The sequence below is a fragment of the Lolium perenne genome, chromosome 5, assembly GCF_019359855.2.
Source record: "Lolium perenne isolate Kyuss_39 chromosome 5, Kyuss_2.0, whole genome shotgun sequence".
NCBI lineage: Eukaryota > Viridiplantae > Streptophyta > Magnoliopsida > Poales > Poaceae > Lolium > Lolium perenne.
In genome coordinates this window covers 238436630-238494321 of record NC_067248.2, presented here as the reverse complement: position 1 = coordinate 238494321, position 57692 = coordinate 238436630, and the positions used below count along the sequence as shown (strand labels likewise).

Below are 57692 nucleotides of genomic sequence, written 5' to 3'. Positions count from 1 at the left end.
TCAACTTTACTTTTTAACTTTATACTTTCATTTTATTTGTTTCATTTTGGATCAGTACATAGGGCATGTTTCATCGTCACAGCTCTATTATCGATAGAATCAGACAACCACAATGCACTTCTCTGTTTTGAAACAAATTCTTTTACTTTTGGGCCTCTTATGATCCAGGATAGGTAAGACTTTCCCTTAAACCCATGCCGGCTACGTGCTCCTTGAACACGCTGGGTGGTAAGCCTTTCGTTAGCGGATCCGCAAGCATATCTTTTGTCCTTATATGCTCGAGACTTATAGTTTGATCTGGACCTTGTGTTTCACAACATAATACTTAACCTCAATTGGTTTCGTAGCTGTACTCGACTTGTTGTTGTGATCATAAAATACTGCGGGCTCATTGTCGCGGTACATCTTTAGTGGTTTGTCAATACAATCTACCACTTTCAAGTCGGGTATGAATTTCTTTAACCATAATGCCTGCCCCGTGGCTTCATAACATGCTATAAATTATGCATACATCGTGGATGATGCAACTATCGTATGTTTGGAGCTTCTCCATGAAATAGCTCCCCGTGCAAGGGTGAATACATATCCAGATGTGGATTTTCTATCATCTTTATCCCCCGCAAAATCTGCATCTGAATACCCTCTTATCTCTAGGGAATCAGATCTTCTGTATGTTAGCATGTAGTTCTTTGTGCCTTTCACATAACGCAATGCCTTCTTTACCATTTTCCAGTGTTCAAAACCTGGATTTTCTTGTTATCTACCGAGTACTCCGGTGATAAATGCTAAGTCGGGGCGAGTGCACACTTGTGCATACTGTAGGCTTCCAATAGCCGAAGCATATGGAACCGCTTTCATTTGATCGAGCTCGTATTGATTTTGGGGACTTTGATGTTTTTCAAAACTGTCGCCCTTGACTATAGGGGCAGGTGTGGCACTGCACTTATGCATATTATACTTACTTAGAATCTTTTCTAGATAAGCCTTTTGTGATAGTCCTAATACTCCATTGTTCCTATCTCGGTGAATTTCTGTTATCACCAGAATTTGACCGAGTCAGAGGTGGGCCGCGATCAAGATGGACTTGAAGAATATATATAGAAGAAATACGTGAATCGGCCTGTTACGCAAAGTTTGGGCTAGTTTGCCCGTGTATCTGTAATATATTAGGATACGTGTCGGTTAGTTAGAGTTTGTCTCGTGCACGGTTGGGATTATTCCCACGTTAGAAAGTCTACGGACTATAAATATGTATCTAGGGTTTATGAAATAAACAACAATCACGTTCACCACAAACCAATCTAGGCGCATCGCCAACTCCCTTGTCTCGAGGGTTTCTTCTGGGTAAGCATCATGCTGCCTAGATCGCATCTTGCGATCTAGGCAGTACAAGTTTATTCGCTGTTCATGCGTTGCTCGTACTGAAGCCTTTTTGATGGCGAGCAACGTAGTTATCTTAGATGTGTTAGGGTTAGCATTGTTCTTCGTATCATATGCTATCGTAGTGCAACCCTTAGACATCTAGCCGCCCTTACACCTATCTTAGGTGTAGGGGCGGCACCCTGCTTGATCATTATTTAGTAGATCCGATCTGTTATGGTTGCTCCTTGTTCTTCAAGGATTAGTTTAATATCTGCATAGTTAGGCCTTACAAAGGGTTGGAGGATCCAGCGGCGCGTAGGGTGTAGTTTGCTATCCCTAGACAGGATGTTCCGAGGATCAACCTCGTGTTGGTTTTTAGGCCCTGTCTAGGATCGGCTTACGATCACCGTGCGCGGCCGCGAGGCCCAATCGTGAGTAGGACGTTCTGATTATGCGGTGAAAACCCTAAATCATCGTAGATCGCTTTAGCTTTATCTTGATCAAGCAGGACCACCATATATTCGTACACCTCGTGCGAATCATGGGTGGATCGGCTCTTTGAGCCGATTCACAGGATAACCTGAGAGCCGATCGAGGCTCGTATTTAATGTTTACGTGTATGCCATGCAGGAAACTAAGCGAGGCATCTTCATCACCTTCCTGACCAGGTATAGGTCAGGTGGCACGCCCTTGCACCAGCATCGGACGTGCGTGCCGGAGTCTTTGCGGGCCGTCGCTCGGAGGGACCAGGGCCAGCCGCAGCCCTAAGTTGCTCCCGGCTCTCCTGTGTTGCCCATCGTTGCTCGCCGGTGGGTTTCTGACCGCAACACATTCTGGCACGCCCGGTGGGACAATCTTCGACATCAACCACATCGCCATCTACATCTGAGATGGCGGACGGCACTCCAGTCACGTACGAGGATCTGACCAAGGAGCTTAAGAAGAAGTATGACGAGGTCAAAGCGATCCTCGAAGCCGACCTCATCGGCTCTTTTCACAGAACCCGCTCACATGGCGTCAGGTGGAAAGGGTTCTCACCTGAAGGCGCACTCGATGGAGTGGACCTGTCCGCCCCGTCAGAAGAACGCACCAGGTCCCTACGTCAGGAGATTAGCTACATGGTGGCTCACTCGCTGCACCGCCATTCTGAGAGCCTGGTGAACACTTTGGAGCGTGTCGCTTTTCGGATGATCCAGGAAATCATGAGGCATCAGTGCTCTCCGTCAGGACCAGCTCTCGGGACCTACCAAGGAGAGATGCCGCTCCAATCCCGTCCACCGTCGCCATTCGCGTTGACAACACCGGAAGTGCCGAATTCGCCGGCATACGCCGTCGACATGGTGGAGTGCACATACCCCGGGAGGTACCAGCCAAGATTCTCGTTCAACATCAACATGGTAGGACTTGGGCGCCACCCTGGTAAGGACGGAGACGAGAGCAGCTGCTCTCATAGCGAGGACAAGGAGGGAGCCGTTCCACGCGATCGGTCCCGACACTTCCAGAAAATCCTGGTTACGATCAAGAGGAAGGCCGATTCCAGCAATCAGCCCGTACTATCCGTGCCACACGATCTCCCTGCGTTTGGTGTCGACCTCACAGGTGACGGGAAGTTAGGGTATGGGTTTACATCGGCTGATGAGCTAGAGGAAGTCGACATCAGTCCTGGGGATAAGCCGCGACCAACTTTTATCAGCAGGAAGTTAGATCCACAGCTCAGGGGTCAGATGATAGCTCTGTTGAAAGAATACCCAGATTGCTTTGCATGGGATTACACAGAGATGCCTGGGTTAGACAGGAGCATCATTGAACATCGGCTCCCCCTTAAGAAAGGATTTCGGCCATTCCAACAACGAGCACGTCAGATGAGGGCCGAAATTCTGGAAGAAGTCAAGAAAGAGATCGAGAAGATGTTGGCCGCCGGGTTCATCAGGCCATGCAGGTATGCTGAGTGGATCTCCAGTATCGTCCCTGTAGAGAAGAAGGACGGCCGATGGCGGGTGGCCATCGATTTCCGAGATCTCAACAGAGCCACTCCAAAAGATGAATATCCGATGCCTGTGGCAGAAACATTGATCAATTCAGCTGCTGGCCACAAGGTATTGAGCTTCATGGATGGCAACGCCGGCTATAACCAAATCTTCATGGCTCCAGAAGACATACACAAGACCGCATTCAGAGTACCAGGGGCAGTAGGCTTGTTTGAATATGTAGTCATGATTTTGGGTTGAAGAATGCTGGTGCAACGTACCAACGAGCTATGAATTATATATTTCACGATTTGATCGGCAAGTTGGTGGAAATCTACATCGACGACGTGGTAGTCAAATCTGTCTCCATGGAGGGACACTTGGATGATTTACGGCGCGTCCTAGACCGAACTCGGAAGTTCGGACTGAGAATGAATCCGAAGAAGTGTGCTTTTGGTGTGACGGCTGGTCAGTTCCTAGGTTTTCTGGTTCATGAACGGGGAATTGAGATCGGCCTGAAAAGTCAAGAGGCGGTGCGTACCATGCAGCCGCCCACCATGAAGAAGGAACTCCAACGTCTCATCGGCAAGATCAATTTTGTCCGACGATTCATCTCTAATCTGTCAGGACGAATCGAGCCGTTCATGGCACTGGTGAAAACTAAATCTGACGACGAGTTTCATCAGGGGCGAGAACAGCGAGCGTTTGATGAGATTAAGCGGTATCTGACGACGCCGCCTGTGCTAGTTCCGCCCCAACAAGACAGGCCGTTCTACATCTACTTGTCAGTAGCTGACACGTCCATCGCTTCGGTGGTAGTGCAACTTTACGAGGGTGTTGAAAAGGTCGTTTTCTACCTCAGCAGAAGGATGTTGGACGCGGAGACAAGGAATCCTGAGGTCAAGAAGCTTTGCCTCTGCCTGTTCTTCACCTGCACCAAGCTTCATCACATCCTTTTGACGGCAGAGATCATCGTCATATGCAAGTCAGACGTTGTCAAGCACATGCTGTCGGCCCCTGTTTTGAAAGGCCGACTTGGTAAGTGGATGTTTGCATTGTCAGAGTTCGATCTTCGGTATCAGCCTGCGAAAGCAGTCAAGGGGCAAGCGTTGGCCGATCTCATAGCTGAACGGATCAGTACCAATATAGCAGCACTGTCTATACGTGCATGGGCTATGTTCTTCGATGGATCGGCTTGCGACGATGGTTGTGGCATCGGCATTCTGCTCGTGTCGCCTCGGGGGGCAGCATACTCCTTTTCAATCAGATTATCTACCCCTTGCACCAACAATGTCGCGGAATATGAGGCGGTGCGTAATGGAATGGAGTTGTTACTGGAAGCCGGCGTAAGCGATAGAGCTTTTTGGAGACTCCAAGTTGGTGATTAACCAGCTCACGGATGAATATAAGTGCGAGAGTGAATCGCTTTTCCCATATTGGATGGAATGCCGTGAGTTGATGACACATTTTCGGTACATCAACTTTAATTGGGTCCCAAGATCCCAAAACACCGAGGCCAACAATCTCACACAAATGGCGTCAGGCTATATAGACATACCTGACGGGGCAGAGGTTCAGGTGCAGTTCCTGGAACAGGATGATTGGAGAGCCGAAATCTTCAATTACTTAAAAGATTCGGCTCGGGGGGCACCTAAACGGATAAGATACAAAGCCATGAAGTATGTCCTCATAGGAGACGACATGTTCTACAGGACGTTGGAAGGGTTACTACTCAAGTGCCTGGGACCAACTGAGTCTAATCGGCTCTTACATGAAGTGCATGAAGGCGCCTGTGGAACTCATCAGTCGGCTCATAAGATGAAGTGGCTAATTAGGCGATCAGGGTTTTATTGGCCCACCATGCTTGAAGATTGCTTCAAGTACTACAAGGGGTGCCAAGCATGCCAGATGTTCGGAAAGATTCAGATGGTACCCGCATCGGCAACGAACCCTATCATCAAGCCTTGGCCGTTTTGAGGGTGTGGCATGGATATGATCGGCAAAATCCATCCGGCGTCGAGTAAAAAACATGAATGGATTTTGGTTATCACAGATTACTTCACCAAGTGGGTGGAGGCCGTCCCTATGAAGAAGGTGAAATCAGAAGATGTGATCAAGTTTGTGAAAGAACACGTCATTCATAGGTTCGGGATTCCCCAAACTATCACGACCGATGGAGGTTCGGTCTTTATTTCTAAAGAATTCAGAAAGTTCTGCGATGACATGGGGATTAAGCTGATCCGATCATCTCCATACTATGCTCAAGCCAATGGGCAAGCTGAAGCGTCCAATCAGAGCTTGATCAAGCTGATCAAGAGGAAAATTGACGAGAACCCTAGGGATTGGCATGAAAAGTTATCAGAAGCTTTGTGGGCCTACCGCATGTCGTGCCATGGAGCTATAAAAACTTCGCCGTACCAGCTCGTCTATGGACAGGAGGTTGTATTACCTTGGGAAATTACGGCTGGATCAAGACGCGTCACGTTTCAGAATGATCTAACAGCTGAAGAATATGCAGCTTTGATGAGTGACACTATTGAGGACGCAACAGAATTTAGGCTTTGGTCGTTGGAGAAGATTAGGGAGAACAAAGCCAGGGTAGCTCGTGCCTACAATAAGAAGGTTAGACCAAAGGAGTTTCAAGTTGGTGATCTAGTATGGGAAGCTGTGTTGCCGTTAGGAACTAGGGATAAGGCATATGGCAAATGGTCTCCTAATTGGCACGGTCCGTACAAGGTCGTCCAGGCCTTGAAGGGTAATGCATACATGCTGGAACAGTTAGACGGCGTTAAGTTCCCAGTAGCCGTCAATGGTCAACACCTCAAGAAGTATTTCCCAAGCATGTGGGATGATGGGCAGTAAGGTATGGAGGCCGATTTAAAATCGGCCAGTAAAAAAAAATCAAATCACAGCCGATGCGCAGACATCGACTTGAGAAAACATACGGAGACAACAGTATGCGAGTACAGCCGATGCACGGGCATCGACTTCAGAATAATAAAGCCGATACATTGCTATCGACTCTAGAGGAATAAGCTCAAATTAGCAGGTTAACGGAATCGGTTCAGACCAGAAATCATGATATTTGGGAGGAATCTCCTAGTGGGTTGCTGAGGAGTTCAATCTGATGGTTTGGACGTGAGTTAGATCTGTTGGACCGCGTGATTAGGCAACGGCTTGGCCTCAAATCGCGTTTATAATGCGAGCCGATGCCCTGCTATCGGCTCTCTATACGGCGACTTCGTTCGACGATCGGCAAAGTTGACAAGCAAGCGAAATTAATTGAGGAATATTTTCTTCATTAATAGAGGGATCTCTTACAAAGAAAGAGCCGATTGCTCAGAGAAGAAAAGGACAAAAGCCGGCTACTACTACTAGTCCCTAATCTAAGGGCCGTTGCTGCCCTCGTCGTCGCTGCCGCCGGCGCAGCTGCTGATAGGCTCCTCATCGGAACTCCCACAGCCTTCTACGGGAGCCTCATCTTCCTCATCGTCGTCATCGCTGTCGTCCTCCCACCAGGTGCGGAGGCGCTTCGCTGGTGGGTAACCTTCGAGGGAGTCATCGTCGTCCTCCTCCGCCTCTTCCTCGGAGGAGGTGAAATCGTCCCAGGAGAAGCGGTCGTCCTCGCTCTCCGCCTCCTCTTCCCCTTCGACGAGGAATTGAAGGTCGCCCTCTCCGTCGGTCAAGGATTTGTCATCCTCGGACCAGACGGAGGAATCGTGTTCCTCCTTGTCCCACGTCGTTGGGGCGAGAATGTCGTGCGCCGCCAACGAGCCCCACTCCGACGTCGGCTCGCGAGATGAGGAAGAGTCGGAGAAGACCGACGAGGCGGAGGAGGAAGAAGAAGAAGACATGGCTACGGGAGATTGGGGGTTTTTTGTGTGCCGATGGCCAGAACAGAGCAAAGGGATGAAGTGGCAAACTGCTCAGAGCGGTTAAATAAAGGGGATATAGTAGAGATTCAATGCCACAGCAGTTTCCGAGGAGGCGGTGCCCAAAAACAATGGTCAAATCACGCGGAATAGTTGAGAAGGCAGGGCATCATGATGAAGGATGCTGCGACGGTTCTGCTCTGCCACGACATGACCCGACGAAGAAAAGCAGAGTGATTTTGGAATTATCAATTCCAAAACCAGGGGGGCATGTGTTATCACCAGAATTTGACCGAGTCAGAGGTGGGCCGCGATCAAGATGGACTTGAAGAATATATATAGAAGAAATACGTGAATCGGCCTGTTACGCAAAGTTTGGGCTAGTTTGCCCGTGTATCTGTAATATATTAGGATACGTGTCGGTTAGTTAGAGTTTGTCTCGTGCACGGTTGGTATTATTCCCACGTTAGAAAGTCTACGGACTATAAATATGTATCTAGGGTTTATGAAATAAACAACAATCACGTTCACCACAAACCAATCTAGGCGCATCGCCAACTCCCTTGTCTCGAGGGTTTCTTCCGGGTAAGCATCATGCTGCCTAGATCGCATCTTGCGATCTAGGCAGTACAAGTTTATTCGCTGTTCATGCGTTGCTCGTACTGAAGCCTTTTTGATGGCGAGCAACGTAGTTATCTTAGATGTGTTAGGGTTAGCATTGTTCTTCGTATCATATGCTATCGTAGTGCAACCCTTAGACATCTAGCCGCCCTTACACCTATCTTAGGTGTAGGGGCGGCACCCCGCTTGATCATTATTTAGTAGATCCGATCTGTTATGGTTGCTCCTTGTTCTTCAAGGATTAGTTTAATATCTGCATAGTTAGGCCTTACAAAGGGTTGGAGGATCCAGCGGCGCGTAGGGTGTAGTTTGCTAGCCCTAGACAGGATGTTCCGAGGATCAACCTCGTGTTGGTTTTTAGGCCCTGTCTAGGATCGGCTTACGATCACCGTGCGTGGCCGCGAGGCCCAATCGTGAGTAGGACGTTCCGATTATGCGGTGAAAACCCTAAATCATCGTAGATCGCTTTAGCTTTATCTTGATCAAGCAGGACCACCATATATTCGTACACCTCGTGCGAATCATGGGTGGATCGGCTCTTTGAGCCGATTCACAGGATAACCTGAGAGCCGATCGAGGCTCGTATTTAATGTTTACGTGTATGCCATGCAGGAAACTAAGCGAGGCATCTTCATCACCTTCCTGACTAGGTATAGGTCAGGTGGCACGCCCTTGCACCAGCATCGGACGTGCGTGCCGGAGTCTTTGCGGGCCGTCGCTCGGAGGGACCAGGGCCAGCCGCAGCCCTAAGTTGCTCCCGGCTCTCCTGTGTTGCCCGTCGTTGCTCGCCGGTGGGTTTCTGACAGCAACACATTCTATGCCCAAAACATATGACACTTCACCAAGATCTTTCATATCAAAATTCGAGGACAAGAACTTCTTTGTCTCTTGCAGTAGAATAACATCACTGCTTGCAAGCAGAATATCATCCACATACAAGATTAGGAAAATATATTTCCCACTTTTAAACTTTGCATAAACGCAATTGTCCTTAATATTTTCTTTAAATCCAAATTTCATAATTGTCTCATTGAATTTTAGATACCACTGTCTGGAGGCTTGCTTTAATCCATAAATGGATTTCTTTAGGCGGTATCCCATTTCTTCCTTGTCTTCCATGATAAAACCCTTGGGTTGTTTCATGTAGACATTTTCTTCTAAAGCCTTGTTTAGAAATGTCATCTTTACATCAAATTTGATGCAACTCTAAATCAAAATGCGCAACTAGTGCCATGATGACTCTGAAGGAATCCTTACATGAGACCGGAGAAAATGTCTCATTGTAATCTATCCCTTCTCTTTGTGTAAATCCTTTTGCCTCTAGAGGTGGCTGTTGTTGCTCCCTTTCATGCTCAACAAATGGTTCATTCGGCTCCTGACGGACAGGTTCCGAATTTTTACTCATCATTGTCATGGGTGGAGTTACAACAGGCGCTTGCACCACAATCGTAGGGATCATCGGTACAGGTGCACATGGTAGCGCAAAAAATGGCTCCTGAGTCATCGGATTAGGTGCACGCACCCTCTTCTCCTCAAGATCAATTTTCCGAGCTACCATGCCCCCCCTCATCATTTCGTCCTCTAAGAAGACAACATGTCTCATTTCCACAAACTTTGTATATTTCTCTGGACAGTAGAAACGATAACCTTTTGACTTTTCAGGATAGCCAATAAATGGCAGCTGACTGTTTTGGTATCTAACTTTGCGATATTTGGATTGAATACTTTGGCCTCAGCAGGGCTCCCCCACACTTTCAGGTGGTTTAGAGAAGGCACTCTCCCTGTCCATAGCTCATACGATGTTTTGGGCACCGATTTGCTTGGTACTCTGTTTAGAATGTGAATAGCGGTTTTTAACGCCTCAATCCACAATCCCAATGGTAGGGTGGAATAGTTCATCATACTGCGCACCATATCCATAAGGGTACGGTTGCGCCTTTCAGCTACCCCATTCTGCTGAGGTTCGCCCGGCATCGAGTACTGGGCGACTAGTACAGTCTCATGTAGAAACCTTGCAAAAGGTCCAGGGACTTGACCATATGGAGTATGTCGACCGTAGTACTCCCCTCGACGATCAGACCTGACTATCTTTATTCTTTTATCATGTTGATTTTCAACTTCAGCTTTGAATATTTTGAATTTATCCAATGCTTCTGTTTTTCTTTTATTGGATAAATATAACCATATCGGCAGTAATCACCCGTGAATGTTATGAACGAATCATAGCCATCCACACTTTTCATAGGAAATGGTCCACATATATCGGTGTGAATTATTTCTAGTGTTGTTGTGCTTCGATTTGCACCCTTTTTAATTTGCTTTACAAATTTTTCTTTAATGCAATCGATGCACTGTTCTATGTCTGAGAATTCTAATGGAGGAAGAATATCATTTTTAACGAGTCTTTCTATTCCCCCCCTCGAAATATGGCCTAAGCGACAATGCCATAATTTCGATGATTCATCCGTTCTTTTTCTTTTCTTTTGTTCTTTTTCCGACGCGGATATTTTCTCATTCACTTTACACACAGACAATACTTTTTCACGCAAGGACAACAAATAAAACTCATCATGGAGTAAAACAACCCCACATAAGCATTATTACACTATTACACCATATGGAACACTTGCCATGTCCTCCCTGTCCATGTGTACTTTTCTGTCACCAGTTGCTTCAGCAGCTGGGTCGCACATATCTTTGAAGAACCAGTGAACTGGCTCTTTATTCTTTCAAGATACTCCCCTTTTCGAAGCACACTCTGCGATTGAGCCCACAATAGCGTTCTCAATTGTATTCTTTATAAATGGCACTTAGCCACTTTTTATACTGCCATGCAGCATCATCTTTCTTGTCATTTCTGACTAGATCTTTTGGTCTGACCGGCTGTGGAAACCCAGTCCACCTCAGCACAAATCGACCTTCTTTTCTCCATTCAGTGTAGTTGTCACCTCTGAGGGTTGGAACATGCTTGATGCAGCTCATCAAGTAGTACCCTCCTTTAAACCACAATGAAATGAGATCATAACAACAATTGCATGCAATAATCCAACGTTGGTCAAAATTAGAACATACATCTATTTGTGCAATTATATCTATATCACCGTTGGGCAGAAATAGAGATAGGTGCACCTCTTATTGCAAAAAATCACGATCATGTCATTAATAACGTTGGTCAAAAAATAACACAACCATAATTGTCACAATAAACACTTTAATCATTTCTTTAAAATTTTGATTATCACTTTTTCATTAAAATGCATCTTTAACTATTTGCAGCGGAAACTTTGAATTCATTAAACTTTAAAACTTTCAGGAGCATCTCTCTTACTTTTTAATTTCCCAAAACAAATATCTCGTTGGTTCAATTTGCTCGGAAAAACTTGACAAAAATGCTTCTTTTACTATTGCAGCGAAAACTTTTACTATTAACTTTTGAACTTTCCAGAGGCATATCTTTCACTTTTAATTCCTAAACAAATATCACGTTGGTTCTATTTGTTCAGAAAAAAAAAACTTTGACAAAATTAGGCCAAAATTGACCCAAAACTGCCTAAAATGCCTCTGTAAATAATTAACAGAAAACTGCTTAAAAAAACACAAAATTGTCCGCATGCCATAAACCCGGCCCATGGCCTGCCCAGCATGGGCATTGCTTTTCTTTCGCCGCTCGGGGCGTTACTGGGTGGCCCACGCGGCCCGCACACGCGGCCTGGACACGGCGCCCCCGCGGCCCAGCCAGCGGCCTGGCCAGCGGCCTCTACGCGGCCTGCCACCGCGGCCCGAATGCGGCCTTCAGCCCGTGTCGCCCACGCTGTAGGGTTTCGATCCTGGCCGTCGGATCCATCCGACGGTCAGCCTTCACTTCCGGGCCGGTATAAAAGGGGCCGAAACGGCCTGAACCCGAAACCCTAGCTCACTTTTTCCCCCAAGCCTCTCTGTAACTCTCTGTGGTGGCGGCGGCGGAGAGACTTCTCCTCCCGCGCGCTCACGCCGCCTGGCGGCTCACCGGCGACGGTGGGGCTCACCCCCCACTCGCCCTTTCTTTCTGTGGCGGCTGGGAGACGGCGGCAGCAGCTCGCGCGCGCGCCTAGCCAGCTTGTCACGTGCGGCGGGCGGAGCAGCCTGCCCCTCCTCCCACTGTTCTTTCCTCTCTCCACCGAAAACCCGAGAGCCTAGCTCTCTGGCGGACGGCGCCGCCCAGCCCTTGGCCGGCGACGAGCACCCCGTCCCCCTCTCCGCTTTGCTTCTCTTCCACCAGAACCCCTGCGGCCTGTAACGAGACGGTGGTAGTGGCACCCCCCATGGCCCTCTTGTCGGCGCGTGCGTCCACCCGAGCGTGGGCGCACCGCCGGCAAGCGGCTCATGTGGCGGCGTCCTTTGCCGGCAGCAGCAGCCACAGCGGCTGCATCCGGTAGCTTTGCCGGCGAGCCCGAGGGCGTCGGCCGGTAACTTCTCTTTTTCCGTTTTCAATCTAGGGTTTCTTTGCGGTGGGGATCTAGGGTTAGGGTATCTGTTCATCTAATCTACCCGGAAACACAAGATCTACAACCTAGAACCTGGCTCTGATACCAATGTTTATATTGCTGGGATCATATAGGCTAGATCATTGCCGGGTAGGAGAGGAACTGTGAGCATTTACCTTGTCACTTGGAGGAGGACGAACCCGTCGACGTTGACGTGGTGACGGCGGCGGATCCGTGAGGGAGTGGTGGCGGCGGAGCATCCCGTCGGCACTGCGCAAACCCTAATCGGTGGGTCTGTAAGTGGGGCGAGTGGCATCTCCAGATCACCTCGTGCTGAGTGCCACCGACCACCACCTCTCTTTATTCCGCAGGCGACAGGGGCCCACCAACCAGATGCGGTTGGGCGCCCCCGATCAGGGCGCGGTCAAGGGTTACGTCGAGCCGTTGGACTCGAACGGGTGGAGATCATCCTAACAATTTTATCTCATGTAATTCCTGATGTAACATTGTTATCAGTTAAACAAAAATGCCAGGTGGCATTCCTTCAAAAATATGCAGCGGAGTGCCCCCATGGCCCACCTAGCTAGGCCTATTCCTACAAAATATCATCTAACTTGTGGGCGTGCTAACAAAAAGGACCACCTAGGCCGTGCAAGGATATGGTACATCCATGCAAGACCACTAATTAAAAGTCATGGTTCATCTGCTGCCGGAACCTCTTGATGAAGATGTCGGCAGCCCGGTCAATGTCCTGCTCCACGTTGAACTCCAACCCCTCTACCTCTTTGCTGCTCCTGATTGCCTCCATCACTGAAGGTTCATCGTTGCCAGCATCGCAAGCATCGAGTAACAGATCTACATCATCAGTGTAGCAGCAGTTCTCGTCCATGTCATCGTTGAAGAGCGGATGCATGAATGTCCAGTCAGGGAAGCCACCATGACCATCCTCTTGATCGAACATGGCCAACTGATGAGAGAAATTAGCGGCCATGTCACCACCATGGACGATGGCCTGTCTACTCTCAACCTTGCGCATTGCAACAGCCTTGTGGCAACTCCCTCTCTCCCGGTCGGCCACAATGAGCGTGTGGATCTTGTTGGAGATCATGGCGACCGCGGCCATCCTGCGTCGTTGGAGCGTGGCGAGGACGAGGAACCTGTCCGCGAGCAAGCTAGTCTTGCTCTTGCACATCGAAGTTGCCTTCTTCAGGAGCATGGGGGTCTTTCCCATCTTCATGTTTGTTGCTGAGAGATGGAGGTGGCCAAGCAGTTGGCTCAGGTTTGAAACGGGGTAGTTCACTGCGATGAGAGAAGCTTGTTTTGGTTTCTGAGGCATGGAACTTGTCCTGAGGCTCCAAGAGTGTACTTATAGTCAGAAGCTGAGCGTGGAATTAAACGCGCAACCACCTTTGCTCATGGCATGTCGTGATGAAACTTTTGGTCCCTCGCAAAGCATGTGAATGCAGCATTGGAGAAAAACAAATGGCATGTGTTCTGAGCACTAAAAGAAAGAAATACATGAGTAGGTCAGAAAAGGCTCCTACCACAGGGAGGTGATTGGCTCTTTGGATACAAAATTGCCACTATCTAAAGCTGATGATAGCTTAACAAAATTATTTTTGTTGAAAGCTAGCTTTGGGACCAAACCGAGCAGCTTTTTTTGGCGGTCTCCGGCCGTGTGATTCATGCCCGAAAAACCATAGCGCGTGTCTGTTCTTTCTCCGCTGCTTTGTGTTGCCGTGGGATCTGCTTAGCTTTGCTTCTATGTGCGCTTTGCTGCTTGCTCGTCAACACGCAGAAAGGAGAAGCGATCTCCGTGGTAGATCGGTGGGTTTCTCCATTATTTTTCATGTTCTCATAAATCACAACACCATCATGGAGCTGGAGTTGGAGACGTTGTCACATGGAGTATTTAACCTTGCACTGCACGTAGTTCCCGTGCGCTCACTGTGGTAACGACGCATCAAGTCATTGCACGGTATCTGGACCATCTGAATGTGGTGATTCGTCCTGGATCCACTATAAGTCACTTGAGATTTACTTGCCCAATTAATTGTTCGTCGTTGAGCTTGGATGGAAACTGCAAGGGAAAATACATTTCTTCATAATAGTTGTCTTATTTTTTTAAGTTAGCCCTGACCGAAGCGCAAAGTTTTGTACACCTCTGGACTCTGGTACATTATTTTACAGCTCTGACTCGTTAATTTTATCTAGAATTAACCTTCTATTACTTGGATGTGGGAGATAAACTATAAAAGAACTTGTAGCAATCATTCTTTCTTTTTACAAGAACAAGTCCTTGGATCACCTAGCGATGACTACAAGCAATTGAACGAGATGAAGGCGCGCCATCATCATCGCTCCTCTTTTATTGGAGCCAAGCAAAATTTATCGTAATAGAGCTTGTTGTGATAGACAATCGGGATACCATATTGTGTTAAGTCCCCAAAGAACCAGCAAACGAGGTGACGAGAAGCGTAGATGGAACACCAACCAAATCCGGTGAGATCCGCTCGAAAGAACCTCCACACACCCAGTGGCGACGCTAGATTAGGAGGATTTTATTCCATCTTCAGAGACTGGTCACCGTCACACCTTCGTCGATAGGACACAAACCATAAGTATACTAAGGAAAACATCAAAAAATGAGCCCCCTCCATGGCTCTAAGGCCACATGAGGCGAGGGAGATCAGGGGCGCCACGGATGGGAGGCAGGAAGCCTAATCGCCCAAGTCTCCCTCGCATGAAGGGGTACATCTGATAAGACTTTCTCGCTCAATGTCCTTGGCTACAAGGACGAATAAACAATATGATCGGGGTTGCTTTATCTTAATTTAGCATTATAACTTGGCTAAATTTCCTACTTTGATAGCATCTCTGAACGGTAGGTCTCCTCTCGACCGTTTTTCTGATTAAAAAAGTTGGTAAAGATATAATGTCTTAGATAATTGTATCTACCATGTGCCCGACAAATATACTCGGGAAGTATGAGCCTATAAGGACAATGGGTACAAAACTCGATTCCAACAGTGGATATATGGATCTGAAATCTGCAGGTCTTAGATCTTTGACAAAATTGTTCATCAGAAAAGGACTAAAACAACGGAAATTCTCTTTGGAGCTCGAGCTACATAGCTTAGTATTTTTCAAAATTGGAAAACACAATTTTAGAATTTCAAAAATTTCTGCAAAAACAATTATAAATATACACAATCATGTACTCTATCAACGCACAAAATCTGAAGCGAAATGACTTACATTATGGGCTTAACAAAAATACGAAATATAAAAGAATATTGAGAATTTAATTTTTGCACTTTCACTACTTTAGATGTCATATTTTGGTATTTTTATGCAGCCCAAAATAAAGGGTATTTTGAGTTGACACTTTTTCAAGTTGATAGAGTACATTTATTTTCTACAGCTAGATTTTTTGGTCGATTTTTTTTGGAACTTCAAAATGTCAATTTTGAATGGTTCAAAAAGCGGGCTATGTGTAGCTCGAGCTCCAAAAATCAGCGTTCGGTAAAAGATCATTTGTGTGCTCAATATCAATTCCTACCCGTATTGATTTTCGAAAAAATCTAATTTGTGGGTGCCTCAACAAAAAAGACAACACGTCCCTGGCCGTTGCAAGGATTCGACACATGCATGTGGAAAAAAAGACCCACTAAAAGCTCTTGCTCAACTGCTGCGGGAACCTCCTGATGAATATATCGGCAGCCTGGTCAATCTCCTCCTCCATGTTGAACTCCAACCCCTCTATCTCTCGGTTGATCCTGATTACATCCATGACCGATGGCTCGTCGTCATCATGGCACGCATTGAGTAGCACATCACCATCGTCTTCGTCATCGCACTCCTGGATATAGCAATATTCATCGTTACTGAATATGGGGTGCAGTGTCCAGTCATGGCAACCACCATGACCACTTTCCTGGTCGAACAGAGCCAATTGATGCGAGAGATCGGCGGCCATGTCCACACCATGGACGACGGCCTGTCTATTCTCAACCTTGCGCATCACGAGATTCCCCTGGCAGTCTACTCTTTGCCGGTCGGCTACAACAAAGGTGTGGATCTTGTGAGAAATGGCGGCAACAGCGGCCATCCTACGGCTCTGGAGGGAGGCGAGCAGGAGGAGCCTGGCCGCGAACACGCCGGTTTGCTCTTGCACATCACAACGGCCTTCTTTATGAGCATGGGGGCCTTGGCGATCATCATCTTTGTTGCTGAGAGGGAGCTGTGATGCCTAAGGCCTGAAAAGGGGTAGCTAGGTCACTGAGATGATGTGATGAGAGAAGCTGGTTTTGGTTTCCGAGGCATGGAACTTGTCGAGAGCATCAAATGTACTTTAGTCAGAAACTGAGCTTGCAATTGACAGTGAAGAACCTTTGCTCATGTCATGTCGTGATCAAGCTTTTAGTAACTAGCGTAATAAAGCATGCGAAAGCAGAATTGCAGAAAAGAATTGGCATGTGGAAATAAGTAAGTTCTAAAATAAAGGCACTTGCCATGGGGAAGCGATTGGCTCTTTGACGCCCCGAATTGACACTGTCTAAAGCTGAGGATGACTAAATAAAATGCGTTGCTCGAAAGGTAGCTAGCAACTAGACTGGGCAGCTTTCCTTGGCGGTCTCCCGCCTTGTGACTCATGCCCAAAATACCAGAAGTTGCTGCTAGCGCGTCCTGGATTAGCGCTTTGCTGCTAGATCGATCGTCACCATTTTGTAAAGCTGAAGAGATCTCCTTGATAGATCGATGTAAGTATTATTATTTTTCATATTGTGGGCAGAGGTGAGGGCCTAACCTGAGGTAGAAGGAGGCTGCAGGGAGGAACTCTCTCAGCTTAGGGTTACAGAGATAGAAGCACCTTATATAGGTCAGGACTGGGCTGGGCCAGATGTGCCACAACAGAGAACAAGAAGACAGCCCAACAGATACACCAACAGTTATCCAACACTCCCCCTCAAGATGGGTGATAAATGTCAATCATCCCCATCTTGGCACATGCAAGATTACACTCCTTTGATCCTAGTCCTTTTGTTAAACAGTCTACCACTTGTTGTTCTGATCTCACATAAGCCAATGAGATAATCCCTGCATCAATCTTTTCTTTAATAAAGAATCTGTCTATCTCCACATGTTTAGTTCGCTCATGCTGGACAGGGTTGTTTGCTATGTTTATGGCAGACATATTATCACACCACACTTTCAAGTTTCCTTGCCTTAAATTTTTTAGCTCTCTTAGAAGGTTTCGTACCCACAATATTTCACCCAGGCCCTGTGACATAGCTCTGTACTCTGCTTCGGCTGTTGATTTCAAGACAACAGATTGTTTCTTAGTTCTTCATGACACCAAATTTCCTCCAACAAAAACACAATACCCTGAGGTTGATCTTCGATCATCTAAGCAGCTAGCCCAATCTGCATCACAATATCCATCTACATTTAGGTGTCCATTACTTTTAAACCACAATCCTTTTCCCGGAGTGCCCTTCAAGTATCTCAGGATTCTTTGAGCTGCTTCCAAGTGTCCATCCCTCGGATCATGCATCTAGCGACTTACTACACTCACTGCAAATGATATGTCTGGTCTTGTGTGGCATAAGTATATTAGTCTTCCAACAAGTCTTTGATATTTCTCCTTGTCTATGGGTTCTCCAGACTCTGCTGTGATTTTATTATTTTGGTCGATAGGGCTTGAAGCCACTCGGCACCCCAGCATGCCCATATCATCTAAGAGATCCAATGTATACTTTCTTTGAGATAGTGATATCCCCTTTGACGATCGTACAACTTCTATTCCAAGGAAGTATTTAAGTTTTCCCAAATCTTTCACCTCAAAGGCTTGACTCAAGCATCCTTTCAGTTTTGCGATTTCAACATCATCATCTCCCGTGATAATAATATCATCAACATACACAACAAGGATAGTGATTTTCTGCTCAGAATGTCTGTAAAATAAGGTATGGTCTCCATTGCATTGACCATACCCCATGCCACACACCACTTGTCTAAACCTATCAAACCAGGCCCGTGGAGATTGTTTGAGACCATATAGAGATTTCTTTAGTCTACATACCTTCCCTTTAGTTTGAGGTCTGACAAATCCTGGTGGCATCTCCATATACACCTCCTCTTGAAGATCACCATGTAGAAATGCATTTTTGACATCAAGTTGATGCAAGGCCATCCGAAATTTGCTGCACAAGAGATCAATATTCTGACAGTGCTCATTTTTGCCACTGGTGCAAACGTCTCATCATAGTCAATGCCATAAGTCTGACTATATCCTCTTGCCACAAGTCTTGCCTTATATCTCTCCACTTTTCCTTCTGCATTTTGTTTTACAGAATAGATCCACTTACAGCCTACTGTATTCTTTCCTTTATGGAGATCTGTCAACTCCCATGTTTTATTTTTCTTCAAGGCCTCTAATTCTTCCACCATAGCATTGCACCATCTCGGGTCCAACCTGGCTGCCTTCCAATCCTTAGGAACAAATATAGTTTGCAGTGAAGCAACAAAAGCCCGAAAAGAGGGTGACAAAGCCTCGTAAGAAATATAATTTCCTACGTCATAGTCATCATAACTCAGCCGCTTTGGGGGCCCAACTTTCCTTACCCCTTTCCTTATTGAAATTGGCAAGTCTAGGCTATTATTAGACTCAGTCTGAGATTGATTCTCTCCAGCAGAATCTACACTTGTGATTCCTTGATTTTCAGGTCCAATGGGTTGCTCCCCCTGCCCCTGGTCTTGTAGCTCCTCCAATGCATCTAGCTACTTGTTCCCTTTGTACTTGTCTTCTAGAGTACACAAGTGGATTCTGCAGCCATCTTTGTGGTGGTATGGGTATAGGTGGTGTAGGTGTACCAAGAATTGCAGGAATCTCCGCAACAATAGGAAATTGTTGATGTTGCTATTGGTCACCACCTTGCTGCTCCTGATCTCACCACCTTGCTGCTGCTCCCCCTCTTGAGCATCACCAAGATGGTCAAGCCCCTGGAACAAGCCACTAAGATCACTCTCACCGTCATAAAATGGTTCTGTCTCGCGAAACGTAACATCCATGCTTACAAATGTCCTTCTGTCAGTGGGACTCCAACACTTGTAACCCTTCTGTCTGGAGGAATAGCCAATAAAGATACATTTGATAGCCCGATGATCTAGCTTACCAACCGATGATCTGTGATTCCTTACAAAACATGTACAGCCAAAGAGTTTGGGTGGTACAATGAAGTCATTGTTATTTAGAAGGAGTTGGCAAGGAGACTGCATACCTAGAATCTTTGAAGGCATTCTGTTGATCAAATACGTAGCAGTCATAACTGCCTCACTCCATAAGAATTTGGGAACATTCATGGTAAACATAAGAGATCGAGCAACTTCAAGAATGTGCCTATTCTTCCGCTCAGCAACTCCATTCTGGGGAGGAGTGTCAGGACATGAAGTCTGGTGCAGTATACCCAAGGTTTAAAATAGCGTGCTAAATGAAATAGCGTTGGCCTCCATCAAACGCTATGGACGCTATACCGTGCTAATTTCGTGCTATATTTCAAATAGCGTTTTGAAAAAATATTAAATATAGTCTAAAACTAAAGCATTTCGCTAAAAAGGTTGGATATTTAGTCCAAAAAATGACTGAATCATACATACATAACCACATACAACAAATAGATCTCTAATTTTTTAGAAGGCTAACATCAGTATTCCACAAGGCAACAACATAATATAAATTCTTTATAAGAATCATCAGCATTAGCGATATTAAGTTCTAATCTAGAAAAGGAACCAACATATTGTAGTTCATCACCACGAAAAAGTGAAAGCAACTTAGATTGAAAAAATAGCGCGCTAACGCTATGAAGTTTTAACACGATATATCATGCTATTTCACAAATAGCGACGTAGCAAGCAAAATTACTAAAATTTAGCGTAGACCCTCCAAATATGCTATTGCGTGGTATTAGCGGAGAAATAACGCGCTATTTTAAACCTTGAGTATACCTTGCGAAGATAAGAAATCAGCAAAAGGTTTGTTGATATATTCAGTACCATTATCAGTTCTGATCACTTGCACCTGAACATTGAATTGGTTTTTCACATAGGCACAAAAACTCTGAAAACAAGTGAACACTTCATCTTTGTGACGCATAAGATAAATCCATGTCATTCTGGAATAGCAGTCAATAAAAGTCACAAAGTACTTCATTCCACTTACTAACACAACAGGACACGTCCATACATCAGAGTGCACTAACACAAATGGGGATACACTTCTGATCCCTCTACTAACATAAGAGGTTCTCGTATGCTTAGCATATTCGCAGGCATCACAACATAATTTGGTTTTGTCCACTCCATTCATTACATCAGGAAAAACTCGAAACATTTTATCAAACGCCATGTGGCCCATTCGACAATGATGAACAAGTGCCATACTCTCCTTTCCTCCAACAATCGCAGCAAACACGGAACTAGCATCATGCCCCATCTTGTCACGATCTATGTGCCAAAGACCTCTATGCCTGGTTGCAGTCCCAATCTTCTTGCTGCTCTCCCTTTCCTAAATTAAACACATATATCTATCAACTATTATACGGTAGTCCTGCTGATCAATCAGGGCACTTAGAGATAGCAGATTTACTGGAAAAGCAGGAACATGTAGAACTGATGACAATTTTATGTTGGGTGTACATTGCACCGACCCTTCCCCTTTTATAGATTGTGTTGTGCCATCTGCTGTTTGGATAGTGCCTCTATGTGTGGGAGGATACTGAGTATAAGAGTCGAACTCACTAATATTCCCAGTAACATGTTTGGATGCTCCAGAATCAAGAATCCAATCTGAATTAGCATTATAAGTGGCTATAGAAACTCGATCAATGTTACCTTCATCTTTGTACACATAGTGAGCAAAGTTCCCAAAGGTTTCTTCATTTTGTCCTCCTTGCTTTGATTGTCCCTGAGAGGTACTGGTAGTTGGCTCTGAAGTTGCTGCCATATGTGCCTTGGGTGATATAGTGTGCTGCTGTCCACCACCCCTGCCATACTGTTGTCCATATGCCTGTCCACCACCTCTGCCATACTAATGTCCATATGGCTGTCCACCACCTCTGCCATACTGCTGTCCACCGCATCTTCCATACTGCTGTCCATATGGTTGTCCACCACCTCTGCCATCACCTCTTCCTCTGTAGCTTCCTCTGCCATGTGTGTATCCTCCTCTCCCCCTACTGGGTGTAGCAAAGGAGGTACACTGATGCTTCAAGTGTCCCTTCTGTCCACAAGTATAGCAGTCTCTCATCTCTTGTCTCTCGGTAGTGTAGAAGGCCGGATGAGGGACAAAATTGCTTCCCTTTGTCATATTCAGACGCACTTCCTCTCTGGACATAGCTGCAATGGCCTCTTTGAGAGAAGGGGTAGTGGTTTGATGCAGTAAAGCAGCCCTTCTCCCCTCAAAATCTTGATTAAGGTCTTTCAAGAACTTCATGACTCGCCGACGTTCAATCCAGCTTGCAGCAGCACTCACACATTCCCCATGGGCAAGTTCCAGAGGATCAACATGATCTAAATCTCCCCAAAGATGCTGCAACTCAGCCACATATGCCATCACAATTTTGTTTCCTTATTGCAAGTCATGCACTTTATCCTCAATCTCAGCAATCAACATAATGTTCCCCTTTCCAGAATATAGATTTGATAGGGTGTCCCATACCTCTGAAGCTTTTGTGAGTGCCTCTACAGAAGCAGCAATGTTAGGAACCAAAGAGTTAAGCAACCATGCCACAATCAGAGAATTTATGGCATTCCACTGTTTCCATTCCGGGCTGGCCTTGTCTGCTGGTTCTGCAGCTTCACCACTCACACGTTCATCCAACCCTTTCGAGTTCAAAATCAACAGCGCCCTCCTTGACCACCGGAGATAGTTGGCCACTCCTTCCAACTTGATTTCATTCGTCGGCAGCTCAAGTTTCTGACCGATGTTGGTATGGGGAACGATTGCTCCCCCTCGAGCATATCCTCCTCCTCCATCTCCTTTGGTAGTGATAAGTTCTGCCAGCTTCTCCAGAGCCTTGGCCAAATCCCCTTTGTCCCCCATGCTTGACACCAAACTAAACTCTCAGAAACACCAAAGGGCTTACCCGCAGGATACCTTCTTCATCTCCTTACTCGTCACTACCTTCTCCTCCTTGCCGCCGCAGCAGCCTGCTCCCTTCCTCTTCCTCCCAGCCACCGCAACAGCCTACTTCCTTCCTCTTCCTCTTCCTCCTAGCTGCCACAGCAGACTAGGCTTCCAGATCGGCAGTCCTTCCCGTCGTTGCCCTCACTGCCCCTTGCTCTGATACCATGTGGGCAGAGGTGAGGGCCTAACCTGAGGTAGGAGGCTACAGGGAGGAACTCTATCAGCTTAGGGTTATAGAGATAGAAGCACCTTATATAGGTCAGGACTGGGATGGGCCAGATGGGCCACAACAGAGAACAAGAAGACAGCCCAACAGATACACCAACAGTTATCCAACACATATCATCACAAGTTTATGTAGTCTGAGATTCGAGTATTTAGCCTCACAATACACGTGCTTCTCCTTCCCGAGTTCGGGTGCTCTCACTGCAGGAACCAACACATCAAGTCTCATGCATGGTGTATATTATTGTTCGGCAATATGTGGGAAGATTTATTTTTTGTTGTTGTTTCGGACGCCATTTAGTTTGTTGAATGGAATGATCTTCTAGGGAAAATATCTTTCTTAGCAAGTCTTTTTTAGTAGCTTTTTAATTCAGCGCTGAGTCGCTGACAGTTATGCACGCTTGTTTACACCTGCACTACTTTTTAGGACACAGCAACTCTCCTTTGGGTTTTATTGGATTTTGGAGGTTTGAATAAAATGAAGAGACCTAACATTTACAAAGGAAATTAAAGAAAAAGTCTATTGGCGACAGTTCACCCACCCAATCTTCTTCTTGATCAAACAGTGCCAACTGATCAGAGAAATCAATGATCTTATGGGCATGGATCGCTGGCTGTCTTCTCATGAGAGCCTTGTGGCAGTCCACCCACCCTTGTCTTCCCCAAGTTGGCTACCATCCCTGGCTCCTGGATCTTGTGCGATATCGCAGTGTAAATTCTCACATTAATGAGCTGTGCAGATAACCTAAGGCCTATGCTGTTGAAAGTTGAAACCGAACATACTGAAATATGACATCCGTTCAGATCAGCTTATCTTGTTAATACCAGTATGGAAGTTATCATGCATGAAGTTATTGTCAGTTGAGTTGCGATATCAGTTAAATATCCAAATTTGTTTTCACGGTGAGTGATGCACCACCACCATCATGGGCTATGTCCAGAATGAACAACATGGCTACAGAACACCACCACTTGAGCATCATTCCTTCGAAAAAAAAACTCTGCATGACTAGGACGCGATGTTATGAAACCGTGGCCTACCGAAGAAAAAAAAATAGTAAAATACTATGCTCTGAAAATACATTTCAAGGTAAACGTCGGTTCTGCCATCAAAAAGCCAGTTCACATAAGAGGCCCCAACGCCACGCACCCAGTCTCGCAGTATTACTGACCACAGCACAGCTGTTGTCTTCGTTCACCCCTTACCCTGAAGAAGCCATCCCTGTCACGAGGACGGAGATGGAGTTGAAGGATGCTGCCTGGTCAGCAGCAGCAGATTGCCATAATTTCCAAGTTCTGCCTGTGCTACCAGGACGCGGCTTGCCTGCGGCATTCCCATGCGACCATCCTTGCGACCGAGCCCCTCTTCAAGCATCGCACGGTTATCCGTGCTGTGGCCCCGCTTCGCTCGTTTTCTCGTGAAAAGAAAAATAAGAATACAACAATATACCGTATCCGTGTCTCTGTATCCTCCCTGCCCATCTTGCATCGCAAATTTTCTCCCAGTCCAGGGGAAAGACGAAGGCAGGGCCACGGCGTAGGTCTGTAGCCCCGAGGCTGCAAGTACCAGGTCGGCGTCATACAGAATCTACATCGATGGCGAAACGCAACACGAACTTGATGGCGAAGTTGCCACGAACGGCTGCGGACGTGACCGTGGATGGCAGCAAGGTCATGGAATCGGTGGCCACGACCTTGGCGATGCCAGCGCAGATGCAGAGATCAATGGCCGCGGCTGGTCAAATCCAACACATCTGCATGATGTTGGAGATCCTTGTCTCGCAAACTCCGCCGCCTCAGTTTACTCAACTCTGGCTATCCTGCAAAAGCTTGCCCTCGGACGCGCTCTGCTCGGCCAGCGGGCAGCGGCAGCGGCGAGCGACCACTAGCTCCATCTCACGAGGCATATGCATCCCCAGTACCAGCCGATGCCGCTGCAGCGAGGAAGCAGCCGGGTTCGCGGCGCGGCTTCGCCCTCCAGTTCCGGAACAACTCGCTGCCAGTCCGTCGGTCCGTCGTCTCCAGGTCCAGTCTGGCCTCCGCCGCTCTGCCGCCCGGCCATTTCCGTCAAATGGCAACTCCCACGCCCTCCCTCCCCACCCCACCCATCAACCCAATGTCCTTCGAGCAGTCGCAGCTCTCCAGCGGAGAAGAGAATCAAGTCGACGGGGGCGGCGGGAGGTGCAAACCGGGCGCGGCGCTCCTGCTCTCTCCGTTCTTTATGTTTGGACGTTGAATCAAGAGGACGTATCGAACGAGTAAGGGAAGGACAATGAAATACGGATTTGTTTTCGTTTTTTCTTCTCTCGGGGAATGGGAAAACTGCGAAGCCGTACGATCCTAAACCAACGAAAAGTCGCACAGATGGTCGCATAGTGATGCCGCAGGCAAGCCGCGTCCGTGCTACCAGGGCTGCAGGGTCAGCATGCCGCCAATAATCTGCACTACATTCTGCGCCAACAAATGCAGGACAACCGATACATAAGGCATATATCCACAGCAACGTTAATTTGGGTCTGATGTACCCATCTCCTATAGTGGTAACAACAACCGAATTATGCATATTTATTTATTGCCATAAATAACTATATCAAATGTTATGTGTTAAGAAGATAAGCCGTTAAAAGTTTCAAATGTTAGCCAACTCATCAAACAATCCAGATTTTAGGAAACTCGTCCAAGCCTTCACACTCACAGCACCTCGAAGAAAGCAAAATACCACTGAAACCCGCTCTGATTAAGTCACCAGCAGTTTATACAGTATGAGCAAATAGCAATTAGGCAGGTGCAATTCATTCATCATTCTACAATCAAACTAAGGTTCAAGACAATCAGATCTGAACTAAATAGGAATTCAACAAACACACACACACACAAAAAAAAGGGAAATCATGGAAAATAAAAAGAAATCTGATGTCAACATCTAATTAAAACAGATTAACCGAACCAAAAAAAAAACTAATTAAAAGAAAGAAGTCAGATCGACTTAATGTAACACCGGAATGTAACACCTGACACGTGCGAAGGAAAAATAGCACCAGTCGAAGTTTGTTCTGTTAATATGAAGAAAAAAAAACTTTGGGAGTTTAGTCTCCCAATTTGTTTATGACGCATGCACTAAACATTGTGTTCACCATTGGGCAAACTGTGACAACAGATCCGAAGTTAAATCATCTCAGCATCATATTAAAAATCAACATTTCAAACGGCAAATATTAGTGTACTGGCTTGTAATATTAACAGTCTTGGCTACACTACAACTGGTCCAAATAGAGGCTATAAGAAGCACAACAGGGACTTATGTGGTAGAAAAGTAGAAACATTCTACAAATGGACGAGCTACGCTCTGTCAGTTACAGATGTGACCAGCAGTAGCGACTTAGCTCTCTTATCCAAGCCCATAGGACGAGGTATGACTGCTAGGCTATTCCTGTCAAAACTGAATTCAAGGATACTAGCCGAGCAACATGTAAAGGGGATCCCAACAAACTTGCCTATTATCAATAACGGAGGACGCAAGATCGTTAGAAGATTAGGAACCACGGATGGAAGAGGTGTTGAGATGAGATTACCCCATAGGCCGGTCTCCGACGAAGCGATCACTCGTTGTTTGGCGGCGCTTACCACGACCGCCTAGAAGTGATATATGGGGAAATCTCATCTCAACACCGCTTCAACCCAGAGATGTGTGGAGCACCAGTTCGAAAACCATGGCTGCATCGCACGTACAGGGAGCGGTGGTGGCCGGCGTGAAGGATCTGGGAGAGTTGGTCGTCGTGGCGGCTGCGCATCTCTAAGCCTATCTCACAGCTCGCTAGGTCATATGGTGGAGTTGTAATCAGCGACAATATATAGTGCAGAGGGTCGGCCCAAAGTTATGTAATTGCAAGCGCTAATGAAGCCTAACACTATTCTTAAGAGAAGCCCAAAACGTCTTTCTAAGAGAAAGCCCACGCTAGCTTGGAATTCCTGATAATGATAACTAAGAAAAAAAATCAAATTGTGCTCAAAAAAAAAATCAAATGTTTGCTCAATTTTTCTTATTCTTCCCTGAAAAAATGTATTTGTAGTAATCCGTCTCAAGGAAAAAGTGATTTCCTTTGCATTCCAGAAAATGTAACTAAAATTTTCCAGCATAGACTTATGGTCACGATAATTAACCGCTAGTACATACAGACGTATAGATACAATACCACTGCCTAAAAATTTATAATGGTTCCCAATGATGGATCAAATGTTTTATCGAATTCTAGAGACAGAAAGACATGAAGATAGGAGATAGGGGGATTGTATTGCCCACTTAAAAATGTGCTAAGTTTGGCTATGGCGGAGGTGTTAAGCCTACTGCGAGGCTTGGATGAATTCCTAGAAATATTTGGATGCTCCAGCATTTTGATCGAGTTGGACTCTCTTAAACTGGTCAAATATTGTAACGACACGATTGAAGTTTGGAATCGATATGTGGCGATCTTAGCTGAATGTTTCGTAAAAGCCGGTTAGATGATAGAGGTGTATTTCCATCATTGTCCAAGAAATTCTAATAAAGTTGTGCAGGAATTAGCGAAATTTGCTTATAACTCAAAAGAGACCCATGGTGGAATGGTGATCCTCCAGATTTTATTTTATCTCATGTAATTCCTGATGTAACGTTGTTACCATCTACATTCTGATATATGGATTGGGCGTGGTAGGGGCACCTGCTAGAGAGGTTAAGTGAGGGATCTAAGATCTTGGAAAGTTGTTTAAAAGTACTCCCTCCGTTCTAAAATAAAGTGCCTCAACTTTATTTAGATACGAATGTATCTGTAACTAAAATATGTCGTATCTAGACAAAAGTGAGACACTTAGTTTAGAGTAGGGCTAGTAGCATTAAAAAAAATTGGCTCTTGGGTGCTACAACACCGTATATGCATAAGAAAATTTAGTAATTTCAAAATATAGTCAAAAATGGATTTTTGTTGGAAATCGAAGATAATCAAGTATTGTATACAAAAATAGCAAAGAAATGATTCCCATTTACTTGAGGGAAAAACAAAATTATGAAGAATATAGCATGAATAGTACTTGTACATTGGGTGTTTCAAGTTTTTTTATCCAGGAACCAATGAAAATCATTCCATGGCAAAATAAATTTATATGAATACAATACATGATCATCTTTGATTCCAAACAAAATTTTAAAAATGTTTGGCCTTTTTTGAATTAGTGTTTTTTTCATGTGTATGGTGCCCTAGCACCCATGAGCATCGGTGTATTTTCCGGAGGTAGTGCATGTTTAAGAATGTACGCTAAATATCAATTTCTACTCATATGGATTCTCCAAAATATCATCTAACTTGTGGGCGTGCTAACAACAAAGGATAACACCTAGGCCGTGCAAGGATAAGGTACATTCATGCAAGACCACTAATTAAAAGTCATGGTTCATCTGCTGCCGGAACTTCTTGATGAAGATATCGGCAGCCTGGTCAATGTCCTGCTCCATGTTGAACTCCAACCCTTCTACCTCTTTGTTGCTCCTGATTTCCTCCATCACTGAAGTTTCATCGTTGCCAGCATCGCAAGCATCGAGTAACAGATCAACATCATGAATATAGCAGCACTTCTCGTCAATGTCATCACTGAAGAGTGGATGCACGAATGTCCAGTCAGGGCAGCCACCATGACCATCCTCTTGATCGAACATGACCAACTGATGAGCAAAATTAGCGGCCATATCATCACCATGGACGACAGCCTGTCTACTCTCAACCTTGCGCATCGCAACAGCCTTGTGGCAATTCCCTCTCTCCCGGTCGGGCACAATGAGCGTATGGATCTTGTTGGAGATCATAGCGACCGCGGCCATCCTGCGGCGTTGGAGCGTGGCGAGGACGAGCAGCCTGGCCGCGATCAAGCTAGTCTTGCTCTTGCATATCGAAGTCGCCTTCTTCACGAGCATCGGGGCCTTGCCCATCTTCATGTTTGTTGCTGAGAGATGGGAGGTGGTCAAGCAGCTGGCTCAGATTTGAAACGGGGTAGTTAACTGAGATGAGAGAAGCTGGTTTTGGTTCCTGAGGCATGGAACTTGTCCTGAGGCTCCAAGAGTGTACTTATAGTCAGAAACTGGGCGTGGAATTAAACGCGCAAGCACCTTTGCTCATATCATGTCGTGATCATACTTTTGGTCCCTCGCAAAGCATGTGAATGCAGCATTGGAGAAAAACAAATGGTATGTGGAGTGAGCACTAAAAGAAATAAATACATTAGTATGTCACAAAAGGATCCTGCCACAGGGAGCTTATTGGCTCTTTGGATACAAAATTGTCACGATCTAAAGCTGATGATAGCTTAACAAAATTATTTTTGTCGAAAGCTAGCTTGGGACTAAACCGGCCAGCTTTTCTTGGCGGTGTCAGCCATGTGTTTCATGCCCCAAATGCCATAGGGCCGGTGTGTCTGTTCTTTCTCCGCTGCTTTGTGTTGCCGTGGGATCTGCTTACCTTTGCTTCTTTATGCGCACGTGCTTGCCATGCGCTCATTGAGGCAACCACACATCAAGTTCCATGCATGATATCATGTGTATATATTGTTACCACACTTGCCCAATTGATTTGCGCCATCAAACTTGGATGGAGCAAACTACTAGGACAAATCATTTTTGTAATCATTTTTGTAATTATAATAATCGTCTTATCTTACTATTTCAATTCGCCTCTTGATTTTGGTACATTTTTCTTGTGAAATTCTTATCTAGCTACCCGTTAGCTTCATCTAGAATTGAGCTTCTATTAATTGGATGTGGAAGAAAAACTGTAAAAGAACGTGTAGCAATCATTCTTACTTTTTAGCATAATAGTGTTTGCAATTTACATGCAAAAATATGGGAATTTTTGCTAAAAGAGACAACCTGCCCCAATTCATTGACAAAAAGGACCACCTCTGAATCAAATTGGCAAAAAAGACCACCTCCTGCGTGGCGGCAGGCCCCCCAGCCGACACGTGGAGCTTGCCGTCGGGGGCTGTAGCGGCAGGGACCCGCCGCCGACCGGCGTGGCGGCACGTTAGCTCGCCCGCAGCGCCGTTAGCCGCCGTTGGGCACGGTGGGCCATGTCACCGGAGAGAGCGGCAGCAGGACTACGTGGCGCATGCCGCCACCTGCGATGGAGGCAGGTCTGAGCGGGAATCAGCCGACAGGTCCCATCACACTGACTTTGCTAATTACACAGACTTTGATGCTCCTTAAGTGCTCGGTGGAGGCTGATACGTCTCCGACGTATCGATAATTTCTTGTGTTCCATGCCACATTATTGATGTTATCTACATGTTTTATGCACACTTTATGTCATATTCGTGCATTTTCTGGAACTAACCTATTAACAAGATGCCGAAGTGCCGCTTCTGTTTTACTGCTTTTGGTTTCGTAAATCCTAGTAACGAAATATTCTCGGAATCGGACGAAATCAACGCCCAAGTTCCTATTTTCACCGGAAGCATCCAGAACACCCGGGAAGGACCAGAGGGGGGGCACTGGGCCCCCAGACCATAGGCCGGCGCGGCCCAGGCCCTGGCCGCGCCGCCCTATGGTGTCGTCGCCCCTTCGACCCTCCTGCGCCGCCTCTTCGCCTTTATAAAGCCCCTGGATCGAAAACCCTGATACGTTCGACGAAAACCACAGAAACCTTCCAGAGCCGCCGCCATCGCGAGGCCAAGATCTGGGGGACAGGAGTCTCTGTTCCGGCACGCTGCCGGAGCGGGGAAGTGCCCCCGGAAGGCTCCTCCATCGACACCGCTGCCATCTCCACCGCCATCTTCATCACCGCTGCTGCTCCCATGAGGAGGGAGTAGTTCTCCATCGAGGCTCGGGGCTGTACCGGTAGCTATGTGGTTCATCTCTCCCATGTACCTCAATACAATAATCTCATGAGCTGCTTTACATGATTGAGATTCATATGAGTTTGTATCACAATTTATCTATGTGCTACTCTAGCAAAGTTATTAAAGTAGTTCTATTCCTCCTGCACGTGTGTAAAGGTGACAGTGTGTGCACCGTGTTAGTACTTGGTTTATGCTATGATCATGATCTCTTGTAGATTGCGAAGTTAACTATTGCTATGATAATATTGATGTGATCTATTCCTCCTACATATGCATGAAGGTGACAGTGTGCATGCTATGTTAGTACTTGGTTTAGTCTTTTGATCTATCTTACACTATAAGGTTACTTAAATATGAACAAATTGTGGAGCTTGTTAACTCCGGCATTGAGGGTTCGTGTAATCCTACGCAATGCGTTCATCATCCAACAAAAGTGTAGAGTATGCATTTATCTATTCTGTTATGTGATCAATGTTGAGAGTGTCCACTAGTGAAAGTCTAATCCCTAGGCCTTGTTCCTAAATACTGCTGCGTTACTACTGCTTGTTTACTGTTTCACTGTGTTACTACTGCTGCAATACTACCACCATCAACTACACGCCAGCAAGCTATTTTCTGGTACCATTGCTACTGCTCATACTTATTCATACCACCTGTATTTCACTATCTCTTCGCCGAACTAGTGCACCTATTTGGTGTGTTGGGGACACAAGAGACTTCTTTCTTTGTGGTTGCAGGGTTGCATGAGAGGGATATCTTTGACCTCTTCCTCCCTGAGTTCGATAAACCTTGGGTGATCCACTTAAGGGAAAACTTGCTGCTGTTCTACAAACCTCTGCTCTTGGAGGCCCAACACTGTCTACAGGAAAAGGAGGGGGAAGTAGACGTCAAGCTATTTTCTGGCGCCGTTGCCGGGGAGGAAAGGTAAAAGGAAGTTTTCAAGGGTCAAGAGAGGATGATGATATACTATGATCAAGGAGAGTGAAAGCTCTAAGCTTGGGGATGCCCCGGTGGTTCATCCCTGCATATTTCAAGAAGACTCAAGCGTCTAAGCTTGGGGATGCCCAAGGCATCCCCTTCTTCATCGACAACATTATCAGGTTCCTCCCCTGAAACTATGTTTTTATTCCATCACATCTTATGTGCTTTGCTTGGAGCGTCGGTTTGTTTTTGTTTTTGTTTTGTTTGAATAAAATGGATCCTAGCATTCACTTTATGGGAGAGAGACACGCTCCGCTGTAGCATATGGACAAGTATGTCCTTGGTTTCTACTCATAGTATTCATGGCGAAGTTTCTCCTTCGTTAAATTGTTATATGGTTGGAATTGGAAAATGATACATGTAGTAATTGCTATAAATGTCTTGGGTAATGTGATACTTGGCAATTGTTGTGTTCATGATTAAGCTCTTGCATCATATGCTTTGCACCCATTAATGAAGAAATACATAGAGCATGCTAAAATTTGGTTTGCATATTTGGTTTCTCTAAGGTCTAGATAATTTCTAGTATTGAGTTTGAACAACAAGGAAGACGGTGTAGAGTCTTATAATGTTTTCAATATGTCTTTTATGTGAGTTTTGCTGCACCGGTTCATCCTTGTGTTTGTTTCAAATAAGCCTTGCTAGCCTAAACCTTGTATCGAGAGGGAATACTTCTCATGCATCCAAAATACTTGAGCCAACCACTATGCCATTTGTGTCCACCATACCTACCTACTACATGGTATTTTCCGCCATTCCAAAGTAAATTGCTTGAGTGCTACCTTTAAAATTCCATCATTCACCTTTGCAATATATAGCTCATGGGACAAATAGCTTAAAAACTATTGTGGTATTGAATATGTAATTATGCACTTTATCTCTTATTAAGTTGCTTGTTGTGCGATAACCATGTTCACTGGGGACGCCATCAACTATTCATTGTTGAATTTCATGTGAGTTGCTATGCATGTCCGTCTTGTCTGAAGTAAGAGAGATCTACCACCTTATGGTTAAGCATGCATATTGTTAGAGAAGAACATTGGGCCGCTAACTAAAGCCATGATCCATGGTGGAAGTTTCAGTTTTGGGCATATATCCTCAATCTCAAATGAGAAAATTATTAATTGTTGTTACATGCTTATGCATAAAAGAGGAGTCCATTATCTGTTGTCTATGTTGTCCCGGTATGGATGTCTAAGTTGAAGAATAATCAATAGCGAGAAATCCAATGCGAGCTTTCTCCTTAGACCTTTGTACAGGCGGCATAGAGGTACCCCTTTGTGACACTTGGTAAAAACATGTGCATTGTGATGATCCGGTAGTCCAAGCTAATTAGGACAAGGTGCGGGCACTATTAGTACACTATGCATGAGGCTTGCAACTTGTAAGATATAATTTACATGATGCATATGCTTTATTACTACCGTTGACAAAATTGTTTCATGTTTTCAAAATCAAAGCTCTAGCACAAATATAGTAATCGATGCTTTTCCTCTATGGAGGACCATTCTTTTACTTTCAATGTTGAGTCAGTTCACCTATTTCTCTCCACCTCAAGAAGCAAACACTTGTGTGAACTGTGCATTGATTCCTACATATTTGCATATTGCACTTGTTATATTACTCTATGTTGACAATATCCATGAGATATACATGTTACAAGTTGAAAGCAACCGCTGAAACTTAATCTTCCTTTGAGTTGCTTCAATACCTTTACTTTGAATTATTGCTTTATGAGTTAACTCTTATGCAAGACTTATTGATGCTTGTCTTTAAGTACTATTCATGAAAAGTCTTTGCTTTATGATTCACTTGTTTACTCATGTCATTACCATTGTCTTGGATTGCTGCATTCATTACATATGCTTTACAAATAGTATGATCAAGGTTATGATGGCATGTCACTCCAGAAATTATCTGTGTTATCGTTTTACCTGCTCGGGACGAGCAGAACTAAGCTTGGGGATGCTGATACGTCTCCGACGTATCGATAATTTCTTGTGTTCCATGCCACATTATTGATGTTATCTACATGTTTTATGCACACTTTATGTCATATTCGTGCATTTTCTGGAACTAACCTATTAACAAGATGCCGAAGTGCCGGTTCTGTTTTCTGCTGTTTTTGGTTTCAGAAATCCTAGTAACGAAATATTCTCGGAATCGGACGAAATCAACGCCCAAGTTCCTATTTTCACCGGAAGCATCCAGAACACCCGGGAAGGACCAGAGGGGGGGCACTGGGCCCCCAGACCATAGGCCGGTGCGGCCCAGGCCCTGGCCACGCCGCCCTATGGTGTCGTCGCCCCTTCGACCCTCCTGCGCCGCCTCTTCGCCTATATAAAGCCCCTGGATCGAAAACCCTGATACGTTCAACGAAAACCACAGAAACCTTCCAGAGCCGCCGCCATCGCGAGGCCAAGATCTGGGGGACAGGAGTCTCTGTTCCGGCACGCTGCCGGAGCGGGGAAGTGCCCCCGGAAGGCTCCTCCATCGACACCGCTACCATCTCCACCGCCATCTTCATCACCGCTGCTGCTCCCATGAGGAGGGAGTAGTTCTCCATCGAGGCTCGGGGCTGTACCGGTAGCTATGTGGTTCATCTCTCCCATGTACCTCAATACAATAATCTCATGAGCTGCTTTACATGATTGAGATTCATATGAGTTTGTATCACAATTTATCTATGTGCTACTCTAGCAAAGTTATTAAAGTAGTTCTATTCCTCCTGCACGTGTGTAAAGGTGACAGTGTGTGCACCGTGTTAGTACTTGGTTTATGCTATGATCATGATCTCTTGTAGATTGCGAAGTTAACTATTGCTATGATAATATTGATGTGATCTATTCCTCCTACATATGCATGAAGGTGACAGTGTGCATGCTATGTTAGTACTTGGTTTAGTCTTTTGATCTATCTTACACTATAAGGTTACTTAAATATGAACAAATTGTGGAGCTTGTTAACTCCGGCATTGAGGGTTCGTGTAATCCTACGCAATGCGTTCATCATCCAACAAAAGTGTAGAGTATGCATTTATCTATTCTGTTATGTGATCAATGTTGAGAGTGTCCACTAGTGAAAGTCTAATCCCTAGGCCTTGTTCCTAAATACTGCTGCGTTACTACTGTTTGTTTACTGTTTCACTGTGTTACTACTGCTGCAATACTACCACCATCAACTACACGCCAGCAAGCTATTTTCTGGTACCATTGCTACTGCTCATACTTATTCATACCACCTGTATTTCACTATCTCTTCGCCGAACTAGTGCACCTATTTGGTGTGTTGGGGACACAAGAGACTTCTTGCTTTGTGGTTGCAGGGTTGCATGACAGGGATATCTTTGACCTCTTCCTCCCTGAGTTCGATAAACCTTGGGTGATCCACTTAAGGTAAAACTTGCTGCTGTTCTACAAACCTCTGCTCTTGGAGGCCCAACACTGTCTACAGGAAAAGGAGGGGGAAGTAGACATCAGAGGCAGCAGTTCCCGCGCGAGAGAATCTGTCCGAACAGACCGACAACATCACACTGACTTTGGTGAGGCACTGATTTTTAGGCTATACTATTGCAAATTGGTTTGCTTTCGGTGTTGCTCAAACTGTTGCAAATTAGCTTGCTTTTGGCACTTAAACTGTTGCTTTGATTTCATCGAGATGAGCTGAGTCTATATAAAGACTGTCACTGTCCGCGCACTCTCACTCTCACTCTCACTCTCCGCACTCTCACTCTCACTCTGTGTACTCTCACAACATCTCACTCTCACTCTCACTCTGTGCACTCTGACAGCATCTCACTTTCACAGCTCTTCGGGTACTTAGTATTTCCTCACGTAGTTGATGTCTCCTGCTCGCAGCTGAAGATTTGTCGGCTGATTAAGTGTTTGCTCAATCTGTGATATCAAGGTAAGGATTTGAAGAAGCAAGCATAATTAGTTGTGTAGTGTAATTAGTTTAGTTAATGCATGTTCTGTAGTTGCATGCATGCATGCATGCATAGGTATTATTGAGTCTGTGTAGTTAGTATTGAGTAATATATTAGGACTTGCAACATGCATGTAATTAGAACGTAAATAGCTAACTGAATGTGCTGTTTAGAATTTATGTTTTATGTATGCAACATGCGTAATATATAGACTATGATTTTATGTGCATAGAAATATATCACGTACGAATGATGAACTTGTAATTATAAGTATATGATGCTAAAATATTAATGGTCTAAGTAAATATGTTGAACCTGTATTAATTTAGATCGATTTGATTATAGACTGCTCTGATTGCAATAAGGTGGAAGTATTTTAAGATAATATTAGAAGTGGAGGGCTGAAGTTGAGGTACTAAAATCCGTCCGTACTTATTTTAACTTAACTTTGTAGTTGGTACTATTATAATTTGTTGCGTATTAAAATATGGTGTTGTGTTATGTTTGGTGTTAAATTTATTATGAAATGAGTGAGCGGTAGGCGACTAATAGAATTATTACGGAATGGTGTTAAAATTATTATAGATGGTGTTGCGTTACGATTATTTAAAATTGTTAATCACATGTTAGTGTTGTAATCTACCATTATTTTAAAAATATGGTTGTGCGGTAGGTACGATGGTAATTGTGTTAGTGTTTTATGGAGACGTCGTACGCGACGAATTTTCTGGTGTCGATGTCTCGCGCTGCGACTCAGTTTAAGTTGTAGTGACAGACATGGTCAATAGAGAATTTTTGGATGTTAGAAGATGCATCCGAGCACAGTTTGGGCGTGAGATGCGTGGGAAAAAGATGACCGTTGAGGCTCTCATCGTCGTAGGAGGGAATGATGGGTGTCCGTTGGGGTTTGCTGGAGGTAAAGAGTGATTGAAATTGGGGTACGTACATGAGGTTTGCAAGCACACCTGCTGTTGCTATGTACGGAGAGCCCATGGTGTATGTTCAGTTTATATCCGGTGATGATTGTGCCAGAAGCAATACCGGCGCTGGTGAAGAGGAGATGGTCATCATCACAGGACCGAGCACCGTTCAATCAGAGCATTTGGCCCTGACTGCAGCAGGCATGATAGGCCAATCAGAGCATGACGCACTGACTGCAGGCCATATCACCGGCCCATCGGAGCAGATGGTCGCTTAGTTTGCTGCCGAGCCAGGATACTGTTCCGCGTTCGTTGACATTAGCGAGCGTGTGGAAGGACTGCCGGAGGCGTTGGACGATGACGCTCGTTCTTCTTCGTCTGAATCCTCCTCGGACGAAGAAGGCGTCGGTCCTTTCCGGAGGGCGGTTGCGGCACCAATGGACCCTGAGTTCTTAAAAACAATGACCATCAGCAATGAATACCGCTCTGTTCCAGGCCTAGGGGAGGCGAGTCTGCAGGTTGGGCAAACTTTCGCAGACAAAGACTCGGCTGACCAAGCAATGAAGAGGTATGCGTTGGCCATATCTCGGCAACACAGAGTGAAGCAGTCTGATCAAAGGCAGCTGAAATTCATATGCGTAAAATTGAATGAGGGTTGCAGGGGGGGAGAGTTATCGCTCGGGTGAGCCCTGGGGTATGTCAGCCATGGCATATCTCAAAAATAGAACTCCATAGCTACCAGCAATTGGGGGCTCTTGACAAACACCGCAATGTCACTGCAAAATATGTATCACATATCATGCAAGTGGCTGTGGAAGAAGATATAACCCTTGGTACAAAGAAGCTGCAAAAAACCGTGGAAGATCTGATTGGCTTCCCGGTCAGCTTTAGTAAGGCAAGGCGGGCGAAGGAGGAGATTTTCCAGAGATTGTATGGCACCTATGAGGAGGTATATGACCTTGCCCCGAGACTACTCCATCAGATAGCAACAACTAACCCGGGGACTCAAGTGGTCAGGAGAGTTCGTCAACACCCTCTGGAGGAAAACCAAAAAATCCTTGATCGTTTATTCAGGGCATTCCCCCAAACTATACGGACATTCCATCACTGCCGCCCGGTGCTGTCAATAGATGGTACCTTTCTCACAGGAAAGTACAAGGGCACACTCTTGGTGGCGATCGCAGCTGATGCAAATAATCAGCTTTTGCCTATTGCTTATGCACTTGTCGAGAGTTAAAACAAAGATAGCTGGTTATGGTTCCTCAGCTGCTTGAAGATGGGAGTCGTGAGAGATCGGCCTGATGTTTGCATCATATCAGATCGCAACACGGGCCTTTTGAGCGCTCTTCAACAAATGAATGCCCGGGGAGGGGTTTTATAGCACGTGGCTCAGCGAAAAGGCGAGGATACATGGCGGGAAATTTTGGCGGTAAAAAATAAGGCGGGAAACTTTGGCGGGAAAAAATAAGGCGGGAAATTTTTGTGGGAACAAATAAGGCGGGAAAAAATATGGCGGGAACTTTCGGGGCGAACTATTTTCGAGAAATCAACATTTATTATTAATACATCGAACGAAATAAAGATGGAAATATAACTACAATTAAAATATGGCTAATCACTACAATGGAATTTAAGATACAACGACAAAGTAAAACATAATTTAACATACGTAGTTAGTACAAATAGATCACTCTACTTTCCCTGCGTCCGGCGTGGCCATTTTCCGGACTTGTTGCCGCGTTCTTCGGCCGCTTGCGCCTCAGCAGCTCTTTCCCTTAATCTCTTCATTTCCGCTTCACGGGTCTCTCTGCGCACATCTTCCTCTGATACCTACGTGCAACATCATCATCCATACTCTTCTGATTTACCTCACGATTTCGAGCTTGATCCGCCCTTAATTTTAGTATATGTCTCTCTCTCTCTGCTTTATCATTAGCAGCAGCCTTTTCCCAATGCTCATTCTCATGGAACCTTGCCCATGCACGCTGTTGTTTCTCCTCCACCTCGCGGCGTGCCCAATCCGGTTGCTCCTAGTCTATCCAGTGAAACCACATGCAAAGGGGCGGGGGAGACCGCAACACAAATAATACGGTTAATAAACGAAAATTAATGACATACAAATAATTTTTTTAATCATGCTGTTAGAACATACCGCAGGCCTCGAGGATGATAAACTTGTTTGTCTAGGTGGATCATGATCATAGCTCGCGCACATGAAATATTTCATGCCGAACTTATCTGAAAAATCAACCACCTCCTTCACCTTCGCAAGGCGGCCGCACCAACACCTCTCTGCTCTCACCCCCGGTGGCAAGCTTGCATTCTTCCCCTTCATCGGCCTAAAATCCTGGTCTGAGCAAGGCACACTCATACTCACTCCAATATTTTGCGCACGAAACAGAGACGCGGAGAAGGCAAACTTGATCCTGCTATTTCGATTTCTATGCGGGAAAGACGACTTATATAGCCTTCAATTAGTGTGAGTACAAAAACAATTTATGCAGAATTATTGATATAGGCTGTCGGTGCTCTAATTGCTGTATCAGCATAGAATTCCTACGTAAATAGGCCGTTTTCGGTGGTTAATTTTCTGTATCGGGCGGGAATCTCCGACATCTTCACGTCTCGTCGTCGCTTCTAAATCAGTGCAGCAGGTCTTCGAAATCAGTGCACCAGGCATGGTCGGCCGGCCGGATTCCCGCTCGAGGTCTGCCTCCACCACGTGTGGCGGCATGTGCCACGCAGGCATGCCACCCTGTGCAGCGGCGGCATGGCCCGCGGCGGTCGACAATGTCTTGACGGTGGGGCTACGGGCTAACGTGTCGCAACGCCGGTCGGCGGCGGGTCCCTGCCGCCACAGTCTTCGGCGGCAAGCTCCACGTGTCGGCTGGGGGGCCTGCCGCCACGCAATAGGTGGTCTTTTTTGCCAATTTGATTCAGAGGTGGTCCTTTTTATCAATGAATTAGGGCAGGTGGTCTCTTTTGACAAAATTTCAAAATATGGGTGTCTAACTCTAGAAAAACCTACATTTTGGATTAGAGAGAGTAGCTAGTGCGGACGGGGCAAGACTTGTCGAACGGTGACATGGTCAAATCACACTCTGCAAATGCTTGTTAGAAATGGAGGTGACCTTGAAAATAATGGGAGCATATAGGGTCGACGTAATCCGCAAAATTGCCACTAGTGCTCAATGTGGGTTTTCATCAGCAACCGGTATATTGGGGTAGCCTGTTTGATTTGAGGCACAACATCGTAAATCAGTGATAGGAATGTAGCAACGAACCTATTGTCGTTTATCGATCGAAGACCGCAAGCCTCACGAGTGATCTAGCTGTGTAAGAAGTGTAGTAGGGGGTGAATGTCGGTATCGATTATTGAGAAGATACTATGTGGTGAAGCCTTGTACGCTAGTATCCTAGTTCAAACACTTTAGAAAAAGATTTACAATCACAAAAAATCATTAGTATTTTTCTTTCCATTGAGACACATACGAACACACATTTAGAACATAGCTAGAACTTCTAACTTGTCGAGGCCTGCAAAAATACCTATCCTTGGGGATGCATATCCATGAATCCGACTATCCATGGTATTCCTCTCTCTCACCTGCCACCACTATCAATTCGTTAGTGCTGCCCAAATACATGATCACGTTGATATACCAAACACAGGATCCTAAAAGCTCCTGTTCATCTGTTCTCGGAACTTGATTATGAACATTTCGGCAGCCTGGTCGATATCGTAGTCCAGGTTGAACTCCAACCCCTCTACCTCTGGGTTTCTCCTTATTATATCCACTACTGAGGGCTCCTCTTCATCCCCCGTGTACTCCTCAATGTAGCCACAATTGTGGTTGTCATTGAAGATGGGGTCCAATGTCCAGTCAGGGCAGCTGTCGTCACCATTTTCTTCTTTATCGAACAGAGCCAACTGATGCGAGAGATCAATGATCTTGCTGCCATGGATTGTCCGCATCGTCTTGATCTTGCGCAGCAAGACAGCCTTGTGATAGTCCAATCTCACCTTTGCCTGATCGGCGGCCACAATCAGCGTTTGTATCTTGTGCGAGATGGAGCCCACTCTAGCCATCCTACGGCGGAGCAAGGCGAGGACGAGGAGCCTGCCCGCTAGCACGCCGGTCTTGCTCTTGCACATGGTTACCGCCTTCTTCAGGAGCATAGGGGCCTTTCTAATATTCATATTTGTAGCTGAGAGAGGTGGCCTAGCATGCAGCTGATTATGAACGGCAACAACTAAGATGCTGCACTACGTAAGAGTGTCAGAGTAAGGCTTGGCATGCGCAGATGGTGTGAGGCAAGGTGGTTTCAGATTCATGGGCCTTGCCCTGAGGCCCCTAGGATGTATATATAGTAAGGACTTCAGAAAACACGGTGCCCGACTTTGCTGCTCACGTCATGTCGTCATGGTCACATTTTTTGTTGTCCAAAGCGTGTGAAAATAACAATTGGAGATCACAATTTTAGCATGTGGAGACAGGGAGTGAACATTATATAGAATAACTAAGTTGGGTGTGGAGGCAAACTTAAAGAGGCAAGTAAAGCTAGCGATATGAGGTCAGGAAGGAAATGTCGAAAGTATATATTCCTACAGTTAAGGCATAGAGAACACATGCCCCGCTGGTGATGGTTCTTTCAATCCTACAGCATTGCTGAAAGCTGTAGCTCGACAATCAATCATGCGCTCTCTCTCTCTAGCTTTAGTCTGTCCCGTTGCTTGCTGTTGCCTGTGACTTTGTGTGGCTTTTCTTCCCGATCCTGCGTGCACTAGCTTCCATATAGCAAGCAGGCTGTCACACCATCATTTCAATTTTCAGTTGCAGTGGTCAAGAAAACTACGTGCTCCCCGTGCGCTTCGCCGTGACAACAACCACATCAACAACGGAAACGTGTAAGCCTTTTGAAAGGAAATAAACAAGGACTAGGAGGGTCCTCTTTGGTTCGAATGGAAAATGCATGAGCTAGCTAGTCTCAAATATACAGGAAATCAGACATTGTCCGTTACATCTTTTTTCGGTTTTCCTAACTACTAGTTTAGAATACCCCACAGTACTAGTACTCTCTCATTATTTAATTAGATGGATTTAGTTGGTAGTGTTTAATTTGAAATAATCATAATTATTGGAATATTTATCAGCTTTGTTTGAATCTGTGAATCTCTTTCGATGATATATTTTAAATAATCCTAAAAATATTTGTTTCGATAAATTCAAAAAAAAATCAATTTCAAAACACATTCAAACATGATGATGCACAATAAAAATCAATAAAATTATATTCAGAAACCTGTGTCTCCAAATTTAAAAATACGCAAATGCCAAATATTTTCTAACTCTGAGGAACCAAATTAAAAACAGAGTGAAAAGTAATTGTTTGAAAGAAAGAAATCATTAAGTTTAGAAATCAAAATTTGCTTCCTGAAACACGTTCATATATGATGTTACATAATAAAATTGTCGAATTTTTCATCAAGGTTCACCAAAGTTTTATGAAGTTTCACCAGTTGCTTTTCAAAATTAGTCCAAAGAATTATTCAATGTTTGTCTTATTTTGAAGTTCTCTTCGCTAGGAACTCAAATATTGAAATGGTTTACAAATTGAACTTATCGTTGAAAAGCAATGAAATTTAAGTTTTAGAACTTAATTTAGTAGTGTGGGAAAGGAGAAAATCTTTTTCACACCAAATTAGAAATTTAAAAAAAAAGGAAGGAGAGAAAAGGTACGGCATGCACGGTATATCCCGTGCATACTAGAAGGGCATTTCTCGGGTACTCTAGCAATGTCAAACTGTCAATGAAACACTAGTAGGGAAATGGCTATAGGGGTATGCTTATTAGTAGGTATGCATAGTTTTGCTACTGACAAATATTTTGTTTATCTAGGTTCAATTATACGAGATCCAAGGTCAATAACATCAGAGTACTCATCGTAGATCCTCATATGATTTCGCGACAGTCAATTGATTCAGACGCGGTCGTGATCGAGAACTACATTACCCATGTGATGAATCTGGCTTTCAAATATAACAAGTTAATCATGTGGACCTATAATAAAAGGAAAAAATATAACTACTTATATATGCATCTTTTTTTACGCATTTTCTCGAATTTATGCAACTAACTAGTTTAAATTTTAGCTTTCACTGGATTCTTATTTGTATCTCACTATTGGATGGCCAAGTCTATTATTTCGATTCTTACCTTAGCAATCCGGCGAGAGATTTTACAGATGCAAAGGAACTTATTGATAGGTGATTGTTCTTTCATCCGCATAATATAAACTGATGTCGTCAGTATTATTCTAAGGATTTATGTCATTCATATTGTTTAGATTATTTATCGCATTTCGCTCGCGGGGACAAAATGCAGAGAAGATCAGTTACACATCACTAGAGCATAACATGTTTTTTCCGGTTAGTTTTGCTAGCATTTTTACTAGTCAGTGATTTACTTATTAGATAATATATGAATTATATAATTTCTATGTTCTATGTATGAGTGACACCAACAGCCCGAAGGATCCATGTTATGTGGCTTCTATGCTACCTATCATATGAATTTCATAATGGGCAAAATGCAGGAAAATAGGCCATTTAGATTGGTATGCAAACATCTTCTATTTTATTTTTACTATATATTTTTTCCATATTTTGTACCTCTTTTGATCAATCATTCATATTTATTACTTCGCAACCTAAGTTGGATGTGGGGGAGCTGACGAATCTGACACTAGCACAGCTCCGCGAACAGATGACCTCGTTTCTGTTACAATAAGTGATTTCTCCCACTGGAATGTTCCACAATAGTTCAGATTGAGATGTGTTGCAAATATATGAAACAATCTATGTGATATATATAGTCAGAAAACTTTATCTTTGTTCTTTCTAAATGTTGATTGTGATTTTCAAAACTGTAAATTGTTAAGCATGTCGGTTCTATATATGAATGTGTTATATCGAGTAAAGAGTTATATATCTTGTGTTATTCTCATGCAATATCACATCAGTTGGAATAAGCCGGCGTTCGTTTAAAAAATGAAAACGGACAACAATAATGGAAGCGTGCAACTATTGTTCATACCCCTATAACATAATGGCAGCGCATAGGACAACACGCGAGCAGTAGGGCGAGCTATTAGCTGCGAGCCGAGCGCACGCTGCCATTATGACTAATGGTAGCGGGTAGCTGTGGCACGCAGCTAGTACTTCGGCACAAGACTAAAAACAGATATCACTGACGAGTTATCAGTCGCGGGCCACCACCTATGGCTGATAGTCCAATTTGGCACGTGACATGTAGGCTTTTCCCTACTAATGAAGCATAGTAGGGGGGGGGGGGGTGGTGGTGGTGGTAGCTGATATGGATTTTGGTAAGATACTATTTGGAGAAGTGGTAAATGCTTGTATCAAGGTTCAAACTCCTTTTAAATTAAAAAAAAAATCTTTATCGATCAGAGTTCAAACAGCTTAGAAAAAGATTTAGTCACTCGTGGGTGTTTTCTTTCCTTTCAGACACATTTTTTTCGAAATGGGGAAAAATCGCCCCAACTTCCGCATCCAAGGGATACACACGGCTTTTTTTATTAGATTATTCACAACATCTTACAAGAGCAATACAAAAGATCAAACTCAAAACAACCTCGCTAAACCTACAGAAGGATGAAGAGGATGACAATACACCAACTCACATAATCCAAACAACCAAATGCCTTCCCAAACCACCCAATAGCAGGTAAGAAGCACATCCAGTCAAGCAGTCTCTCAGCGCACGCCAACACACACGCCACAGAAATCGCTACCGTCATCTTCCTCGCACCCATCTTCAAGAGGGATCACCGCATTGATCTTGCCAGACCGGCCGTCGATGTCACCATGACACCAGACAACTCCACCATCCTGCACGTGTCCTGCAGTCCGCGCCCGTCTTCGATACCCTACAGCTCCACGCCGCCTAGAATCATCAACGTCAACGTGGTAGATGAATACCACTCCACCAAAGATCCACCTCCATCCAGCCGCTGCTCCAAAAATGATACCCCAAGAGGTAGAACGACGCAGGAAGCACCGTCGTCATCCGATCCGGGAGACCTAGATCTAGGGTTTCCCCCGGAGCAGCACGAGTGAGTAACCGCAGACTGCGACGACGATGCCTTTAAGAAGGAAGCGACGCTTAACGCGGCCATCGCCCGCCAATCATGGCACAGTTTTCACCGACAACCGCTAGTCCCTAACTCGGCAAGAGCCAGCCTAGAGGCCAGCAAAGATGATGCCTTCGCAAGGGAACGACGCCAACAGCCGCCGCCATCATCCGCCAAGAACGATGTCAAGGCGCGGTTTTCACCGGTGGCGCCTTCACCGCTAGCTCGTCGTCGACTAGATCTTCATCACCGGAGTAGACGGATCTTGTGATCCGCCACCACAGCAACTAGCCGACCACCTCCGGCGAAGGAGGAGGCCACCACCACCATGCCAAGGACAGTCGCCCATGACGTCCTTGTGCCTCGGAAAGAACCTGAAAACCTGCACGAAGCCGGCATCGTTGTGACCGCAGTAGTATGATCGCAGCCCACCCGAGCCCGTCAGGAGCAAGATCGGACCCGAACCACCGCCGCCGCCCGCCAAACGATGGAGATCCTCTCCCTCCTCTAGTCGCCGCCGCTCCAAGGCACTGCCGTCGACAGCCCGATGCGGATCGCCCCACGGATGCCATGGCTGAGGAAGTCCGCCGCCGCCGCCACGCCTCCAGGGCTTTGCCCGGCGGCGCCTAAGGCGGCGGCGGCGGGAGGAGAGGAGCCGCTGGGGAGGGAGAGGAGGGGAGTCGCTGGGGGGACCGCCCGGAGCGGCGCGGCGCCACCGCGCGGGTGCGGGAGGTGGGTGCGGGTTGTCTCCTCTGCTCCGTGCGAACACACATTTAGAATTAAAACTTCTAACTTTCTGGACCGCTGCAAAAACTCCTATACATGCTGGGGATGGACAAAAAATTTAAATCCATGCATCTGAGACTATCGACTGTATTGTTCTCTCTTACCCACCACTACTATCACTTTGTCAGCGCTTGCTAAACACAGTATCATGTTGATATACCAAAACAAAGGATCAGTGGATCACTAAAAGCTTTTGTTCATCTGCTCTCGAAACCTGCTGATGAATATTTCGGCAGCCTGGTCGATATCGTCTTCTATGTTAAAGTTAAACTCCAACCTCTCTACATCTCGATTGCTGCTGATTACATACATCGCTGACAGCTCATCGTCATCCCCCTCGTAGTACTCCTCAGTGTAGGAACAGTTGTCGTCACCGTTGAAGATGGGGTGCAACGTCCAGTCAGGGCAGCCACCATCACTATTTTCTTCTTGGTCGAACAGTTTGAATTGATGAGAGAGATCATCAACAATCTCACACCCATAGATCGCCAGCGACTTCTCGGCCTTCCGGAGCACGAGAGCCTTGTGGCAGCTATCCACTCTCACCATCACCCGGTCGGCAGCCATCATCAGCGACTGGATCTTGTTAGAGATTACACTGGCCATGACAACCTTGCGGCGGAACGATGCGAGGACGAGGAGTCTTGCCGCTAGCACGCTGGTCTTGCTCTTGCACATGCTCACGGCCTTCTTCAGGAGTGCCGGGGCCTTGCCAATCTTCATCCTTTTTGTAGAGAGCTCCCTGTCAATGACACCAACTAAGGAGCTGCACTGCCTCAGAGACATACACAGATCACCGGAGTGCTGGTCGGGTTGATGAGAGTGAGTGTGAGAGAAGGTAGTTTTTGATTCATGGGCCTTGTCGTGAGGCCCTATGATGTATTTATAGTGAGAAACTCAGATACCCAGGCATGCAACTGCGCGGCACTTCCCTGTGCTCACATGATGATCAAGCTTTTGGTTGTCCAAAGCGTGTGAAAATGATACTTGGGCAAAACAATTCGAGCATGTGGAGACAGTGCACTGAACACTATAGAGACTAAAGTTCAGTGTGTAAGCAAACTGAAAGAGGCGAGAAAAGCTAGCGATGTGAGATTAGGAAGGCTATGATATGTGGAAAAAGTATTCCTCCAGTTCGGCCATAAAGAAATATCATGCCCCGGTTGTGCAGGATTGGCTCTTTCCTCAGAATTATATAGGCGCGTCCTGAGAACGGCAAAAGTGCTGAAAGCTGCGGCGCGCCAATTAACCTACACCCACTCAGCCACACTCTCTAACTTCAATGTGTCCCGTTGCTTGCTGATGTATGTGAAACTGTCACACCATCATTTCGGTTGTCGTGCTCAAGAAAACTGCGTGCTCCCCGTGCGCTTCTCTGTGACAACAACCACATCAACAACAGAAACCGAGTGCATCAGCTTTTCGAGATTTCTAGGTCCGTGGACGGGAGACCGAAGCAAACGGTCCAGAACTCCTTTCTCAAAAGGAGGAGAAAAATGCTGCATAGCTAGCTCAATTATTGCAACGAAATTGTTAGAGATATATTTGGTATAGGTATATTAGGTAGTCTAGGATTTGTAATCTCTACCTACCATATCTCTAGGAGAGCTATCTTAGCCTCCAAGTCTGTACCACTATATATACTCGCCCATGAGGCGCAATACAATATCCAACATATTCCGCCAATCTCTCTCCCTCTCTATCGTTCTACATGGTATCAAAGCGGCGCCGATCCTAACCTAGCCGCCGCCCAAGCTTCCGCGCCGCGCCGCCCCCGGGGAGGTCGATCTCCATGATCTACTCCGGGGGCCGCGCAACCCGTATGAGGGTTCGTCCGCCGATCTGTTGATCCGCTGCCCTCGAGTCTTTTTTTTCCAATCCGTAGATTGGTTTTCTTTTTGCTCCGCCGGTCGCTCGACCGGTGTTTTCTTTTTTTGGTTTTGCCGATCATCGATCGGATTGAGTCGCCCACCGCCGTCGTCATCACGCGCCTCTACTCCAACCTCGGCATCGACTGCACCGGCCATCTTCATCAACCGCGCGGCACAGCCGCACGCGTCACACACGGGACGCCTACGTGCGACGCAGCAGGCTGTCTCGCCCGTGCGGTCTCCATCGCTGGTCCGTCTTCGCCGTCATCGCCCAGGACATCACTGACCACGTCGCCAACGACTCCAATCTGCGGCACGTCGTCCACGCCATGGCGCGTACAACGCCGCCGTCGGTCTGATCAACCGACCGCGCGCACGTCTCCGCCAAGCACGTCCCCGAGCACGCGCCTACCACCGATCGAGCTACGGGCTGCCGCTGCGTCGCCCCTTCGGGCCGCAGCGCCGCCGCCTTTGGTCCATGCTACCGGCCTCCGACGCGCCTTCCAAGGCGTGTACGTTGCTGGTGGCCTCCCGCCGCTGCATCGACTCGCGCCCTGCAGCTACGCCGGCCCCTCGGGCCGAGACGTCGCCGCATGCAGTCTCCTTCGCCGTCCCCGCGCACCGACGTTCCAGGCTACTACCGCGCCGCCCCATCGGCGCAGGTCGCCACCGTCAGCGCAAGGTCTACGTCAAGCCGCCGGGTTCCTCCTCGCCAACTTCGAGTACCGCCGCCGCACCTCCACAGGTTTCGCCGCCTTCTACGTCTCCGTCCACCACGACTTCGCGGTCCATGATGGTCCCTTCCCTCGCACGCCCGGTATTGGCAACACCGACGCGTGCCTTCGTCCCCGACGCGTCCCCGAGCCTGGCAAGCTCGGGCCAGCGCCTCGTCTTCATCGGCTTCGACAACGTCTTCATCGGCATCGACTCTTCTACGACTGCCTCGACCGCGTCGCCGACTTCGTCTTTGCGTACTCGGTTCTGGCAAAACCGGAGTATGCCTTCGTTCCCGACGTGCGCCTAGTTCTGACAAAACTAGGGCAGCACCTCGTCCTCGACGGCTCGGACTGCATCGACTTCGGCATCGACAACCTCCACGACTGCCTCGACGCGTCTCCGTCACTCTCCTCGCGCACTATGCGCTTGCGGCTTCATGTGCGGCTACCTCGACACCGGCACCCGACCACGACATCGACCACGGCATCCCCTCGCGCGGCTACCCCGACCAAGGTTGCAGCACCCACGCTCTCGGCTACCTCGACATCGGCATAAAGGGCTACCACCTCGCTTGCGCCTCACCAGCCTCCTCTCCAGTCCAAGCATCCGCGACGCAACTCCGTCCACGACGCTCCCGCTACGACTGCGGGGGAGTGTCAGCCTTCTGGGGTCCACTTCGGTTTATCTCCCGGTCCCGGCCGTCTGCGACGCTACTGTTGTTCACGTCACTACCGCTACGACTGCGGGGGAGTGTTAGAGATATATTTGGTATAGGTATATTAGGTAGTCTAGGATTTGTAATCTCTACCTACCATATCTCTAGGAGAGCTATCTTAGCCTCCAAGTCTGTACCACTATATATACTCGCCCATGAGGCGCAATACAACATCCAACATATTCCGCCAATCTCTCTCCCTCTCTATCGTTCTAGACTACCTAATATACCTATACCAAATATATCTCTAACACTCCCCCGCAGTCGTAGCGGTAGTGACGTGAACAACAGTAGCGTCGCGGACGGTCAGACTGGAGATAAACCGAAGTGGACCCCAGAAGGCTGACAGAAATAAACAAGAACTAGCATGGCCCTCTTTGATTCGAAAGGGAAAAATCTCAAATCTGCACGAATCACATATTCTCAATTCGTTCTTCTTTCTTACTACATCTAAGTTAGCTGAAATTTTCTCCATTTCAAAAAAAAAAAAGCTGAAATTTTCTTATAATGCCGTGTGAAAACGACCACGTCGGTTCTTGTTGGTGGGTGAGCGCCAACTAGTAGCATATATGTGGTATTGTTCATTTTTTTCCAAACGACCCACATGGGATCGAATTTTCATTACCATGGAGATAACGAAAATACACGTCAGTTTTCAAAGGGAGGGGAGGGGATCGCCGCCTAATGCTAACGTTCAGGACGAATATTACAAACCAAGAAGTATATTACAAGAAAAAACGATAACTGGGTAACTTGGGGAACATCCTAGATCGCACAGCAGAAACGACTTCTTCAGGATGTTGTTGGATCTTCACGATTATCACCAGAATCCTTATCCTCCAGGCGCAACTGAGTAGTTCGTCCAGAACTCCTCGCAGGTGGATTTCCATCTCCCGCCGCAGCAGCAAGGCGCAGAAGTCCATCAGCTCCAGCACGAAGCTCCAAAGCATCCTGCTCACCATGAAGACCTGACCAATAGTTCATGAAAACAGCAGCGTAACTGATGATGTCAAACGGTGAGCTAATTAGCTTTTTTTCAAAACAGGATTTATTTCTTAGTTTCCAAATGGCCCAGCAAATAGCAGCCAAACCAGCAATCTGAGTGTTGCGACTAGCTCGAGAGAACTGAGGGAACCACCAAAAAAATTGGGAAAAACTCCCAGGTCGAGTAGGGGCTTTGATAGCAGTGGCTATAGCACTCCACACAAACTTGGCAGCAGAGCAGCCAAAAAAGAGGTGAGTGATGGATTCATGTTCAGTACAGAACTGGCAGAAGGGATCCCCAGGCCAATTGCGTTTAAGCAAATTATCTTTAGTGGCAATAGCATTATGCCAGATCAGCCAAAGCCAGATTTTGATTTTTAAAGGAATTTTACTTTTCCAGAGATGCTTAAAGGATCTGTCTCGGCCCCCACCACTGATCTGCTTATACACAGACTTAACAGTGAAATTGCCCTTTTTAGCCCATTTCCATCTAGGGGAATCTTTTCCCTGAGATAAATGGGATTGATTCAGTAACTGAAACAGGCCAGCCTCTTGAATAATCAAATCAGGAGGTAGCCATCTTCTGTAAGAAAATCTCCAGCCCATATTGGCTGCATCAGCAACAGTGATGTGTTGTTCATTGCAGACATCAAACAGAACAGGAAACATCTCCTTCAGAGGATTACTGCTGCACCAAGAGTCTCCCCAGAAACTAGTTAATTCCCCATTCCCAACTTTCATTCTCCTGCCACAGAGATACAGATCTTTAACTTTCAACATATCACTCCAGAGGGGAGAGTCTCCAGGTCTGTGTTTTGCATAGTAAATACCTTTGTGATTCAAGTATTTTAGTCTCATAAAATCTTGCCAAGGACCAGTGTCATGCTCCAATTTCCACCACCACTTGCACATCAGACTGATATTGAATCTGGATAGATCTTTTACTCCCAGGCCACCTTTCTGTTTGGGTTTACAGATCCATCTCCACTTAACAAAGTGGTATTTTCTCTTATGAGCACTACCAGCCCAGAAAAAAGACCTGATAGGCTTATCAACTTGCTCAATAGTTGTTTTATGTAGAAGTCTCAAAGACATCTGGTACACAGCAGTGCTAGCAAGGCAAGCATCAATCTTAATCAACCTCCCTCCAATGGACATGGAATTACCAATCCAGCCACTCATCTTTTTCTTGGTTTTTTCACCCAGGAATCTCATGTCAGCTACTGAAGCTCTTCTGGCACAAACAGGAGTCCCCAGGTACCTGATGGGCCAACTACCTTTCTGACAATTGAATAACTCAGCATAGAAAGTTTGTTTAATATCATCTTCCAGAATCAACATAACTTCACTTTTCTCAAAGTTTATTTTCAGACCTGACATGGCTTCAAAGATGTAGAGCAAGAGCTTTAAGTTAACAGCTTGTTGAGCATCATCTTGCAGTAGCAAAATAGTGTCATCTGCATACTGAAGAATTGCAGTACCCTTCTGCACCAAGTTATCAGCTAACCCAGTAATCAAGCCATTGGATTGTGCCAAGTGCACCATTTTGGCCAAGCTATTGGCAGCCATATTAAACAGAAAGGGGGCAAAAGGATCACCTTGTCTCACTCCTTTATGACTAGTGAAATAAGGGCCCACCTTGTCATTGACTTTGACACTGAGGGTTCCACCAGCCACAGACTTCTTGATCCAAGTCAACCAATTATCACTGAAACCCTTCTGTTCACAGCAATCAAACAGGAATCCCCAGTTCACTTTATCATATGCCTTTTCAAAGTCTATTTTCAAGACAATCCCCTGTTTCTTCCTGAATTTGCCCTCTCTCAAAATTTCTTGAAGCAACATAACTCCATCAAAGATGAATCTACCCTTGATGAAAGCAGTTTGACAAGGAAGTACAAGCTTACTCATCACTGGATTTGCTCTAACAGTCAGGACTTTTGTTATTACCTTGAAGAACACTTGGAGCAGACATATGGGTCTGAATTTTTGAATAATGTCAGCATCAGCAGATTTGGGAATCAGAGTGATAATCCCATAATTGATCCTACACAAGTCAATTTTGTGCTCAAACAAATCTTTGAAAACATGCAGGACATCAAACTTGACAATATCCTAGCAATGTTGATAAAACTCGATGGGAAAACCATCAGGGCCAGCAGCTTTATTTTTCTCCATGTGGTCAATGACATCTTTAATTTCCTCCAAGGAAAAAATTGTATCCAACCCAACTCTATCAACATCATTCAGTTTTTCTTCATCAGACCAGACATCTCCACTTAGCCTGATGCCAGAATCATTCACAGGACCAAACAAGTCTTTGTAGAAATCAGTGGCATGCTCCAGCAAAGCAGCATCACCAAGAACAATAGAATCACCTTTTTTCAAAGAGAAAATAGTTCTCTTCCTTTTACATCCATTAGCAGCTTTATGGAAAAAAGCAGAATTGCTATCCCCATAAAGGAGCCAATTCTCTCTTGATCTCTGTCTCCAAAAGGATTCCTCATTATCCAGCACTTCCAACAAATTAAGTTGGAGGGAAGCCCTTCTTTCCCTTTGACTAGGAGATAGAGGTCCCATTTCTTCCAAATCCTCAAGTTCTTTTAACTCAACAGTTATATCATTTTTCTTTTTAATATCTGCCCCTCTCAAATTGGCACCCCAACCTTTCAAGGATTTTTTGACATTTTTCAGCTTTTTAATTATTCTGTCCAAGCTGTTACTGGCATACATCTGCTGTTCCCAACATCTCTTCACTCTGTCAAGGAAACTATCCTCTTTGAGCCATCTTTTTTCAAATCTGAAGTCCCTTTTTTTAACTTTGATATCAAGAGTGTCAAGAATTAAAGGGTTGTGATCAGACATATCTCTCACCAACTTGTGAACAGTTACAAGAGGAAAAAGATCTTCCCATGAACTGCTCATCAAGAATCTATCCAATTTCTCCAAAGTGGGATCACTGTGATTATTGGACCAAGTAAACTGGCCACCAGTCATGTGAATTTCTCTTAAAGCACAAGTGTTAATGATGGAGTTGAATAGGTCAGACCACTTGTTATGAGTCATAGCCTTGTTTTTCTCACTGGAAAATCTCAGAAGATTGAAGTCACCCCCTACCAAAATTGGTAGAGTTTGATTGCTGCAAATATTCCCAAGTTCCACCAAAAAATCCTCTTTATCAGAGGCTTGAGCAGCTCCATAAACAATAATCAAGCACCACTTTACATTAATCTTCAAGTCAAGCAAAGAAACCTTGATGTGAAATCTGCCTACTGAAGTATCACAAATGGTAAACCTGGATAGCCTAAAACCACCCAGGATACCTCCACTTCTACCCACTGAGCTGATCCATTTCCAATCAAACTCACCTCCAGGGTCAATTCTCCTGAGAAAAGCAGGAGAGTAGTCCTTTTTTATGGTTTCTTGGAGACCAATGAAATCAAGCTGTTGGTCTTTAATTAAATCAGCAAGATAAATGCTCATCCCTTTCTTCCCAACCCCTCTGCAATTTAAAGAGGCACCTATCATAGATACTTTGGGTTTTTCTTCCTTCTCCTGGTTCCAGCCACAATGCCACACAAAGGGTGGTCAATGTTGGCTTTCACCTGGGCAGCACTTGATTTTGACTGTGCCCCCACAATGGTGTCACTTGATTTTGATTGTGACCCATTCCTTCCAACCTTGCAGACCGATTTATTGGCTTTCTTTTTTCTTCTGGATAAAACAGGAGTGAAATCATCCATCTCCAGATCCCTGTCACTCTCACATGAAGTATCACCAAGACCCAGCAAGAGAACTTGGTCTGATATCTCAGGGTTGGTATGAGCAGAAGATTTTTGCATATCATCTAAATTATGTCTAGCAATTTCTAGATCTTTCAAGTAACTAACTTTTTCAAGAGAAAAAGAGGCAGGATCAACACCCATCTCAAGAGCTCTAGACATGATAGATTCATCATCCAGTAAAGCAAAAGAATTAAAGGTGTTCAGATTTGTACCTGGGATGTTAGCAGATTCGACAGTCCCCATGGTCCTAGCACCAATTCTGACATTGTGAGTGCCCATAGAGTCAATTCTGGAGCTCATCCTAGGTGCAGGTTGCTGCTGATCACCACTAGCATTGAAAGAGATGTTGTCACCTAAAGAGACATTATCAATTGGAGGATTATCAACCTGGGAGAGAGGGTCCTCTTGTGACTCTGGTTCTGGCTGTGAGCCATCAACAGGAATAACTACAGCAGTTCTTTCATTTATAAGAGAAGGAGCAGCTAAAGCCAGAATCCCCTGTCCCTGAGTCAGATAAGGAGTATCAGACCCCTGTGAGTTATCACTGCTACCATAGTCAACCAACTCTTCAGAGGACTCATTGTTTTCATTCACATTTTCCACAATAGGGTCCAAGAATTCCCTATACTCCTTCTGAATTGTAAAAGCCTTGTCACTGCCAGATCTTGCCAGAGAGGTGAGGAACTGTTTATAAGAGTCAGCTGCCTTCTGAGAGGAAGAACTTGCACCAGATTGAGATGGAAGGGATACTAGAGCACCAACCACCTCTTTGTGCACATCAGTAAGTGAGGAGGGATTAGCAGTAGCACAAGAAGATGGAATCTCATCAGAACAAGTGAGGTCCCTTTCAAATAGCTTCCTTTTACCAGTATCTTTCATAGGAACTTGAGAAGCTTGCATAGCAGATTGTCTATGAGACCCAGTATGGGTTCCAGAAACCTTTGGAGGAGCTGATTGGGATCCAGCATCTGAGTTCTGCAGACCCATTCTCTGTCTTTTAGGAGTGCCTTGATCACCCTCAGTGCCTTGGACATCAGTATGAACAGCTGTCTTGTTACCAGTGTTAGAAGATGGCTCAAATAGCTCCCTGGAGTATAAGAATTCATAGAAACCTTTTTTAATCTCACCAATCCTGGAATTGGGAACCAGAGATAAGTCCTGGCTGCCAATCTTGACTCTCACATAAGCAAAGTGCCTGAGGAAGTTCTTGTCAAGGGCTAGAGGCTTGCCAACAAGGCTGGCAGCATAGTAAACTGTAGATTTGTTTCTGAATTTCATAGGGATCCCTTTAATTCTGAACCAAGCTTCTTGCATAACAGAAATAGGTTCAATATCTCCAGCCCACTTCTCCAAGCTGATAATGGCACCAGGTACAGTTCGCATGAACAATTTCCCAAAATGGGCAAGTTCTTCAATAGCTTTTGCTGAAGGAAATCGAGTCCTGAACTCAGTAGCTGAAACCTCCTTAGCAAAGAATCGCCAGTTGATCTTCATCGATTCTGCCCAGACATTGAATTCATGCTCTATGTTTCTGCAATTCACCTCACCTTTTTCAACTGTAATGTGCGCATAGTTGAGCTGCTCAACTGGATAGTTATCTTCATCAGGAACAGGAATGGAATAAAACCCAGAGCCAAATTCCTCACTCCCGAAGAAAGGGCCATTGTATTCCCATGGATCACGTTCTTGACAAATGGAAATGTGATGATCTCCTCCACAAACAAAGCATGCAAGATTTCTAACAGGAATATCAGGTCTTCTACTTGCAGAGGGCATGGATGCAAGAGCTGGTGGTGGTACAGAGGACCCCACCGGCTCCGGCAGAGAGACAAGGGATTGAGAACTATCCGCGACCATAGCAGATCTATGCTGAGATTGATTTTGAGAACCAGCTCCTAACGCATCTAAAGCAATAGTATTAGATGATGGCAAGGAGGGGGCTACAGGACTTACATCAGCAGATCTGGTGGAGTTGGGGTTGGAGGAAGCTCCAGGAACCATCTCAGGGCGATGCGCCCATCTATCACGAGCACGCAGATCATCTTCCTTGCGAGATCTTTCCGCCAGGGCACGTTCACGCGCGACACGCTCGGAGATGCGAGTCGCTTCGCGTTGCCGTTCTTCATCAAGGCGACGACGCTCATCAGATCTTCTGCGTTCCTCAAAGCGGAGACGCTCTTGATCCGCCTGTCGCCGCTCTTCATCACGACGTCGGATCTCCTCGTCACGACGCCAATCTTCATCACGGCGACGCTCCTCTTCCCACCGGCGTTGTTCATCTCTTCTATCAGCCTCAGATCCAACTCGCGGACGGTAACCGAAGTAGTTATTCCTCCTCGGAGGAGATCTGCGCGGTCCTCCGAACCGCCGATCCATCCGCGGGAGAGCGGTGATCTGGGCGTAGGATCTGTTGTCGCCGGCGACCGTTCCAGACCAGCGGCGGAGGGGCTGTGGGTGGGTGAGATCAGATCTGGAGGAAGGAGGCGATGCAACAAAGATGATCGCTCCGGTGCCAACTGAACTAGGGTTAACACAGACCCTCTCCGCAGTTCGGTGAAAAGGTGATCCGCTTTGAACAGTGATGGGCTAAGGCCCAACCGAAGCCGCCATTGCCACATCTGAAGAAGCTCCAAATCCATCGCGTGAAGAAATCCGCGAACAACTGCGGGCCGTGCTGTAGCGAGATCGTTGGGCTCGACCCAGAAAAGCTCGGTCCAACCCACCACCCAGCTTCGGACCAAACAAAATTTGGACGCCATCGAATTCCCGCGCGGACCCGGACGGGATATCTGCAAAATCGAAATCAACTTCAGATATGAAATTACGATTCAGATCGCAAAATCTAGCCACCGAAGAATCCCAAGATGCTATCCCCGGAGTTCGGATAATAATCCCATCACGAACAAATCGAAGGATCGCTGCTCGCTCGACAATCGGTCGCGAATCGCTAGAGATCTGCGGAGCAGAGAGAGGAGGAGACGGTTGTTGCTGTCGGGGAGGAGGGGCAGCGGCGGTGACTGGAAGGGCGGGGGCGGCGGCGGTGGGCGCCGTGGCGGACGGCGGCGCAAGGTTACTTGGGGTCGACGTCATCTCGGTCTCTGTGTCAATCTTGGCGGCGCAAGGAAGATGATATGTGGTATTGTTCATGTTGGCAATTTGTTCTCTAACGATAATCAAACCTATAGAGCTTGATCGGCTGCTAGCATAACACTATCTCCAGATCTTATATGTCGATTGTTCTTGCGGAAATCACGTAACCAACGGAAAACAACCTTGCGCACTATAAACCCAAGCATACTTGTGTGAACCATTGGTTTATGATTGCGAAACATGTGTTTTCACGACCATGAACGGGTACTTTTGTTGAGTCACACATGCTTCGGGCGTACGTAATGTACCGCGGCTGGAATTTTTGGAGAGTTCTTAAAACAGCGTTGCTTACCGCGTACTATTGCTTCAAGGTAGCAGGTGATCATACATATTTCACCTTTGTTTGGTCGTGAATACAGGAGACTGAATTTTTGAGAGGTGTTGTGTGGTAAATAATAGCCTTCCATTTTGGTCCATCTAAAGGCCCACAAAAGTTCATACTTTTGTCAAAAACATGACCAATATAGTTCATACGGTGAACTCTAGAAAAAGGCCGACCTTCCGCACGCGACAAGTGGCGCGCTGTGGTACCAGAAAATTCCTGGGAAGTGGTCTCCCTGCTCGCCACGTGTCGCAAGGGGAAGCAAGGTGGGATGGGGGAGGAGAGAGAAGACTGGGTTGTGTCACTTTTCCCTTTTTCTTCTAGATTCATTTTTTCAAAATGAAATATCTTGAGATCCGTAAGTCCAAATTGCGAACCGTTTTCACTTTTGAGATCCTCGCGTCGAGATCTTCGAAACTAGATCCCATGTTGATAGGTTTGGATATTTTTTTTTCGTACTTCCAATAATATTATAATTGTACCTGTGGTGTGTACCTAACTGTACTCGTGTTTCAACTGATAAGTACTTCTGTTTTTAGTGTATTTGGTGCAATTTTTCCCTTTACTCGCTAATCTTTTCGCTCGTGTGCAGATCTGTAATTACGCGTGGTATACCGCTTCGTGTGCGCCATCTTTTTGTACCTGTACTTGCTCATGTTCTCGACTGTACCTGCTCGTATGTGCGTTTGTACCTGGTCGTGTGCGTGAATGTACTTGTGCTACTTTGTGTGTTCAATTGTACTCGTGTGTTGTGCGTGAGTGTACTCTTTCGTGTGCACGTACACTCGTGTGCGTGGTGTCATCTTTCGCATGTGTGTTCAAGCAT

The 57692-nt window shown here is 45.8% G+C and overlaps 4 protein-coding genes and 1 long non-coding RNA gene across 5 annotated transcripts; all 5 read right to left on the bottom strand.

Moving 5' to 3' along the window:
• Positions 1 to 12756: 12756 nt before the first annotated feature.
• LOC127302375 (uncharacterized) lies at positions 12757 to 13613 on the bottom strand. Its single transcript, XM_051332820.2, has one exon. It carries the CDS (start codon positions 13520 to 13522, stop codon positions 12971 to 12973), a length of 552 nt encoding a protein of 183 aa, XP_051188780.2. The 5' UTR covers positions 13523 to 13613; the 3' UTR covers positions 12757 to 12970.
• An 11792-nt stretch (positions 13614 to 25405) lies between these two features.
• LOC139831115 (uncharacterized) lies at positions 25406 to 26503 on the bottom strand. Its single transcript, XR_011745695.1, has 2 exons — positions 26272 to 26503; positions 25406 to 26193 (listed from the first exon to the last, which is right to left on the bottom strand). It is a non-coding gene; the product is annotated as an uncharacterized lncRNA (long non-coding RNA).
• Positions 26504 to 28109: 1606 nt separating this feature from the next.
• On the bottom strand, positions 28110 to 28661 carry LOC139831773 (uncharacterized). Its single transcript, XM_071821104.1, has one exon. The coding sequence runs from the start codon at positions 28659 to 28661 to the stop codon at positions 28110 to 28112; it is 552 nt and encodes a 183-aa protein (XP_071677205.1).
• Positions 28662 to 40058: 11397 nt separating this feature from the next.
• On the bottom strand, positions 40059 to 40538 carry LOC127304218 (uncharacterized). The gene has a single exon (XM_051334917.1). It carries the CDS (start codon positions 40536 to 40538, stop codon positions 40059 to 40061), a length of 480 nt encoding a protein of 159 aa, XP_051190877.1.
• Positions 40539 to 45308: 4770 nt separating this feature from the next.
• Positions 45309 to 46194, bottom strand: LOC127302374 (uncharacterized). The gene has a single exon (XM_051332819.2). It carries the CDS (start codon positions 46106 to 46108, stop codon positions 45506 to 45508), a length of 603 nt encoding a protein of 200 aa, XP_051188779.1. The 5' UTR covers positions 46109 to 46194; the 3' UTR covers positions 45309 to 45505.
• Between the last annotated feature and the right edge of the window lie 11498 nt (positions 46195 to 57692).

Excerpts from the sequence above, each read along its gene's own strand:
- LOC127302375 (XM_051332820.2), bottom strand. The coding sequence starts at position 13,522 with ATGAAGATGGGAAAGACCCCCATGCTCCTGAAGAAGGCAACTTCGATG.
- LOC139831773 (XM_071821104.1), bottom strand. The coding sequence starts at position 28,661 with ATGAAGATGGGCAAGGCCCCGATGCTCGTGAAGAAGGCGACTTCGATA.
- LOC127304218 (XM_051334917.1), bottom strand. The coding sequence starts at position 40,538 with ATGTGCAAGAGCAAGACCGGCGTGCTAGCGGGCAGGCTCCTCGTCCTC.
- LOC127302374 (XM_051332819.2), bottom strand. The coding sequence starts at position 46,108 with ATGTCTCTGAGGCAGTGCAGCTCCTTAGTTGGTGTCATTGACAGGGAG.